The sequence below is a fragment of the Melitaea cinxia genome, chromosome 18, assembly GCF_905220565.1.
Source record: "Melitaea cinxia chromosome 18, ilMelCinx1.1, whole genome shotgun sequence".
Classification (NCBI taxonomy): domain Eukaryota; kingdom Metazoa; phylum Arthropoda; class Insecta; order Lepidoptera; family Nymphalidae; genus Melitaea; species Melitaea cinxia.
Genome location: NC_059411.1, coordinates 7163489 through 7235577, shown reverse-complemented (window position 1 = coordinate 7235577; position 72089 = coordinate 7163489). Strand labels below are relative to the sequence as shown.

Here is a 72089-nt window from a genome sequence, read left to right as displayed (position 1 = left end):
CAAAAGCTTACATACAGAAAGGTTTCGAGAAACCTTTATTGTATTTGAGATCAAATGAATCGAGACTGTTTAGATTTCTTTTATACATTTGAAAAGATTAGAGAAGAAATTCTGAAAATATGTACATATATAATTTGCAATATATTAAGAACGACGTTTTATATAAGATTATCGGTTTAGGCTAAATGAGGATTACTGAAAACCGGGATGTCTTGCATGAACTTGGGGAGGCCTATGTGGGCTGCAATAGGCTGAACTAACTGACTAATTAAGATATATACCTATTTAATTAAACTATGTAAATACGTGTACGTTTACATTCTCTTCAATATAAGTTACTTTTTAAAACATATTTAGGATTAAGACAGAGGTCAAAATAACGTTGGTAAGTTCTTAAAGAAAAACTTAATATTTAAACTAATTCTATTTGTTTGCAATTTCGAATATGAAAAAAAGTTTTGGCATTTTAATACCTAGGCTTTTATGAAGTCTGAATAAACTTTAAATATGTCTAGACGAATAAAACTCTCGTACCAGCTTTATCTACACGCTGCATATGGTTTGAAATAGTAAAAAAAAGAATAATAAAACTAATCCTCCAGTACTTTCATATTCGTTCATACGTGTCACGCGCCTCGCTAAGCCGATTTTTATTACGTTTCAGACCGTGTACTTAGCGGTGTTCAGATTAACTATAGGGTGACTATTGAATACAATATTTACAGTTCCTTTATTGAATACTAGATAACCGCAATACCGCGGTTTTTTCTGCGAATCCCTAAGTCGCTTATAATGATATTCTGAAGATCTTCGTCCTCATTTCATTCCATTCTAGCGTTCAAGTTTCAAGAAATCCTTACCTTATCTGAAACAAATCCTACTTACACTGGTTGAATCCTATATTACGCATTGATAAACCAGACGTTTTGTGGACATATTTCTTTTATCAAAGTTAAACGTTATCAGTTTCTAAAAAACTAGTATTTAGTAAAAACTAGAGATGCCACGAATATTCGGCAATTATTCGGTATTCGGCTATTCGGCCTCTTTTTTTCGCTATTCGGTATTCGGCCGAATATAGTTAACCATTTGGCCGAATACCGAATAGCAATTTTTTTAATTCCTACTAACTGTTTTTCCGCGACTTCGCGTAAATTATAGCCCATGTCCTTTCTAAGGCTCTAGAGTATCTGTGTACCAAATTTCATTTAAATCGGTTTAGCAGTTTGGGCGCGAAATCATGATAAACAGATTTACTTCCTCATTTATGATAAAATACAGGAACGATTACCAAATAAATTATGAAAAAACTCGAAATATTACTCACAAAGATATTTATTTAACCAAAAAAGAACTAACAAATTAATATTTAAAATCTACCAGTGGTAAGAAACAAACACAACAAACAAATTGCCAGTTTATTGTCATCACTATAAATTTTTATAATAGTTTCAAATGGGCGATTTCTTATTAAATTGATTCATTTTGCTTTTCTCGAACAAACGGTGATATTTCTTATGGTAATCAATCACATTAAATCTTATATTTTAGTATACAGTAAGTACGACGCATCAACAACCAACAAATAAAGCAGGTTGTAACACGACCGCGAAGTACGTATTACTTCAGCGATGCAAGTTTAAACTCGTACGGTGACGAGTTGTGTCTTGTCGCCCGCGAAAAGTACTAAGTGTGGCCGAATATTCGGCTGCCGAATGTTCGGCGCTTCGGCCAAGAGCCTCGCCGAACATTCGGTATTCGGTATCCGGCCAAATTACTATTCGTGGCATCTCTATTAAAAACATATGTGTTTTTTATTTTATTTTTCTTTAATGTACAACATCTACGCACCCGTAATTACAAAATAACTTAATGACAAAATAAATAAGTCATTTATTAGCTTAAACCAAAAAGTATAAAAACAATATTATGCGTTCTTACTTAATCGTTATTCGTTCATTTAATATTAGAGTCGTACAAACTCTCTTTGTAAGCTCCCCATAACGTTTCCCTCAGTATGTTTGTCAATATCATTGTCAAAGAGTGAGACGATGGCAACTTTTTATGACAAGTATCTACCAAATATATTGACTAAACTTGCTCAGAGCTGCTTTGGAAATAAATTTGTCAACAGTTTCATATTCTACTTGATTTGGTTCCTTCACCTCCAGATTGTATTCAAGTCATGGTTTTCCATAGATGACCGCAATGAATAAACAAGCGTCTTGAAGTGCTCGTTTATTTTTGATTCTTATTTTGAACAGATATTGCAATAAACACATTTTCAAAGAGTAAATAGCCAGGAGTTCTAATTTAAATATTTTGCTATTTATCTGTGTTTTAAGAGCGAATAAGAACCTATGCGTTAGATAATAAAACATTTAAAATATGGCCTAACACACAATACCCAAACACACACACACATTTATGTGATAAAACTAATAAATTAAATATTAGGCTATTATAATTTACCATTACAAAGAGAGGTACTCTTAGGGGAAATCTACAAGTCCTATGGGCTTTACGACTTCTGAACTGGACCAAATTTAATAGAACTTATCAAACTTCATCTATTAGAATTCAGAGAAATAGGTTGGGTACAGTCAAGACTAAAGGCGGAACGTTATGATTGAATTGATTTCAGGACAGAAATTACCTCAATTAAAGGTACTGTACTTGTACTATTTTATAACCACAGTGTTAAGGCAATGTTACTGATATTATTTTATTTATGTTACGGTATTAAAGAATATAGCCACCCCTCTCTTCCCGTGGGTGTCGTAAGAGGCGACTAAGGGATAACACAGTTCCACTACCACCTTGGACCTTATAAAGCCGACCGATGGCGGGATAACCATCCAACTGCTGGCTTTGAAATACACAGGCCGAAGACGGGCAAAGCCAATTCTGCGGTCACCAACCCGCCTGCCCAGCGTGGTGACTATGGGCAAAACATATGAGTTCACGCCATCTTTGGCGTGAACTTGTGGAGGCCTATGTCCAGCAGTGGACTGTGATAGGCTGAAATGATGATGATGATGAAGTGAACTAGTATGAATTGAATTTATTTGGGCTCTTAGTTTGTCCCCGCCTGCAATAATTTGAAGTATATTATTAGTACATTAAAATATTCGTAGTTTATAAAAGTATGGAATGGAATATAATACACGGTGCACAGAATACACTTCACACTAAATTGTAAAGCTTGCTTTTCCCTTTTTAGTGGTTATTTTTCGCGGCCAGGTTTTAGTTTTTATAATTATTAATTTTTATCAAAGACTTTTTAATTTATTATTAATAAATAAGCACCTTTCCGGAAGTTAAGTAAACTACTACTAAGTTTCTTTTCTTAGCAAAGCAATGCGGGGAGTTCAGATGTTGACTTAGTGAATTTTCCATAGACGTTGGAGCTCTTCACTCACACAAACACGTGTGACTCGGGTTCGAATCCTAATTTAGACAGTTTAATCATTTTATTTATTGTAATATTATTTTTTTTAATTATATTTTTTGTGATTTTTGCCATGGCTTTAAAGTACACAGTGGCAGCGTAGGACATAAGAAAATATCTAAGATGTTTTTTTTTAACTCAAAAGTATTTTTGATCTCTAGAGAGCGCCACGTTGTATTTAAGGGTAACAATATACGAGTAACTATATATTTCTGGAATCAACTAACCAAGTCCTTTAATTTGATACCCCACTCGATATGTATAGTTTTCGTTTTTTTATTATTATTATTATGACGTCCGAAATCCGCTATTTTGAGTATTATTTTATGTACCTAATCACTCGACATCACAGATGAATCTAACGACACCTCAAACGCTAAAATACTTCAAGCTGTTTAGGTTGCAGTGGAAAACATAGAAATATACATACATACATATATACATACAAACATACACACAAACATACATACACTCGAAAAACATTACCCTCCTTCTGCAGTCGGGTAATAAATGTTCCGACCACTTTAATAACACAAAGTTCCAAAACCACAGATGCATTACTGCCGGTCTGATATGCACTACACAATAATGTATTACCGACTCCAATGGGTCGACACAAACGTTTAAATCGGCGTACTATTACAGCTATTCTACAGATAATTACATACTCAATTACATTACACGCCCACTTGCGGTAATCTGACATCAATACTCGATTGTGGTTTCTAATGTTTAATTACCTTAATGTTATGTAAATGTGCAATGTATCGACTCAAAATGTTAGGTTTCGTTATTATTTTTGTTATCGAAATTCTGCACATGAATATTTGTACCATTAAAAAGGATTTATTTTGTAGTTATAAACTGAATTTGATTGTTTCGATAACTGGTGCAAAATTTTCAATTGTGTAGAGAGATAGTTTATATATCAAAAATAATAAAATGCGATTTTATACCGAACTTTACCAAAAATCTGACTTTTTAATATTTAACTGACGCTTCTATGTTCGTGAAAATATTTCGCTTTTGCATCTCATAGACAATGCTCTATTATTAGGTGACAATAATATTATATTGCCGTCCGTGTCGGCGGCGCAAAAATACCGGTGGACGAGATCGGTTCACGCTCGGAGGAGGTATTTGCGTTTATACAAATATTTATTTCCGCTCTGATTGTCTGTCTTTATGGATCTCCTCACCGCGCCTCGGAAAGCACGATAAGCTGTCGGTACCGGTTGTTACCATATACACCTGATAACGATCGTTACTTATAGTAAGGAATATATCCGCCACCCCGTAGTGGAGCAGCGTGGTGGATTAAGCTCCGATCCTTACTACATGGGGAAAGAAGCCTGTACCTAGCAGTGGGATATTACAGGCTGAATTATTATTATATTATATATGATATATTCTTAATTACTTACAAAACGAAATTATTGTACCATCAACCATTAGAAAAACTTTAGCTATTGCTATCTTGAACCTAATTTTGTGTTAAATCGATAATTATTTCCAATCTAACCACCAACCTGATTAGACTATTTGCAATTATAATATAATGTCAACAAATGTCAAAAAGCATCTAATATTCGTGTAAATTATTGAAACTTTTAGGTTTTTTAAAAATTACATTTATATTAATTACTTTATTGGCATAAAAGTGCATACATACTGTTTTTAAATGTGGCTTTATTTTATTTGTACAATATTCGAAGACAGCTTATAAAAACAACTGTCGTACTGAATCTGCTCCGCAATCTGCTCCGCAACAATTGGAGAGAGGGAAACGCAATCTATATGGTGATGAGTGCATCGTGCGCAAAGTTTTTATCTCGCGAATTGTTGGAAAGTAATTTTACTTCTTACAGAAATATGATCGTTTACGACTTTGTCCAATGGCTTTCTCGTTTAAAAACTATTCGGGCAATTTAAATTGAATATGACTTCCATTATTAACTTAAGTATATGAAAAATAATCCATGATTTTATGACAAATACAACGATTGGATAATTTCTTTTGGAATTTACTTAGCGTAAGTAAATAAATAAACATTTTACACTTAACAGTCCCCAGTAGGGCGGAGCCCTGTATCGGATGTCCGGATAAACAACTCGACTCTAACATAAGGACCACGACATATTGTATCCATATGATAACCAATATTTGCCATAAGCATGGATCGATATATCAGCCATTAGTTCAGTAGCTACTATAGATTAATCTAACCGCTCGTCAAAGCTAAGCGTAAGTTTTGATTAAACATTCCTGAGCACTAGAAAAATGATTTTAAAAATTTTGCGTTAATATCACCCTGTGACCAGCCGACATACAAAAATTTTAATATTGACACGTTATTCGACAAAAGCGCTACGCCTGCTATCTCATAACGGGTAAACCACAATATGGCAATACAACACGGGCGCAACTCATGGCATAGTGTTGCATTCTTATTCCTTTTCTATGACTTTTATTATACACGATAACCCCTATTTAGCAACAGAGCCGACAATTGTATTTGCTAAAGACTCATCTGTATATATCAATATATTCGATTTTTCATTTGTGTATAGTAAATCATTATATGAACTAAGGTTGGTTTAACATACGGAAAATCAAATCAAAATCAAATTAAAATTTATTTAAGTCAAGTGGCCTTTTAAAGTCACTTTGTATCTACTCGTAAATTACAATGAAATATTAAAATTAATGAGATGCTACCGCTGTTTCTGAATTTAGATTCTTCAAAGAGTAGACGAAAATAAACTTTGCTGTTACTCGAAATTTGACAAGTTACGAAATTTAGTATTCATTTAGTACGAGTATTTTAACATATTTTATGATTTATGCGTTACTTACTCGAATATTTAGAATATAAGATATCGAAGACTTTGTAATATTTGTAAAGTTTCAGTTTATTTATTTATTATTATTATTTTTTTTTATGTCACTAGATCGGCAAACAAGCGTACGGCTCACCTGATGGTAAGCGGTTACCGTAGCTTATAGACACCTGCAACACCAGAAGCATCGCAAGCGCGTTGCCAACCCAATCCCCAATCCCCCCAGGAGCTCTGGTCACCTTACTCACCAATAGGAACACAATACTGCTTGAAAACAGTATTGTTTTGCTGTGATCTTCTGTAAGGTCGAGGTACTACCCCAGTCGGGCTCCTCCATATTTTGAGCAGGAAATTCCTGCTGTGCCCTACCTCAGTTAAATTAGACTTACTTTTTAATTCAGGGTACAAATTTATTTATAAACTTATTTATAACCCGCGTTTCCGAATACTTTAAATGAACACCGAAGAGTTGTTAATCTTCAATTTGTATAAATATTCGTTAATCAGACCATAAAGCAATGGAAAGTCGTATTGATCGCAGAAAAAAAAAAACAAAATAACCTTCTCAAGGTTCTTCAAGGTTTAGATAGAAGTCAGTACATACACAAAATAATTGTGTTTGCTCGCAAACGAAAAAAAAAACCGACTTCAATTACATCGACAAGTAATACAACGCAGATCGACGAAAAAATAGTCAAGCAACTATGCGTTATCAAAGATTACTCAAAAAGTAGTTATCAGATCTCGATAAAATTTATATGTGACCACATGATAAACATCAGCTTTCAATTAAATTAAAAATTATCAAAATCGGTATACCCAGTAAAAAGTTATTGCGGATTTTCGAGAGTTTCCCTCGATTTCTCTGGGATCCCATCATCAGATCCTGGTTTCCTTATCACGGTACTAAACTAGGGATATCCCCTTTCCAACAAAAAAAGAATTATCAAAATCGGTACATCCAGTAGAAAGTTATGTGGTATAATACAACGTAGGTCGACGAAAAAAGCGTCAAGTAAAAACGCATTATTGGATATAACTCGAAAAGTAGTTGTTAGATCTCAAATAAATTTAAATGGGAACAATTGGCACACACCACCTTTCGATTAAAACAAAATTTGTCGAAATCGGTCTACCCGGTAAAAAGTTCTGATGTAACATACATAAAAAAAAAAAAAAAAAAAAAATACAGTCGAATTGAGAACCTCCTCCTTTTTTGGAAGTCGGTTAAAAAAGAGTTAGTATGTTGAAAAGATTATAGTATGAAGTCAAGATTATTCAAAAACATGATGGTTGAATATATATTTGGGGTAGTACCCATTATGAACTTAATTAATATTTTTTAATTTAATTTTTTTACATAATTCATCATCATTACAGCCTTTACAGTCCACTACTGGACATAGGCCTCCACAAGTTTACGCCAAAAATTGCGTGGACTCATGTGTTTTGCCCATAGTCACCACGCTTGGCAAGCGGGTTGGTGACCGCAGGGCTGGCTTTGTCGCACCGAAGACGCTGCTGCCCGTCTTCGGCCTGTGTATTTCAAAGCCAGCAGTTGGATGGTTATCCCGCCATCGGTCGGCTTTTTAAGTTCCAAGGTGGTAGCGGAACTGTGTTATCCCTTAATCGCCTCTTACGACACCCACAGGAAGAGAGGGGGTGGCTATATTCTTTAGTACCGTAGCCACACAGTTTTTACATAATTACTGAGTATATTATCAAATTGTATACATATAACTACTACCTAAGGACATATCCAAGCTACCAAATTATTAGTAACGGAATATTAAAAAAATAGAAAATAAAATGAACGGTTATTTGTGCGTATAATGTCTTTTTCAATATTCGATAATAAATTTATACATGGACTACAAACGAGTTCGTAACCATATATTTAGTACATTCCCTGAGGGACTAAAACATACATTTCAATAATCAGAAACAATTCTTTTTCTATTTCAGCAAAAACGTAACATATTACGTTACATTATTTAAACGAATATTTTATTGTTGTTGTATTATTTACACAAAGTTCGTGGCGTGTACAAATAAATTGTATTTCATTACAACTAAAAAACACGTGAGGCTCTCGGGTTGGCACGTATTTATGGAAGCCAATTATCACTTTGGCATCCATCCAATGCAATTTCGGAACTAAACACGACGTATTCTACTGAGACGACGCGGTTTTTTAAATAACTTCGAAACCAAACCAGTATTACATCGTAAAATACAAATCATTAATGTATATTTTTAGGTTTTAATATCACTATTACACTTATTTAAACGGGACCTAGAGCTATTATTTTGAAATTTTCGATATTGATGTGGGCACGTAACCATGGTATCTTCAAGCAAAATCAAAAATATCGGTAATCATCGGTATCAAAATAGAAATCGCGGTAAACCCGGTTAATACTAATATCCTACAATTAATATGTTTGCTACAAGCTGCTGTAACTAAGCCCGTGCTATTGGGTTCTAATCTATAACCTCAATATAACTTCAAAAGCCTTGAAAAAATTTAAACATGAAAATCAGAAGTTAATTTGATTGGTAATATAAATGAAAATAATTACCCTGTTATGTAGAATCCTGCCAAATTTACGATTCAAACATTATTATAATATTTGGATAAAGAATATACTTTATTGCAAACACTCAGAAACGACTTACATAAAACAGTTATTTACAAATAGATATAGTAACATACAAAAGTGGTCTTGTCGCTTATTACCGATCTCTTCTAGGCAAGTTTTAGAAAGAGGAAAATATGCATTCAATAAAGTTTACATGATAATTTTCGTGTATTTTTTTGCTAAAAATAAAGAATAATTTTCAGTAAATGAATAACATTTTTATAGATTCTAAAATGAAAGAGATAAAGCTATTATAATTATGATATTATCATTATGTAAAGTATGTCGCAATATTACTTTGATATACATAATGTAAAAAAAAGTAACGATTCGACAATTTAAAAACATTTTAGTCTTATATTTAATCTCTTATATAATATTAAATTTATATGACCTGCATTTAAAACCTCTTGAGTCACCTAATACAAATTATTATTAAATTCCTTAATTATGATATTTATATTTAAAATTACATTTATCATTTTCGAATATATCAAATACAGTATAAACAGAATCACGTTTTCATTCTAATGTGGTTAATTGGTTATTAGGCTATTACACTAATGAATTTAAAAATACCTTTTATCTTACTAACAACCTATGTAAATTATATGACTATGAAAGAAAATTATATAACAAAAGGAAAAATATGCCAATTTCGAATATACACTCAATCATAGTTTAAATCGTTTGATCGCCTGTAATTGTTAGGAGGTTTATAATCGGCTAATCCGCTCCCGTGGATTGGGTGCTTCGCTACAGCCGATCGATTAATGTATTAAATCCAATTTGACGTCTATTTGCCTAGTCTGCGCTTAGCGTCGATAATTTAAACATATGTGTTAGGTTATTTTGAAATCATCAGATTTAAAGATTTAAATCATAATACAACAGAAAACGACTTTTCAATGTATCATCATCATTAAATATCACATTTTTAGCATAACGGTAGTTTACGGGTTCAAGTCTATAATGTCGTATGAAAATAATTGATTTGAATTTTTTGAATTAATATAATTATACAAATAAAAAAAGTCTTGTTACAAGAAATACTACGAAGTACAAAGTGTGCAATTCACACACGACAGATGTGAAACTTATGAAAAGTCGTAGGAAGGTAGGCCGTTGCAATTTGTTCTATCGACGATTGTCACGGTTTTGTGAAAAAGGTCGTAAGCACCATATAAAACGCATAACTTACGCATTTTTAGCAGTAATACATCTCATTCTATCCTAAACATTTATATTTGCTTCCTTATCGTGGCGTATTTTCGCTTCATCGAGTTAAAAATCACAACGATTCTAAAGAAATTTCACTTTTTCACAAAGGCGGTATATAAAAAGTAATGAGTTATATTATTTATTTATCGTCAACAAAATGTATGATAAGCACAACACATTAATACTATACATAAAAAACAGAGGTATAAACATGTGTACGTACTAAGTTCGCTATCGTGAGTTTGGTACAAAATTAAGATACATATTTAACTTCTATCATATGATATTACTAGCGGACCCGGAAGACGTTGTCCTACCCAGAAAACAGCTACCAAATTTGATTGCTTACATACCGATAGCAACGCCACCTACCGGATTCAATTGAAATAAAAACTACCCTATCTCTCAAGTTTGACCAAATTACAGAAGCTTACAAAATTTGATAAAAATTGGTTTAGTACCTAGTTTCGGAGTTTATCTGGAACATACATCGTGACACGAAATTTTTATATATAGATATTAATTTATAATTAACAAGCCTAAATCATCACTGGTTGTGCCAATAAAAATAGGATAGTCATTAAAGTCTCGGTTTAAACTGTGTAAGCAGTTAAAACCTGAGCTATAAATTTCATATTCAATTTTAACAAGCTCCACTAAAACAACGTTTACCAAGAAAGATAATCGCTGACAAAATTCTAACTGAAACTTTAAAATTTTTCACCTGCAATTTTAGTCATAAATCGCGCGGACAACGTCTTTTTTCGTAACTATTTCATTCTTACAACCTTTCCAATCCCCAGTCCTTGCTAGCAAAATGGATATAGGTGACCGCAGCGGAAATCCGACCGAGTACGGGGTGTCAGGCCGGTTAACTAATTGGGTGTAGCGGGTCGGATGTGCGAACAAGGCAAATGAAGATTTATCATCTACCCCGGTCCTTCGGCGCTGGTCATTCGGCCCTTTTGCGTATATTTTTGATTTCACACTGTTTTGAATTTTGTTTGTAATATTTGTTTATGGTATTTGAATCTTTAGATACCAAACAATTACATGTTTAAATCCGGACTAGATCTTCTATCTATCGAAGTGTTAAATACATCTTCTAAATGAATTCCTTACTCGGTGGTAAAGGTGTAACTTTTTAAGAAATCTGCATGTTTGAGAAGAAATTCGGTGACTTGTAATATATATATATATATAATAGATTGATATACTAAATGGTGGAGTGCAATTTATTGAATATCTTCAACCTTATTAGAAGAAACGGTCTTAGCTCAGAAGTGCGATAATTGAGTCTATAATAGTTCACTAAAGTGTTATCCCTGAAAGAGTGTTTTTTTTAACATTTAATAAAGTGGCATTAATATCATTCATGTTATTTTTCATTTAATAACGTTACGTAACGATGAAACTAAAGAAAATCAAATATAAGTCAAGCATGAACCGTTTTCTCCATAAAGTTCCTCAAATACGGAGCAAAGAGTTTACAATCAGTTTTTATTTACGAGTTTTTTGTCTTTCGTATCATTCCGTGTTTAAGTCTTCTTTTTAAGACTTTGATTTATAGACTTTAATTTATTTAATAATTAGACCCAACAAGTAAATTATATACATTTTTAACTATAAAGTACTATTAAATAAATAAAAATGTCATTTCACTCAATTCTGTATTTTTTATTCACTTGTATAGGGAGGTAAATGATACTTCGTCACGAAAAAATAAAACACACGATTCTCACTGGATAGAATTTTAATAAAAAAATTAGAGACAAAAAATCACAAGCACTGGAAGCTTATTATTTGAACAATAATAATAATATTCTACCGTTATAACAAATGATAAATTTGATAGAAAATATCATCAACTGTATATTTTTTAAAATAAAAAAATAAATAATTATTACTCATGTGCAACTATTTCCAGTATCCTCGATAACAAACTCACTCAAATCACATAGAAACGTTCTGGGAACGAAAACATTTGTATGGCCTATAGAACTATTTGCCGTGTATGTAACTGGCTACGACGACCACGTGTACGACTGGTGGTAAAATATCTAACAGCTAATTGCAGAATATCAATAAAAAGATGTTTTTAACGAATAATAAGTAAATAAATGAACTCCTCACACTCAAAGGCCTATTAGGATTTACTGCTGTGTCGGGGGTCCGGAACACACACGATACACAAGTTCAAACGCCCAGACCACAAAAACCATCTGTGGCCATTACAAATATATGCCTGTGCAAAGTCGAAGCCGCAAAACGATTTAATTCCCCATATTTACATCGTTTTTTTAGGAGTATATTCCCAAACATAAACTTGACATTGTCATTTTCATATTGACTTATGTATCATCAAATCAATATATATAATCAACTAGCTGACCCGGCGAACTTCGTATCGCCTAACAGTGACTTTTAAGTATTATCACAAATCTTTTGTATGGGAGTATAGAAAAGTGTTGTTTTTAGACTTTTTCAGCAAATTTAATTTTTTTTTTAAATTTTTCTCTCCGTAAGAACCATCCTCGTACTTCAAGGAATATTTAAAAAAAAGAATTAGCGAAATCGGTCCAACCGTTCTCGAGTTTTGCGCTTAGCAACACATTCAGCGAATCATTTTTATATTATAGATATATATCAATATATAAACAATATAATTATATAAAATATCATCAAATAGCTAATTTCGCATCTAAAAAATATAATGTATACGAGGGCGGTCTGTTAAGTACTTAGCTTCACCACTCGATACCGCCACTGTTGCAAGAAATATATACTATCGTGTAGGCATATTCTTGTAAACGGCTACGGTATAAATTTTAGCCGGTTCGGACTTGTAGTTTTAACCGCTTGTGGAAGTAGGCATGTCCCTGGATTTTAGGAAAATGGTAAAAGAGCAATATCGTTTCCTTTACACGGTGAATTTTCCTTCGATGGCAATCGTCGAAAATTGGTTCAATGAGTTTCAACGTGGTCACTCTGAACACGGCTATCATGGAAAATAACACGACAAAAACCCACAACCTCATACTGGTAGACCGCCAATTGAAGATGCGCCAGATAGCTGAGAGAGTAGGCATCTCAAATAGTTGTGTGGGTCATATCCAGCATGAAACATTGGGCATGAGAAAGCTGTCAGTGCGATGCGTGCCGCGTATGCTCATTCCGGACAAGAAGTGCAACCGTGAGATCACTTGAGACCAGTGTTTGACACTGTTTAAAGGCAATCCGAAGGAGTTTTGCATCTTTTTGTGATGATTGGCGAAATATGGATCCACTGGTTCATACCAGAGGATAAAAAACAATCAAAATTATGGATGTCATCCGACGAATGAGCTCCGAACAGGCGAAGACTGTCCTATCAGCCGGAAAGGTGATAGAATTCACAAGGTGTGATCTACATTAACAACCTGGAGATAGCAGTCACGGGGCTCTCGTACCAAATTATCGAACAACGCACTGGCTCACACCTCCGCGTTGCAATGGCCATTAGTCGAATTGGGCTACAAAGTGCTGCCCCATACGCCGATTTCTCTAGATTTGAACCCGCCCGAGTTTTTTTTTGTTTCCAAACTTAAAAAGTCCCTCTCTGGTTAGAAAGTTTATTCGAATGAGGAGCTTAATGCCACTATGACGGTGTTCTTTGCAGACCTCTAGAAAATGTATTTTTTAAACGAGTTAAAGAAGAGGACCATTACTGGATCAGGTATATAAAACTAAAAGGAGACAATGTTTGAGATATAAATCATCAGTTTTCCAAAATTTTTATTTATCTTTGTACTTATCGGACTACCCTCGTACATAAACGAAGTAAGTAATCGATCTTAATAATACACAACCGTGATTTACTTACATAAGGTAATATTGTGCAATAATTAAGCAAACGCATTGGACCAAACAATACGGACAAATGGCAGCTGATTTTGTAGCAATTAAACTGTGAATGAGATTATTAGCAAGGGGAATGATCAACGAGCGGTCGGCTTGGAGTGAATTAATTTTGCACGTTTCGAAAATGTACGGGTGTTTGTGTATTTCGCTCGTGTGTAAGTAAATGCGCAAATTTGTGTGCGTGCGAACTCGAATTATATTAGTGTGTGAATGGGAAGATGCCATGTGTGTATTTGTTTGCGTCTATTATACATACCATAATTGTATGCCACTGTTAATTACGTAACGTAATAACAGTACAGTCAACATAATTTTGAAACAAAAATGTATTCAGTCGGACAATATTATTCCCATTTTATGTATAACAAAAAGTTGTGATTCATTTGTTTTTATTTTCTTGTCGTACACGAGCTTCAAACTTCAAGTTACAGCAGTCCCAACACAGTACGCCGGCAAGAAAGTGTAAGCCATTAAAATAATATCCCTCGAAGAATTTAAGTGTGTCTCCAGAACAGAGCGTTCAATAAGAAAATGACTGCGGAAGAGCATTTCACGGACCACAAATTTTCCCGTGAAAACAATCGTAAAACGCTTTTATTACTCAAACATTCGCCATTGATTCACGGCCCAAAACAATAAAAATACTGACTCAATCAACCCGACAAATTTTATAGGCTTTGTAGGTGAGTGAATTTATTGTAGAAGCACAAATAAAATAATGATTCATTTACACCTCCGTCAAATCTCACGGTAAATGCTTTACGACTACGGACATCATAATGTTTGCGTCATAATAGCAATTTATTTAACGCCACTGCTTCTCTATATATACGACCTCCATAATTTACTTACTGGCGTGAAAATAAACTTATTATGTTGACTATAAATCTCGTATCCATTAACGTGAAGCAGGCTAAGTAAGAAATTGTTTGTCATTTGTTCAAATTATACGAACAAATGTGTTTTATTAAAATTTCCAAATATATATATATGTTACTTAATCAAATTAAATGGTATTTTAGAAAGGCTTATTTATACGTTTGTAGGTATTTTGCGAAAGGTAATAAATCTTAATATGTGCGATGTTTAAATTTGATCAATATTTCGTGTAAGGTGATTATTACAAGAAATATTAAATATATACGAAAATAATTAATGAGTAATAAAACAGCAAATGTTCAAATGAAAAGGAAATGTTATCATATCAAAAACTTCGATCTAGCGGGTACATCATTCCATAGCTTAATTGGCTAGAGCACTGACACGGTCAGTCGGAGATGTAGGTTCGATCCCCGCTGAAACTGTCGATTTTTGATACGATATTAAAAAATGATTAGGAAACGTAAGTCTTAAATATAAAATTATAGTTTTAAAAAACCAGCTTTTATAGATAATTGAACTAATAAGTAGAAAATAATTTTTAATTACAAAGAGCTTACATTACAGTAGTAGAAGATCGAACAATCAATCATAATTAATTACTTCAAAATAAAATTATAATAAAATTTTAGTTATTAAAAAAATAATTCAATTCAGATTAAAAAACGTGGGGTGCATTTTACTATATTTTCATAATTTTTTAAAATGTTTCTATAACTCTCCGCACATAGATAGTTGCAAGTAGAGTAATTGTTACTGTAGCGACATCTATCTCGCGACATAAAAAACTAGAGAAAACTGACATATTCTACATCGCGATATCAAAGTTATCAGAGCGATTGAGCAATTGATACAAGAACCTGACAGCTCCCGTCTGGTGAGGATCCTCCCTTTGCGATGGCGGACGAGGAACTCAACACCCTGTTCTTTTCGTGTTTTTGTTTTTTGAGTGTTCATATCACGTCGGGGTCACCAGTTTGGGGGGTGATGATCTCCGTATGGTGGCACGGTCGGAGGTCCTACAAGGACTGACATCCAAACCGGAAACAAATATTTGTACAAATACAAATGTTCTTTCCTAACGAGAATCAAACCTGCAAACAGCCAGTGTTTAGGCGCCTACGCAAAACACGCACTGCCGCGCCAGACCGATTGTTTACTATGTAATAAGCATTAAAAAAAATTTAATATAAAAAATAAATAAAAATAATAATGCACGTTTTCCAAGAACTTACCTAAACAGCACGTTATACTTATGTCCGGGCTGTCCTTTCGTAGTGTTGTTCATTTTTCTTCTCTTTTCAAGGGGCAAACGGTAAAGAGAAACTTAATTGGAGGCTTTTCCGACTCTCGGGCTCAATGAAAAATTACGAGCTAAACGAGAACACGCGCGGGAATTCAGAGCTCATTCTCAGCTATGTCGGAGAAAGAATTCTCAGGCGTAAGTAACGCGTCTTCAAATATTAGACAAGTGTACATTAAGGAAGCTAATTGTAATGAAATACGTTCGTTAAATTATATAAAAATAGGAATAATGTTTAGACTTATAAACACCATGATTTTTTCTAAGAGTTAGGGTAATGTTACCTATGTCTTGTAACTGAAATGAGTAACTTTTAAAAATGTATGCGTGTGTATATAATATAACGATGAATTGGAGTAGTCTAAAGTTTTTGAAGATGTTTATCTATAATATAAAAATGAATCGCTGAATGTGTTGCTAAGCGCAAAACTCGAGAACGGTTGGACCGATTTCGCTAATTCTTTTTTTAAAATGTTCCTTGAAGTACGAGGATGGTTCTTACGGAGAGAAAAATTCTAAAAAAAAAAAAAATTTAAATTTCCTGAAAAAGTCTAAAAACAACACTTTTCTATACTCCCGTACAAAAGATTTGTGATAATACTTAAAAGTCAATTTGAACTTTAATACCATACGATAAAGTTTGTGTTAGGCGATACGAAGTTCGCCGGGTCAGCTAGTTTAATATATAACTTAAGGCGACAAAAATATTAAATAAAAAATAAAAACAGTCGTCATGTTCTGTTATTTAATAACTTAAAGCCTTACCCTACAAAGACACTTATCATAAAAAATTAAATAGTTTAGATCATAAAAACCCAACCAGTTTAGGTGGTTAATAGAAAATGAGCTGGGGATCGGTCTAATTGTTTAACTGGCCTCAGGATTAGGTTAGCTGTTCATTATTGCGCTTTCAGGCTTTCCCTTAAGGCTTCGTGCATAACTCACGGAGGCGATTAGCCTCGATGCATTAAACATACTTACTAGTAGCTAGTCAGCAAAATATTCAGGTTAAAAAACATGTGTATATTACCAGTATACAGTAAGTTATAAAACTGGAGTCCTTCTATTCAGCAACGATAGTAGACAGGATATTATTGCCTAAATAACTTACTTGCCTTATTGCTTTAATGAAAATAATAAAATTGTTTATTAAATAATTATTATTCATAAAATTACCGTCGCGTGTACATTAGAGTCGTATCAAGGACCGAGGCGCTTACCCATATCTACTCAACATTTTTTTTTTAAGTTTGTCGATTTTAAAGTTATGTAGTAATAAGCTGTACTTATTACTGCTTCATTTATTTCACGTAAAATCGGCTATTGTATGCCACCATGTGTGTATGTGTGTATGTTAAAGACAATTATTTTGTGTAACTTACGATTATATAACTAAATGTTATATGGCAAAATGTAACTTACGACTACAAATAAAAGCAGCGGCCACTCGGTGAATTGAGGCAGCGTTTACAAAAAGACCAAAGTTTATTTAAGTCAAGTTGATGGATACAAATTGGAAAACCCTCTCAGGCACGTAAAGGCGCAGTTTTAATACGAGGAAAGAATTTGCATCGTTTTTAAACTGCAAACTTTAACGTGAACGACGACATTCATCTGACATTTTAATTGAGAGTTAATCTTAATGTAATACAAGTTCGCATAATATTTTTCTTTATTTATAGTCTACAATTATTTTCAAAAAACAAACCCGGCAAATTTCGTAACGCTATACATATTTCTTGTGAATATATCGATTTTTTCAACACAAACTTTGTCCTGAGAATGAAGAGTAAGATAGGACACAGTAGGAAATATCCTGTTCAAAACTAAAGTGACCCGTCTGAGAAACTACCTGAACCTTATAAACGCCCGTTTTAGCCTATAATATCCCACTGCTGAGCATAGGTCTCTTTCCCCGTGTAAGAGAAGGATCAGAGCTTAATCCATCACGCTTACCCAATGTGGGTTAGCGGATATATTCCCTACTATGAGTAACGATCGCTATTAGGTACACATGGTAACTACCGGAATTGACTGCTTAACGTACTCTCCGAGGCACGGTGAGGCGACCCGCAAGGACTGCACAAACACCCAGATTATGAAAAACATCTGTATGGCCAATACAAATGTTTGTAATGTACGGGGAACGAACCCGCAACCGCCAGCGCAACACCCACAAATCAGTGCTGTGACCGTTGCGCAAACGCCTAAAGGTTTTATTGTCATCATTCTGTAATCGCTTACCATTAAGTGAAGCGTAAGTGTGTTGTTTAACACTAAGTCGGTATAAAAAATCTTTTTTCCAGTAAATTAAAGAAACACTCTTAATATGGGTACACTTGATTATTAACAAATGACGAAATGACATGTGGCAATATCGACAGGTTTATCTCGTGACAGCTTCAATCAATCAAATTGGTAGAGAACGCGCGGGATACAACGAGAAAAAGAAAAAGTATGGTTTTTTGATCGAAAAGAAAATTACTACATATACCTACACGATGTAGATTATAACAATGTTTTATTTAAAGTTCTATATAAAATGTCGTTTGCAAATATCATCATTACCGATTTTACCGTCATTATCAAAAATGAATGATTGTGATTAATCGAATCGTAATGACGTAACTGTTAACTGAATCAAGTACTGGCATTGTGTAGATTTTCATTAGTTTGAAAGGTTTTATTTTTCATTTAAGCAATTCTTGTATTATTTGAGAATAGTTTCAAAGAAATGAATGTTCTAAATTCGTTTTTATTGAGAGTATAAAATCGAAGTCATTTAGAAATGAAAGAGATTGAAGATTTTTTCACATCGTTTCAAGTTTTATTGTTATCCATCATTTACATTATTTACAACTCATTTATCACATTTTTCACAGTCAATACAAATAATTTATACTTAAATTATTTAATACAAATTTCACTAAGAGACCGTTTGTCTATACACAACTCTCTGGACCAGGAATTTCTTCTGCTAAGAGATGTCCCCTTCTACTTAACGTTGATGTACTTATTGTAATGGGCTTACTTGAAGCTGTATTTGTCGACGGTGTTAACTGTAACATAAAAACTGATTTTTAAAATCAAATATTAGATTGTTTTACAATTTAATATTGATTTTTAATAGTGTTTTTCAATTAACTGAAATAATCCAAAAGAAACTGAAGTACCGCTTCAATTTCAACTCTAATCATCGTCATCATCGTGAAAAAACTTACAAGTTTGAAAATAAAACCGAGCTATGCACATTGTCAACAATCACAGCAAATCAGTGAGGCGGATTGAAGTTTAAATAATTTTTTGAGTTTTAAATACAAAAATGAACAAAATAAAATCGAAACAGAATAAAACGGAGTACATACAAATACCTTCATATATATTTTTTAAATAAGCAATATAATACTACGACATTGATTATATTGAGTTGTCATGCCTAATATTAAATAAAAAAAATAATACCAGCATTTTAAATAGGTAAAAAAATTAGATACTCTTCTTATTAATGTCTATAGTAAAGATAGCATTAAAACATTGCTTTCGATTTTCCTTAAAAAATTACGTTATACTCGTATGTCTCTAATGTTTGAATTTCTTACTTTAAAAAAAAACATGTTTTATAAGTAGTAAAAAAAAAAAAAAAATTACTTTAGTACAAAATTAAAAATATGTCGAAATCTCTGTAAAAAAGGTAGTATTTTAAAATTGAAGTCCTTGATTTTTTCGAATACACAAGAATGACCAAATGTACTGCATGTACAAAAATATATTTTATAGTGTAAAACATACGGTTTTTTCCGATGCGCTAACGCGGCGCTCGGGCGCGCGCGCTACTCGCTCGCTCCACTCGTCACTCGTGTGAAGAGTCCCATTTTTGACAGCCTCCACCCCACACTTCAAGTTTGGAGGGCTCCCGTCTAAAATCGTATTGATATTTTTATATTTTTTTACCTTTACATCGGCAAATGCAGTTTCAGTTAACGAACTTCACGTACGAAGCTTTTTTTATTTATTTTGTGCATGAGTAGCACCTATTTTCTATTTTACATGAAGGATGTTCTCTGACCGAAAAGTGATATTTTGACAACTTTTTATCTTTTTATAACGCTCATTGACAAGAGCATTTATGTTTATTTTCGTAACGTAAAAAATTGCTTGCATTTGGTAACGATAGTTGAAAACATTTAAATTGAACGGACCATTACTTTTAAAAATGCAAAAATATACGCAACAAATTGAGGTTTTATGCATGATATCCTTTTGCGCAGTTAATTGATTTGAAAGACTGACGATAGATTTCAACAAGCAACTATATATACAATTATACACGCAAGTGTAGTAAAACATTTAATAACTTACATTTAAACCAATAGAAATATTTATATTCGATAATATTGTTTAAAATATATTAAAGAAAGAATAAAACCGAATAATCGAAATAAAATTGTGAATTCAATTTGTTTATTTAAACACCAGGGAAATGGTATTTTACGTTATATTTTGTTGTCACTCGATATTCTCATATTCTAAATCTGACTACCTTTTTGACTTTTAAAATTTACTTTAATGATTTCATACATAAAATAGTCATTGTTTTTACTTTTACACTAAAATATTGTTTATTTACGTTTACTGCCATGATTTACATAACAGAATAAAGATGTTTTACCCATCCTTACAAACCAACATACATTACATTCGTTACTATATATTTTACTTTGTATGTATAGTTTTATGTATCCAAACCTTTGTTTAATTTGTTAAATCTTCCCTTTGAAAACATGAATGAATAAGCAATAAAATTTAAATCATTAAGTATGTTTTCTATAATAGAAGGTTACAAAGGAGAAAAAAAAGCATAGAGCTTACCGGGTGGCGGATTTAAAATGTCTGGCTGCGATTGTTTAGGCGGCTTCAGTGTGTAAGCGACAACATATTGTCCATCGCCGGAATTTAATTGAAGTCCAGGCGAATGTTGTTTACTAGACGAACGGGCTCTATAAACAAAAATTCAATATGTACATGTTTTAAATACGCGTTCGACGTTAAGTAAATAAGCATTTGAGTGTTTTTTAAATAATTACAAAGTAACGTTGTTTTTTTTTCCAAGTCTACCAAATATATCTTAAATATATTACTACTATACAACAACAGTTATGTACTATTACAACGTAATTTTAAACAAAAGGCCCTTAAAACTTCATAAATAATTCAATTATATAACAAGGACAATGCTAAATTAAAAATACCGACTAATATCCTGATATTTTACACCATCATTATATTACAAAGAGTATTAGATTATTAGAACTTGACAAATACTTTAAGAATTTCTTAATAAACTCAACTCACTGTCTCCTCCTTAGAAACAGCCCAGCTAAAAGCGCGACGCTGGTACAAAGAGTGATAGTAAGGACGATAGACCAAAATGCTCCACTTGACATTCCCGCCACAAGATTTTGACTTCCATCTGTAACAATATTACTAAATTATAAAAATTATTCCGATCAAGACAATGGTGCTGCCCTAAGGAGTCGATTTTGAAGTGAAACTTTTTAGGCGCATGAGGGTAAATTTTTGACGGATGAAACGGCAACGTTTTAATGAAACGGTAACGTTTTTGTCAGATTTAAATATTAGTTTGCCAAAGAAGTTTTGTACTTTGTATGTACGCACTTTTTTTTTACATTTAACGAGTCCAACTTGGACCCAAAAGCTTTTTACCATCGCTCAATATTGTCAAATTAACAAAAGTTAACAGATAAAAATAATATCAATACGAAATTAAGTCTATTTCTTAATCTGTTCTATTTATAAAAATATTTTTTAGACGTCTAGGTTACCAAACAAGCTTACGGCCCACGTGATGTTAAGCTAACTGCCGTAGCCTATAGACGTTTGAAACACCAGAAGCTCACCCCAAGAGCTCTGGCCACCTTATCCACTCAGCACAGAAACACTTCACAATTTGAGCGCATTATTATTTCGCTGTGCTCTTTTATGTAAAGGTTTGGTTTAGGTTGAGATACTTCCCTAGAGGGAAAATATTATCCTAAAAGTATAAAGAGGTAAGTATTTTAAGGGAGCAATAAAAATACTTATATTTGTAATCTTTTCAAGATTGTGTAAGTATGTAATGTAAGTATAAGTGTGAGCATCTATGAGTGTGAGTGTATGAATACCTACATAAAGAAAGTCAGCGTTGGACCACGTCTTAGCTTTATTATGCAGTCACAGACAGGACTGTCGAATAAATCGTCTATGGTATTATAATGCACAGTTCAACAAAAGGCATTAGCGTTTTAAGGCCCGTGGCTGTTAATTTTAAATAATAAAAAAAAACCTTTTTAAGAAATAATATTCTTTCTACCCTTGAAATAAATCATCGCTTATGGCGTTACAAAGACACATGTTATCAAAAATCCCACGCAACTAAAATTTCTTGTACCAGCAATCTGTTATACGAAAATAATTAATTTACAATAAATTATTATTATAGATTTACGTTAGCGCAACAGGATGCTAGGGAGGATTTCTCTTAGCTCACTTAACGGCACTTCGTAGTCATAAGCTATTCATAATAGCTGTGAGCGTTTTCCTTATTGCGTAGATTATGGGACTGTTACCGGGATTATCTAAAAAAGATTCACCATAATAACTTCCGGGAAGAAAATAATTTTTCGACTCTATTTAATTATGTTATAGGCAATGTGGTTTATATCAAAATAAGTTAATATTTAATTAATTATTAAATCTGCGCTTTACCGATAACTTATTTATTATTTGAGTTGTAATAGCCTAGCAAAAGCAACCATTGTGAAATTACAGTTGTCAAATATCCATAAAACTGCAGCTGGTAAGCAATCGGTAATATTAGAACTTATAAGAGCATTTTTTTTCGTGTATAGGTTACTTACTATAAAGGTGGAAAACAAGCTTATGGTCACTTGTAACATCCAATAACAACATTGCAAGCGCATTGTCAAAACTAACCCTTTACCAACCCCAGGGCTCTGACGACCTTTCTCGCCACAGGAACATAACACTACTCGAAAACATTATCCCACTGTGATCTTCTGTAAAGTTGAGGTCTCTCTCAGACGGGCTGCTCTAATTTTTAAGGAAGATAGATTCCACTGTGCTCTACCTTAATAAAAAATGATTTTTGTACTGGCGTCCAAAACTAGCGAAAATTTTGAGAACATTATTGATATATTACGTAATACCGTTAAAAGATAGAAAAGTATACGATGAAAATTCGTTCATAGAAACCTGCTTAATTTTAGCAAATACTTTATGTATATCTAAAAATACTTCTATTGTTATATTTCAAAGACCTTCTCACCTAACCGCTAATAATACCGTCTGTTCATTTTGCCTACCCACTGATATAACGACCTACCCACTTGTCCTAACTAACAATAATAAAAAAACATTTTGGTTATTTGAGGTTATCTGTTTTAAGCATTTCCAATGATTTTAGTTAATTATTTTTTGGCTCGAACTTGTAGAGGCCTATGTTCAACAGTGGACTGCGATAGGCCAAAGTGATGACGATGATGTGATTATGATGAATAGTTTTAAGTTGAAGATAGAAATATATGTTTAATATTATTTAAAAAAAAGTGTTTAATAATAATGAATTGCTTGACTTGAAACTTGAGTATATCAACTAACATTATAATAGGACCTCTAATGATAATAATCTATGGTCTAGAGAGACCATGAAGTTCACAGGAGACTTTCTTTCTCAAAAACTGTTAATTTGTTGTTGGAACTCAGCCCCGACAATATTTTCTACAGTTAGATTTAATTTTCATATTATATTTTTGAGACATTCTATATTTATTCTTTACTTTGAGTAACAATTGCTAACCGAATAGATACTTATAATAACAACCGGGACCAACTGCTTTACATTCTTCCGAGGCACGGCAAAGAGACCTACAAGGACCCAGACCGGAAATAAATATTTGCACAAATATAAATATTCACTCCGAGCGAGAATTAAACCCGCGACCGTCGGAGTGTAAGCGCCACACGGTACGCGCAAAACTACACCAGAGTGATCGTCGATATACCACAATGTACACATGGCAAAATAAATGTTTGATTCGAAAATAAAATTATATCAAAGTAATGGGATATCATTTGACGATATTAATCAGATATAAAAAAATCTTGATTAAGATAAAAAATAAGTGAATATCTTTACTACGAACGTGCGTGTAATTGTACTTGTTATTAAGAATGTACCGCAATTACCTAAATAAAACCACATTGATTACTCTGTTAACTGGTTTGACAACAGTAAATTACCTATTTACAAAACCAATAGTGTTCAATTTCGACATACTGCAATTACATACAGTTTAAACTAAACAAAAAATATGCTACACGATGTCGACGGCAGCTATTAATTTGTCATTACTATACTACGACAAATATCAAATATTTTTATTTGGAAAGGCCACGAAGTTATTGCAACAACATATACCTATCTATACATATAATAAAAAGGTAGGAAAGTCAAAACTGTACATTGAATATATTTTTAAAAGAATACTTGGGGTGTAATCTACGATCGATACCGAAGCCAAAAATATAGTTTTTAGAATTTTTGTATGTTTGTCTGTATGTATGTCCGGGATGAACTCAAAAAGTACTGCATGGATTTACTTCAAATTTGGCACGAATATTATTAACAAGTCGGATCAACATATAGGCTACATATTATCACCCTATCACCTACGGGGAACGAGCAGTGAACCTTTATTTTTTCAACGCATTCTGTAACAACGTGTAATCTAACGAAGCATATTTAATTGTTGTTGTTATTATCTTAATAACCATGCTATAAGCCAGCTGAACACTATAAATAAAGACATTCTGTAGTATATTTAGTATCAGCATTGCAACCGTGCGAAGCCGGGGCGGGCCGCTAGTAATTATTAAATTTATATGATCTATTATCATTTGACACTAAATTAGGATGAAGTCACTGTATTTAACATCCTATTTGGTAATTGCGCCTCGCTTGTTGAAGCATTGTCTTACCGCAGTTGTTATTTAGCTTATTTAGTAATTTTGCTCTTACCATAAAAAAAAAACCGGTCAAGTGCGAGTCGGACTCGCGCACCGAGGGTTCCGTACAAACAAAGTCATTCAAAATATTTTTCCTTTATCTGTGCTATAAGACATTGCTTCGTACCAAATTTCAAGATTCTGGGTTTACGGAAAGTAACCCTGTAGGTTTTCATTCCCTTGCGAGTGTCGAAAATTTGCAACATAAACAGCAACTGCGTTGGCTTAGAAGGTTGAATTTTTTACAGCTCCAAGGGACAGTAGACTTTGTATAAGTAGTATATGTTATAAATTTCAGCTCGATACCTCAACGCGTTCCTGAGAAAACGTGTTTTGACAGACAGCTGGACAACAAAGTGATCCTACAAGGGTTCAGTTTTTTCCTTTTGAGGCACGGAACCTTAAAAAGGCTTGTGGGATAAAGCGTTTGAAAACTCTGCGGCGTCAGCAAGGATAGACTCAATTATTTCGAGCTCTACTCTCTCTTGTTTTCAACAACCCAGGAATCAGTGAGTTTTCTTTTCTTTGATATGCATCTTGGGCTCGTCTATTGAGGGAAAAAATATTAGATAAGTAGGTAACTAGTACGTGGCGAAAAATCTGTATGAATTTAGACGAATCTTCTCTACAATCTTCCTCTTCTCCTTCATGCAACAAATCTACAGTCTGCAGTAGGCAGTCTATTGTAACAGTACAGAACAACATAAAAGGTTGAGAGAGATTTTAAAGTGTGCACAAATACATGTACGCTAAAATTTACGTATTTATTTTTACTTCAATTAATGAAACACGGTTTAATATTACTATTAAGTAATTCACAGCGATGTTGTTTGTATAATTTCGATCGCGCGGTAGTCAACGACACGTCAGGAAACAATAATAAATCTTCATTAAATAAATAAATTACGTTACGTCACGTGATATTTCGTTTTATTTCTCTCGATTTATTTTCTTGTATCTATTTTAAAATAAATTAAATTTGCCAATAAATAAAATAAACACTGTGCATCACACTCAACGGCCCCCACTTTGATTTGCTCTATTTCGGGAGTCTGCAAACACACACAATACACAAGCACAAACACTCTAAGCGTTTTGTTGTTTTCTTAGTGACATGACGATTGATATTTCTTTTCAATTTTCTTCACGAGTAGGGATCAAACTGTGATTTGCATAGCACTATATAATTATGATTCATAATTATAATGCCGTTCCTCTATGATCTCGTAATTGTACAAAGTTTACAATTTACTACTGGTCCACTAAAACATCCCATTTGTATTATTGTAAATTGCATATTTTCTAAATGATTTTTTTAATATATTTTTTTTTGTTTTTTTTTAGGACTTGTATTTGAAGCACGGCTCTGTAAGCTTGAATCCATCGATAAAAAAATATAAGTAGCTAATTATCTTTACATTAGATATTGTAAAACAATTTGTTGACACATTGACACTGTTTATTTTAAAATATAAAAATCATATCTGCATTCTTTAAAATATATAAAAAACTGCCTTTATTGCATTTATATATTTTACTTATTAGAATAGAAATAATCAATTTTGACTAATACTAATAATCTCAATTAACATGAAACAATAACACATTATCAAACTGAATATAAAATCATATAATATTTAGCACATCGTTACATTTTCAATTATTAATTTAAAACGAACATATATTAATATGAAATCAACATGGATAGAGGTAATGGTGTGAATACAGGTATGAATCAATATGAAATGTATTTTAATTGAACCAAATCCCTAATAATTATAATTATATGATTGGAATAAATATAGAGATTATCGTACATTGAAAACTGAACCTCGCTTTTATTTTAATAAAATTTTCATGAAATCTCGTAAATTGAAATCGCTCTACACAACGAAGTAATGTAAATCTATTTAATTAATTTTATTTATTTAATATTTTGTATGAAAGATATATACGTAATCATTTATGATTTTTTTTATCCAGAAAAAATAGAAACGAAAGTTCTGTTGTAATTGCTTATTTATTTTAAGGTACTGCTTTAGATATATGAGCTGTTTACTGCGTAGAGCTTTTAACGACACCTCTCGTCCCTACAAAAATATTAAATTCGACTAATGAAACAATAAGTATCACGAGACATACGTACTATTATTATTTTTTTACGTCGGCTAAGAATAAACAAATCTAAATAATATACCTGTCCTCCTTTCGGGGTCCTGATAAGAGAGTGCTTGTATGACAATTCTTTCGGAGACGCCTTTGTCGTTCTTCGAGTGCACGGTGAGACGCAAAGCGCTGCCGCTCGCCCAGAGCACTTCCACAGGTACCAGGAACACAGCAACACCGTCTGTATCAAATTATTCGCCTTATTAAACCTACTCACAAGTACCATTAACTGTGACCTATTGTTAGTTAGATCGAAGTATTTCGTACAATGATAACAAAGCATTGTATTGCCGGTTATATAGACATACTAGCTGACTCGGCAAACGTTTTCTTGCCGCTAAACGCTATTTAAGAATTAGGGGTTGACTACCTACCCTTAACATTTAGGGGGATGAAAAATAGATGTTGTTCGATTCTCAGACCTACCTAATATGCACATAAAATGAGAATCGGTCAAGCCGTTTCGGAGGAGTTTAACTACAAACACCGCGACACGAGAATTTTATATATTAGATCTACCTTTGTAAATACTAATGTACAAACAAGCACTACTAAGTAGAAAATAATGACAGAATATTTAGGAAATATTGTGATTAATAAATAACAGCTATGTAATTTGTGATATAAGCAATGACTAGTACACAAAGTTTGTTAAATATAATAATGAGGTAGACTTTATAATGTTTTTATTATTGACGTTGTTATAAACATGTCAAATCTGACTGTAAATAAATTGAAAACAGCTTTTAAATTACCCATTTATAAGTTGAAAATTAAGGCAGACATAATTTAACACGAAACATATATCTATACAAATAAATACAATTGGAGTGTCTGTTTGTAATATTAAAATAACCACTTTTTTTATTAAATGCATATGGATGTTTACACGGTACATATACCGAAATAACATTTTTACAATTTTTCTTTGCCTGTCTGTTTGTTCCGGCTAATCTCTGAAACAGCTCGACCGATTTTGACGGAACTTTCACTGGCAGATAGCTGATGTAATAAAGAGTAACTGGGGCTTAGTTTATTTTAGAAATCAATTTATTTTTTAACCGACTTCACAACACTACATCACACAAACACTAATCATCAGTCTTCTTTTTCTTTGGCTTTAGCTTAATCATCAGTCAATCAATCAGTTGAGCCGTACGCTTGTTTGCCGACTAAGTTATATAAAAAAGCCATATAAAAAAGTATTGTTAAATCAAGTTCGATTATCATATTGTCTCATACGTAATTTCTGTAGCACTATCTCTAAAGAGGCAAAATCTAATGTCCTTGATAAAAAGAACGTATTTAGCACGTGCTTACAAGCAATAACCAAGTCAATTATCATAAAGGGTCAAGACCAATCGAAGCAACACGGTTCATTTCCGGCTAAAGCCATTGGTGTAATTACTACCGGCGACATATAATTAATGTTATTCGAGTTCGGACTGAACATTTTAGAATTCAATTTAGACCACGATCAATTACAAACTTAAGTTAATTATAAATAATTTGTGCTATGAATAGACTGGTATAAATAACAAAAATACAGTGAGTGTGTGTGATAAATTTATTAGAAAAGAATAAAGGTATATTGGTTGTAGCATACACAACCATATACCATGATAATATAAATTATATTATTTTATCGATACCATATTTAATTAGCAATTTATTTAAATCATTCAAAAATCATATTTTAAAAAACCTTTCACATATTATCTTTGAACTAGCCTTTTCAGTATATTTTAAGTTTATTTTCTTTTTGTAAAATTATATTAAATCATTACGCTTCAGCCTGTAATATCCCACTACTGAGCATAGGCCTCTTCCCCCATATAGGAGAAGGATCAGAGCTTAATCCACCACGCTGCTCCAATGCAGGTTGGTGGATATATTCCCTTCTATGAGTAACGATCGCTATCAGGTGTACATGATGAAAAATTAAAAAAAAAAAATTTAAGAGACAACTAAGTTCAATTTTTCTTCTAAAAAACCAAATAATTATAATTAGCTTTAATTGAAAATAATAATATATAAAGGCATAAATTTATTTGATGGAAAAGAAATTACTTAAAATAGTAACAAGTAATATAATAAAATAAATACCCTCACTTGAAATCTGTTGTGTGTTAACATGTTTGAAATTGGGGATTCAATTTGGCTTTCCAGCAAATATTTGATTGCATAAGTAACATGTTTGTGAAGGTACGTTTTGTGTTATTCTTGACAAAATAAGGAATCGTGTATTGTTTGTTTAGATTTTCGAATGTCAAAAATCAATGGATATTTTTATCAGTGATAATTTTAATTTTACCATTATCTTTCAAATATTCAACATAAATAGTTTTTGACAATACTTTTTTAAATATTTTTAGTTTTTACGATGTACATTTTTAACTTGTAACATTGTTTAAAATATACATAAGTGGGTTTATTTTTGTATTTTTTTTGAATGCTTTAAACTCTGTTAAATATACTCAATTTATCCTGAAATCACTAATGTCAAGATAACAATATTACATTAATCGATAGCTAAGTCACGCCGATTTTTTTTAAGAATATGGTGTAGCATAGCTAGTCATTTACGAACTATTTATTAATATCTGTTGGTCAAAACTCTAAGATTCTTACAATAAACAATAATAAGATAACAACAAGCTTACGTGTTTCGTTTGCAGTAACGTTGAATCTGACGATCCCAGTCTTAAAATCTAAGGCCTCCAAAACAACCAGTTGAGGCAGCCCTCCATCATAGCCAGCGACGCATCTCACAACAAAATAATCGTTTGCTTCATTTTTGATTGACTCTTCGACCCAATTGGAGTCATTGGCTGTTGATACAGTGCAATTTCTTGGCGGTGACGGCCGAGCTGTTTTAAATAAAAATATCCAATGGTACAAATAGTAATTGTACATAAACATATTAGAAGCAATCATAATTTAAGATTTATAAGCTTGTATATTATTTATTTTATTTTATTTACCTACATAGAATAAATAATATATTAATTATGATTAATATATTCCTATATATATACTACAAAATTTACCTAATACGTTAAATTGGATATAAAATATTTTTTCAATCCTATAAATATTAAGTTCCAATAAAAAATAATAAAGCTAAAAACACTTAATACTTTATACTAAGCAATACGATAAAAATGTCGTGCACTTATAAATGTTGTAATAATCCTTATTAATATTTTAAATTCATTCAAACAGTGCACTACATTTTCTAATGAAGCTTCTCTCAGTTAAAACGGCTAATATGGACCGTAAAAGAGCTACTATTTACCCGCCGGTACAATTTGAAAGACACAAGGCTGTGCTTGTTGACCAACTGTGTTTGTTCCTCGGCAAGTCAGCGCGCCGTAGTCTCTATCACTGGCGGGCGTATAACGAAGCTCGCTCGTACTGCCATTTAATGTACCTTTTGTGTAAAAGATTTAAAGATTTTAATACAATTCTAACATGTATGATAGAAGAGAAAATTTTATAAAATATTTTATATAATAGTAACATTTTCCTTTCCACGAGTACTTATGTTATGTTAACGTATGTGATGGTAAAAAAATGTGTTTATGTAATATTATCGGAACGATTTTATAAATTATTTCTATAGAGTACTGTTAACAAAGAAAGCATTACGTTTAAATCCTCACACTATAATTAATGAAAGCGGATTAAATGCTTTACGAAAATCTTACAAGTGTGGAAAAAAATATACAAAATTGTTCGTCTATTTTATTTATATTACAATTTCAGCAAAAATCAACATTACATTCATAGTGTTTTAAAAAAAATCGTGAAATTACGTATTTTTATATAATGGAAAAAATAAAAAGCAACCTAATGTATAAATGTCAATAAATATGTCGTGACTATTTTTTATTTAAAAAAAAATGTAGCTACATCAGCTCGCTGTTACCTATAACACGAGTATAAGTTGCTTATCGTAGCAACAGACGACTTTATGAGAATATCACAGACATTTATTGAACTTGAATAATGATGAAGAATTTTTGATATGTAAAAAATTTACCTTAAATATCAAATATGCAGTTTCAGTGTTTTAAAATCTAAAGAACTTAGTACACGGGATCCAATTGAACATTTTACGTACAATATATGAAATACAGTCAAGTGTGTATTGTAATACGTAGATCGTTTGAGATTATTCTCAAAGCCTTGTAGAAACTTGTTATGTTCTAAATAATAGGTCTCAACCCTAATGATTTCAATTATTATGTAACGACAAACATATATACGACAAAGGCTTACATTCCACAGAACACATATATGAAGCTACCTAAACTACGTGACAAATTATAACGTAAACTTAGAAAAAAACCCTATACACTAACATAATTATTTACTTTCCATATGAGGAAAATGAGTCCTGAACAATAATTAAAAAAAAAACATTTTACCGGCTTACATATATGTGGGACAGTCAGAATACAGAAAACTATATTTTTAGCCTTATTTAATATCCCTAAAATTATTTTTAATTTAATATCCGGCATAAAGTAGTTATTAATATAAAATAATATAAATATTTACTTTAGTATCCGGCTAAAATGTAAAAATTATGTTAACTGTATCACTTTACGCCAGTTTTCTGTAGAACACTAACCTAAGCCATTCATGCTGAACTCTGTAATTATAATGAAACAACTTTTTCAGATTTTAACGCGGTTTAAGATTTTTTACATGCCCGACGTTTCGGATACTTTACAGCAACCATGTACCCTGTAAGTTAAAAACTAAATTTTGAATAAAGTATAATAATCTACCAACCTAAATTTTCTTTACACGATCTCAAGCATTTTTTATACGAACTATCATAAAAAAACCTACAAATGGGCCCGAAAATATCAAGACTAATTCCAAAATACTGTTTTCCATACAGTATAATTACTAGTTAGAATTTAACCTCAATACTTTATAACTTCTAAGTACTACTTACCATACCTGGCCGGTGAGACATTAAAACTCTCTCCACTATTATTAAACTGCCACAGGAATGTGACGTCAGCGGGATCCGCCTGTACTGAGCAACGGACATGAAGTGATTCATCTAACGCTGCTCCCACTACCTGAGGCGATACCATGCCACATACTGGGGCGTCTACAACAAAAATAATAATATAATTTATGTATCGAAGAATGATTACAGATCAGTATGGCACATGCAACAACATTTAATTCTGCTAGCAGTAGCCTGTACAAACTCGTGATTCAGCCATCTGCCCTACTCGTGATGAATATAAATAACTTATCGTTAATTTTCATGAAAACTTTTTTCCACAAAAACGCCTACAACGAAATAAAAAAAAATTACAAAAAAAGTGAGTGAAATCAGTAAAATCGTTCTCAAGTTGGCGTAAGGAAAATAGAAATTAAATTTTGTGTTTTATATACACATTTATAGAGTGGCAAAACATGAAAACATGATTATATATAAAAAATATAACATCAGATGTAAGTGTATATGTAATGTAATTATAGGTTACCATATAACATTTTTTTTTTGTATACAAATAAACCCATACCTCACGCCAAAGAAAATTTCATTAATTACTACGTACGGTTATTTATGTTTGCTACTCGTATATCTGATGTTAACTACGCTAAAACACACAATAGAACGTTGACTGTCTAACAAATGTATACCTATTTTATAACTAAACCCAACGTTTATATTTCAACAATAAAATCAGTTCAGTTCAGCAATTCCAATACGGAAGTGTACATTTACCTCAGTAAGATATAACATGCACTTACAAAGCTATACGGAACGTATCCGTGGGATTCGAAAGGAAATTTATTCCGGGTTTTCGAATTTAAACAAAGCTATATGAATTAAATTGGTACCGCATAACAACAGATTGCGAAGGTTTCCGCAGAATCGTAGTAATATTAGGCAATAATTTCGATGATTTAGTACTGGCACCGCCTTCCTCAGAGGCAATTACTATGCGGCCGGTCCGCAACGGAAGGAAGCGGGTACGTCGATCCCGACCGCAATAATTTGAATACCTACTCGTAGACACATCGGTATTTATAACCCTGTTATTCATACAATACAGTGACATTTTATTGTTACATGACGCATCCGTTTTGTTAGGGTATGTAAATTACGCGTGGCGATTATAAGGGATACGTTAGGAGATAACGATTAACGAGTAAAATGTAAATCAAGTGGAACGTGACGATGGCTTTATTTCCATACATAAACGCCTTTGGTGAAAAAAAAAATACATATATAAATTTGCATTAGATCGGATAGGAGTTAACCCGAGTCGTAGGTTGATATTAAACCCATAAATACAAATACGACGCCCATTCTACAATTTCAGTATTACGTAGATTGAAATAAATGTTACAAGTTTATTATTCTGTTACACTAGAGCGTGGAATATTTTTGAATGTATGGCGCTATTTTATATTCAAACTATGTGATACATAAAACAATAAAGTATATAAGTATGTGAGGATAGATGAATAAATATTTCCTACTTTTTCACCCCTAATTATACAACCACTTGTGATAAACTTAATTATATATATATATATATATTTTTAATTCGAATTAATTAATGGCACTGGAATTTTAGCGAGTAAAATCTTGGGCCACAACAACTAGAAAAAACAAACTATGTAGACTGCATTATATGTTTATAAAGTAACACAATATTCAACCTTTCGAAACTGTTGTATGGTTTTGTTGTAGGTTCAAAGAGCAATGATACCTTCGGGATTTGATTAAAATAGTTCAGTCAAAACTTGCCTCATTGTTGCAAATTCCCTCTTCACATCAAATAAACCATTCGAATCCATTCATTAAACAGTAAACAAGGTGGATTTAAATGTTATTAGATACAAATTCAATATCTACTATTGTTTCTAAAAGTACCTACTGCAATAGATAATAATTGATTCTGCTGTACGGTTGACTCGAGATAACTACGCTGTAGTTCACAAAGTTATATAAACAACGATTACAATTAATATATATACTATATAATTATAAATACTGATATTATATATAAAAGTTAAATAAAATGAATACAATTATTTTTTGTTAATATGTGGAAAATAGTTCATAATAAAATAATAAGTATGTCCCACGCTTTAATATTTTTCTTCGTGGTCTCAATTGAATTTGGGGATAAAAAAAAATCAAACGTAATTCGCTCTAAAAATGTTAACTATGTAGCTATCGCTTTAAAAGAAACAATTAAAAAGTAGTACATATATTCAAAAACGATCAGTTTTGGACATATCGTGAAAACGAATGGTTGAAGTTAGGCGTCTGGTTTTAAAATTTTGCGTGAAAAAGTTACATATAGGTATCCAACAACGTTTTATAATATCATAATTTAGTAGGTTAAATTAAATATTCTTACACTGTACTCGAAGTCTAACGCTCTCACTGGAAGTTTCCCCTCTGGCATTAGCGGCTCTGCACGAATAATGTCCCGCCTCTTGCCTCGTCACTTTCTGCAGTACTAGCGATCTTGTACTAAGAATGATACCAGACGTCATATTCTGTGTCACCTGTCTTTCCTACAAGAATTTCTTTTAATTTATAGCTAAGTTTAAATTTGAAATCTATATATCGTTGAGTATGAGGCAGTTTTTTTTAAAGAAAATTAACAGTAAAATCTAGGGGAACATATGTTAATCAAATTTATAAACAGCTGATAATAATTTATAAACATTGTAACATTACACTTACATTGAAGAAAATTTAGCAAGATCTATCTTCAGATATTAACATCTTTTTTTAAACCAAGAATACTTTAAAAGTATCACCACGATAAAAAATTAATTTTCAAATTTTTTAAGTGATACGTCCTTAGAATTGTTGTAATTTAAAACTAGATGAAACAAAAATACGTCATAATAAAGAAACAAACTATTAATTTATAGAATTAACTCAGCGCGAGAAGGGTATTAAATACATTATACAGTATTTTGTAATCTCGGCCTCCTCTTTGTGCGATGCTTCGTACCGTTCCCACTCTCGTCTACTAAGCATTTTTTTATACCTATAACCTATAAGCCACTAGGTTTATTAATAAATCATTATCAAAAACATAATTAATTCATAAAACTAATAACACAAATTTGGTTGTGAAAACACACGGTGATGTTACATTTAAGTATAACAATAAAATCATTTTATACTCGTATAGCTTTATGGTTTTGTGGTCACTATTAACACTTTCATTTCATCGTGAATTATCATCATCATTATTTTTTGTTTTCCGATATTTTGGCGACGCTGTAGACACCGTGATCACGAAACTATCATGTCATCAATAACCACGACAAATTCTATTTTAATGAAAGTATTAATAGTATAATAAAGTCATTAAGAGAATATTCTCCGAATAACTTCATTTAATGATATGGCTATGTGGTTAATTAACACTTACGTTGTGGTACCATGATATTCTGTGTTCCCTAGGGTTGGCACGCACATTACACTCGAAATAAACATCGTCTCCTTCTTTGATGTCGTGAGGGTTGAGAGTGCTTCCAAGCGTCAGTGTTACTAACGGACTGTCTGGAGAACAATTTATTCATTTATTTAAATTTTAATTCAATATCAAAGATCTTGAAAATTTAATCTTATTTTTTTATTCAAACAACTCGGCTTAATATTTAAAGTGAATTATTTTGATAAACGATATTATAATAATAGGAATAAAATTAAATATAATTGAATAACATTAGTGAAATTTAAGAGCGGTATTATTAATAAATATTATTTATCCAAAGCAATAGAAAATTTAATTTAAAATCGCATTGCATTAATAGTTCTATAACTTTTAGTTTCGAGTACATTCCTCTGTTTTTATGAATTGTATAATTATATTTTACAACCTAATAACTTTACCTTACAGTTTTACCTGACTACATTTAGCTATTAATATATGAATGTTAATGTCAATCGATTCAATACTTTTTGTGAGAATAAAAATATCTACCCCTTCATTTATCATCACAGACTCTATTCTACTTCGAAAATAATAGAAGCAATAAACCAAAATTGCTAAAGAAACTACTATTCAAACAAACAAAGAAATTAGAAAAATTAACCCTTATCTATACTAATATTATAAAGCTGAAGAGTTTGTTTTTTTGTTTGTTTGTTCGTTTGAACGCGCTAATCTCAGAAACTACTGGTCCGATTTGAAACATTCTTTCAGGGTTAGATAGCTCATTTATCGAGGAAGATTATAGGCTATATATCATCACACTTAGCCCAATAGGATCGGAGCACCAGTGAAGAATGTTTCAAAATCGGGGCTTCTTTTTTTTTGAAACAGTTAAAGTTTCGCAAAAATCATGTATGACAGAACTGTCCCCTTTAAAAGTTCTAAAAAAAGTCCGCGACAGCATATGTCTATCTTTAAAGGTTGGTTCACTATAACCTTTTTTATACTAACCAAATTAGCGAAGGTGTTTTTATAAACATGATATTAATCCTTATGTAAATCTAAATATGCCGTGGTTAATGATGGCAATATAGACGCTTCTAATTTTTGCCAGCACGTTATATCGCCGTCGTCATTTACAGGATCCCCCAGATACATTAATGAAAAAAGTCAAGATGCTATGATACATATGACAGGAAGTTTGGAAGACCAGATCTATTTATTACATTCACATGTAACTCCGAATGGCCAAAAATAAAAATTGTGTTATTACCCGATCAAAATTTTTACGTCAGACATGATAGACCTATTAACGAAGAAAATATCTTTGGACCATCAAAAGCCTTCGTTTACAGCGTAGAATGAAATACCCTGATATCGTCGAAATAATAAAGATTATCAATGTATGCGTCAAAGGGCAGTATTGGCGGCGAGAAACAGTAGCGACGACGAAATTAACGACCTAATTTTAACTAAACTTCCAGGAGATATAGTTACCTACATATCTATTGATAATATAATGGATCAAGAAGATGCGGTCCATTACAAGTGGCCTTCCCCCACATTCCCTGAAGTTAAAAATAGATGCCCCAATAATTTTACTTAGAAATCTTAAACCACCAAATTTATGTAACGGAACTCGACTTCAAGTCAAATTTCTGCGCAACAACGTGATCGTAGCAATAGTTTTGACTGGTCCAGCAGTTGGTCAAACAGTGCTTATACCTCGCATCCCAATGATTCCAAATTATTTACCTTTAGATTTTAAAAGAATCCAATTCCCCGAATCCAATTCCCCGTTAGGTTATCTTTTGCCATAACAATTAATAGATCACAGGGGCAAACATTTAAATATGTAGGAATAGATTTGAGTCAAGACTCCTTTTCACACGGCCAACTATATGTCGCGTTGTCAAGATCGGGTTGCGAAGAAAATCAATATGTTGTTCTGCCACAAGAAAACAAAACTAAAAATATCATTTACGCAGAAGTACTTTAAAGTATATTATTTTAAAAACTTCTTAATTACGATCATAATAACAGAAAGTGACGCGTCGAAACTGTCATCTACTTTATTCAATTACTACTAGTCATCATAAATTGCTTTACAAGTACAAACAAATTTCCAGACCATAATTATCGACATTATTAAGTTAGCTACAAGGATCAATTGCGTCACGTTTCGGAGCGTTAAATGTTCTCCGCTTCGACTATGACAATTACCATACAAACCACGTTTGACGTCCCTCTCTTTGATCAAACCGATTGCAACTCATGATCCGTGTAAATTGAATCTTATATCGCATACTATACTATACTACAATTTTATAGTTGACGAACATCAAATATTCTGAGTAAAAATATAAATTGAGTAAAAGTTTCATTTTCGCTGTTTTTGAAGTTGAAAAATTTCAATAAAATTCAATGAAATCTCGCTCGTAAAAAGTGATCACTTCATAACAGAGAGTCGCTTCTAAAAATATCTTAGAAAAAATTTTTTTTTAAAATAAAACCATACTAACAGCTTTTAAAGGACTATGGGCGGTCTTTAATCACTATATTACGCTTCAGCCTGTAATATCCCACTACATAGGCCTCTTTCCCCATGTAGGAGAAGGATCAGAGCTTAATCCACCACAAAATATAAACAAAATAAACTAATTATGTACAAAAAAAAAACAAGCAACTTGAAATTAATCAGAAAATGTTTGCTTAAATTTTAATCATAAAAGATTGATATTTTTGATATTTTATTGGAACGAAGTTCCTTATGGAGCGTTGCGGAGGTGTGCCCAAGCCAGCAAAAAACGTCTGTAACGTTAAAAAAAGCGTAATATTTTTATTTATAGTCTATGTATGATGGCTATATAGTGTCTAATGTATTGTCTACGTGATGATATTCGAACACAATACTAACATACGACATTAAGTTTCACTTGATCGTCTATTGTTTTTTCAGGTAGAGCAGAATTCACAGCCACGCACTTTATCGTCGTCCCGTGGTCTTCTGGAACTGGATTAAAAATCAGCGTGGATACCGTCCATGTTTCATTCGAGTGACTACTTATCTGCAAATTATAATAAATTATAAAATTCTTATTAAAGCCTAGACGATAGTAGAACGATTCCTGAAGGTATGTGAATTTGTTAATACCAATATTTTCGTAGCTTCGTTTAAAAATAAATAGACAATCAGAAAATAGCCTGAAATTATAAAATTAGAAAAATGTATACCTAGCTATAATATTGACTATGGCATTAGGCTTAGTTTCCCTGTGAAATTAAATGACTGCTTCGGATAAGCAATTTCTTAATATGAAAAGGTATTTTACCTTTTTTATTAACATATTTACCATATTTTTATATGTTTATTAACATATCATATATTACCCAACAACAGTTTGAATCATATTTAAAATAGTGTTTAAGTACGGATTAAATTGTAAAGGACTATTAATTATAGTATTATTATTTATTTACTAATTTCAAAGAAAACATTTTATACGTCTTACTTTTCCCTTTTGAAATCTCCTATTATCTCTGTACCAAGATATTTGAGCAGGAGGTCGGCTGCCTTCAGCGATGCATCGCAATGTTGCAGCAGCACCAGCGACTAGCTGCTGAGGTCGACTCGCCATTGATACTGACAATGGAGCCACTAAATAGACACAAGTACAAAAAAAGTCAAGTATAACATAGACTTTAAATTGAATTCACGATAAGATTTAAATATAAGATTAAAATATTATTTGTACTGAAGGTGAGTTTTTATTACTGCAAACGAAAATTTGCACTTCATCGCTTAGAATGTAGTCGAATTCCCGACAGTTTCTCATTAATGTCACGATGTTCGGAACTCAAATATGATGTCTAAGTTACTTAGCTTGATATTTAAGTCACTAGAAAATGTTATGAATTTAACGAAGTCACTTCCGTATAATATATGTCAGAAAAGTGTAATAAAAATACTGTATTTATGAATTTAAGAATCTCAGTCGAAAAAGTGGCTTAAATATATTTATCGCGATAATTTAGTTTAAATATCCTTAACATATTCATTGTATACGGGACGATTATTTTATTGATTTCGCAATTTTCAAGTCCCTTAATGTTACTGAACTAGCCTAATTATAATATAGCATACAATATAAAATATTATGTTTAAAAAATATGATCTATTAATATGTGGCAGTATCCAATAAATTACAATTTCAAACGGAATATGAATTATTGTATTTATAAACGAATTTTGTTACAGTTTTAAAACACACCTAAAAAACCATTTTCCTGAACAAAATAAACGCCGAGCTCTATTTCTAACTTTATTGAACTAAATGCTATTGTTATGTACGTTTTATTTGAAACAATTTTTAATTACTCTCGTTTGAATCAGTCGACACAATAAACAAAATCCGCTTAGTGGCTATCTAAAATTTTTATTTTTTATTTTTTATACAGCTAAGTTGGCAAACAGGCGTACCTGATGGTAAGCGATTACCGTAGCTAACTGGTTCTTAATCTTTTAGCGATGAAGGATCATTTGTCGAAACGTGTTTTGGCAGAGACCACCATTTTGGGGGAAAATATGGAGTACTTAGTAATTCATAATTAGTTGTAGTAGTAGGACTAAGTTAAATCCTAGTGAGACTCTCTCACTCTAGTTCCGCGAAAGAGGACTCTAGAGTGAGTGAGTGTACTCGGGTGCTTCTAGGGATCACTATAGTCCGCGGACCACCCGTTAAAAACCACTGCTGTAACTTATAGACGCCTGCAAATTCATATGTCCCTTTACTCACCACGGAAACACAACACTGCTTTAAAGCGATATATTTAACTGTGATATTCTTTAAGGTCGAGATCATCCTAAGGTAGTGGGGCTGCTCCGGACTTAGAGCAGGATATTCCCCGCTATGCTATACCTCAGTAAAACAAAAAAAAATTAAAACTAAAATTTTCTGGTTATTCCGTTAATTGTTTGTAATATAAAAGCTTAACTGCTGCAATTCTGAGAAATTGCTGGTAAGAGATTATTCGTAAAAAACGTAACAATAATAAGGAAAACATTTTCTCGAAAAAGGTTTACATCATTTTTTCACATGTTATTTTTCTCATTTTCCTACAATTGTGTTGTTTTGACCTCTGCTCTTCGAAAAGATTATGGATTTTGCTCTTAAATATAATACGAACAGCAACAAAATAATACAAGTACAATATAATTTAAAAGTACTATGTTTCTTATACAGGATTACACGTCTTAACAAAGTACAAATTAAATTAAATATTAGAATATTTATAGGTTCAAAATTACAAATGTTTTGTTTCGTAGATCAAGACTAAATTCATAAATATACATCAATTGCTATTTTAAAAACAAAAGTAATAGAAGGAAAAATACTTACAATTCATTTCAAGTCTAACAATTTTCTCCTGCGCCGGTACAAGTAACGTACTAGATGCTCGACATTTAAACGTCTTATTGAGATCTTCTCTCCTCACATGTTGTAGCTCTAGCCTGTTGACTACAACGTGATTGTCCGTCTTTTCACCGATGTATTGTGGAGCTGGTGTTCCATCTATTACCCACGTTACTATAGGTTCTGGACGACCTAAAATGATATATTACTTGTAACAATTCACAAACTTTGACTTAATTAGTGCAAGACAACACAACCGACAGCTTAACGTGCTCTCCGAGGTACGGTGGGTATCCTGTTCAAAATAATATTTAAAACCACCCACAAAACTTTTCAACTTCAATAGTCGCTAGAATTACTTTATTAAAAATTATATGCATATTTTTTTTGGTAGGTACCTAATATTAAGTTTTTAACAAATAAAAAACAGAAAACGTAAAAAATCGTTTGTAGTATAGTAGTAGCGTTTGAATTTAATCAAACATCTTGGACTTTAAAAAGCGATATTCGTTCGTATCGTTATCGTAGTTCATTCGTATTATTATGATTGATGTTGATCGTTTTGAGTTTCCGAGATTTCGGCACTATTGCAAACACCAAATTAACGGATGCACTGTCAACTATTACTGAAAAAGCTATAAAAGTTTTAAAACTTATATATGAATAACACAACTACAGCAACTGCACTACAAACGAAAACATGAAAAAGAGTAGTCAACTCACTAATAAATTGTTTTACGTTGTTGCGTTTTTTTTACGTAACTTCGTAATAGTGGATTTATGTCGCGATCAAGCCACGTACTTTGCATAACTAACAGTGCCTTTACTAAATTTTCATTCGATAGTTACTTTTTTGCACAATGCTATAAAAAACAGTGAGGTCAATAAACCAATAACAATTTGTTGCTGTCATAAAGTTTTACATACTTTCTAAATATATAGCCACTGTAATTAGTGTAGAATTGGAGTCAATTGTTTTGACGTATTATTAACCCAGTAGAATCTCATTAACTGAATTCTTTTGCTTTATAAGTTTTACTAATACGATATATTTTTGTTAAATTATAGTCTATAACATTACGAGTATATCTTACTGTTCATCTAGTTGGAAAAATATCTCTGTCCCCATCTAATATTAAGACAAGTGATAAAGTTTTATTCTTATCGTGGAGAAGTTTGCAGTTAAAGTACATATTATGAGGAGAAGGCTCTGGCAGGAGGCCAGGTAAGCGAATGCTTTACTTATAACACAAGCTATTTAATGAAAACGTTAAGAAATTTGTAGAAAGAATTCAAAGAGTGTGAAAGTATTAAACGTATCCGTATTCTATAATGTTTTATTTTACAATAATGGATACACCGTACGTTAAATTCAAAAGACATTCTACTTCTTATTATTTTTTTAATCTGTTTCAAGATCACTTCAGCCTATCGCAGTCCACTGCTGGACATAGGCCTCCACAAGTTCGCGCCAACAATGGCGTGTTGGCTCATGTGTGTTCACGATTTTTTCAGAAAAATAAATCTGTTTCAAGCAAAAAAAAAGAACTCCTTCCTCCTTATGTGTGAAGTTATCGTCTAACTTCGCAAACGGTCGTGCACTGATTGAAACAATGGTTACTATTGTAGCAAATAGCAAAAATAAACTAATATTCAGGCTGTGTTTTTGCTTTTTTACTTCTGTATGTCCTTCGAATTGAGTATCGCCAAATAATTCCCAGATAAATATACACAATTGCTTTCATATTGACCCGGAGTAGGTCCGCTGCATCATCATTGCACACAGGCATGCACACAGGCAAAGATAATCCGTGAAGGTACAATGAACCTTAATAAAATTTTAACACCAATGATTCTTATTTTATTAATCATAAAGACTAAAATACAACAAAATTGTATTCTTTCGCGAGTCGCCCACCTTACTGGCGCACCGCCAGCCGTCCATACTGCGGACTTTTCAATGAAGCCATCGGAATGGAATATCTCTTCCAATGTTTCCATAAAAGAGTCAAGCAATAGAAAAATCGAAGAGTGGTAATTTCAGTTAACTCGCCGAGACGTGCCAAATGCATTATCGAAGTTTAAATTATAATTTGTTCGGTAGGTTAAAAATTTTAAAATTGTAAATTATTTCATGAAGAAAACTTTGCATTAAAGTAGAGGTGTATGTATTCAAAATTTTTGCACTACATACATCTTTACCTGGCGCATTTATTTTAAAGCCATAAACAAAAATCAAATAAGTTGCTATAGTAAAGTATTTGAATTAACTAAATTATTAGTTAAAAACAATATATAAATCGCAAAGCAATATTTTCATTTTAAAGCCAAAGCGTTAGACAATTTAAATTATGCGTTGTAATAAACTATGCCAAAATGTCAATCGTCAGTTTCGAATATCAAAGCAGCTATAGAAAGTTTGACAAATAATGAGCACATGTACATTGATTACAAAACAATGATATATGATACGTGGAGACGCGTTATACAATCTAATATTTCATAGAACCGAAAACTGTGTATCATGATTACGTTTGACAAATGTACATTTGTTAATTGAAAAACGAGAATACTAGAATTATCGATTTTCTATGTTATGGATTTTAATGAAAAAAAATGTATTAGATTAATCAAATAGATAAAAATATTATTGAATATTAAAGAATTGACTTGTATTGTTAGTGTAATGTTCGGTGGTCAGGAGGGGTCTTGTGGTACAAACAGCGGCGTGACGTTGGTAGATGTTTATTTATGATATACAATAGTTATAAATTATAAACTTCTACTTGCTTATTGTAGCTGACTCGGAGGTCCGAAGGGACTGAAGGATCTCAAGGAACTGACTAACATTATGGGTGGAGGACCTTATAAACCAATACAATTGTAAACATATTTGAGAAAGTAACAAACAGTCTCACGGACTCTGCACTCATTAGTAATTACTGAGAAATTTTAAATGTTCTCTAAATGTTTGTCATCTATTTAATGTTTACACGGATACAACATTATCTTATTATTTAAAATATACATTTAGCTATAAAATATCAAAATATTACAATCCTCCCCCTTTAAGAAAATAAACACAGTTTATTTTAAAACAATATAAAACTTAACTTAGCTATTCCAAACATTTTGATAAAACCCAATACATATTATTACAATCATAAAATAACATCTTCTTAACTTATTAATAATAATCATTTTCTTATACAATATAAAATCAATAAAATATCAAGTAAAACAAAATCTTAACAATAGATTATTAATTCAAATTTCTTATTACTTATTAATTAATTCAATTTACTTTCAATTGAGCAATTCTTGCACTACGCCTTAAAGGTATATCTGAATTCTCTGACGTTGAGGGCATTTCCTCTAATTCAATATCTCTTTCTCTATTATCATTGTTTACCTTTAAAGTTATACAATTTGTAATTCTTGCACAACAAGATCTAGTGTCTTCTAATGCTAATAGTCTATTGTTTCTATTACAAAAGAAATTTCTTCTCCATAAATATCTAGCTATACGATATAGAACATAAATTGCAATCATTTTCAAAATAGAAAATAATATATATGCGAAATAAACATTATTAACAACCTTATCAAAAACTGTTTCATTTTCCATTTGGTCAATAATATCATTTATATCATCTATTTTGTGACTTGCTAAATTCAAGCTTTCTAAATCTAATTTTTCATGTATTTTCAATGGTACAAAATTAATTTTAGTTACATTCTTATTTTTCATCTTTTTACAACATTCATCGGATATAATATCTATTTGTGGTAAAACTGAAAAATACTTACTTTCTAAACCTAATGATTGAGTTTGTAACATGATATTAGTAGTGTATAACTTACAGCTATCTGAAATTTTAATTATTCCAGTATTTATGAATTCAATATCAACAGGTTCTTTATTTTTACAGTTCAATGTACCTATAGTTTTTCTAGGCATTACAAATAACCAATTATTATTATGGTGTAATTTATACCACTGCTCTGTTTGTATATATCCTACTCTTGTATCACATTCAGCGGGCAATTTCGTATTGCTATACATTAATTCAGTTTCGCATGTCTTGCTTGTATGTACAGAATACAAGGCGGTTTCTAATTTACATATGTATCTATTATCATTTTCAAGATTTTTACATTGATCTAAATTTTCTATACTAGTATAATGAATTTTATTATTTGATATTAAAAAATATTTAAAATTAGGTAAAATGAATATAAATGTGTTATCACTACTTTTTATCGGTACTGGAAGAACATGATATAAATCGTAACTTATTTGAGTGATTAGCGGTGTCTTAATTACAAACACAAGTTTTTCATTCATTACATATGACACTAAATTAGTCAATAATAGTAATTCTGGAATATTTTTCTCATTTAGCTCTAGAGGATATTTCGTTTGTGATGGCAAATATGATAAAGTCTTTCTTAACTCTGCTCCGTATTGTTCTGGAGTAATGATTACTGGATGGATAACATTATTTTTCGCGAATAAAATAGCATTAATAATTGTCGAAATTTCATTGTTTACTTCGGTAGTAATTAAAGTTAATAAGGACATATGCTCATCGATGTCTTGTTTCATTTTGATACTAAATATTTTATCTCCTATATCTTTGGTGTAATTCGACAGTAAATTTAAATTTTCATTGAATATTTTTTCATTATTATTTAAATCTGTAATGGTTGTATTAAAATTAGAAATCGTTGATTTAATAATGTTAGATTGAGATTTTAATAAATTTAAAACTTCGTGTTCATTTTTATCTAGGTGTTCCATTGCATCATTATATCTTTTCGCGTCATCGGCATCTAAAGTACCGAAAAGAACTTTAAAAATACTTCCAACTCCATCTATATACGATCGTTTAGCTCTATGGCTATTATGAAACCCTGTTAATTCTCTAAGGATATTTTCTTGAGTATTTAATTGAGGAACTATTTGTTCTAAAATGACAAGTGATGTTTGGCAAAGGGAAAACTTTGTGAAAGTTTCATGATTACACAAATCTTTGGTTCTAATGTAGGTATCATGAATTAAATTTATTTTTCTATGTATATCAGCTATATCTAAAAACGTTACTAAATTCCATTCACTATCGAAATGATTAACCTTTCCTAAATGTTCAAAGTAAATACCTCCTTTATCTATCATGCTAATATTATATGACTTATCGATACTTATTACGTACGGTATCCATGTCAGGAATATTATAACCCGAATCAGGTTCATCCTGAAACAAACGCATGTTTCAGCCTATTAGTATGTACTTTTAATTTCCTATTTTTAATCTTAATTGTAACATTAGTTGAAGAATTCACTTTAACTATTTTATAGGGTCCTAACCAATAGGGTGATAATTTTCGAGACTTTCCCGGTTTAATTGCCTCGTTGCTTAAGTAAACTGAATCTCCTACTTTAAATTCTATGTCTTTACATTTCCTATCGTAGATCTGTTTATTATACTCCTTTGAACTTATCAATTTATTTCTAGCTATTTCTCTTGATTTCTGTAACCTTAAAATAAGTTCGTCTAAATAGTTATCGTAGAAATATTTAAACTCAGGTTCTTTAACTATAGAACTCGGTAAATTTGCCTTAAATCCAAATATTAGTTCAAACGGTGTAAACTGAGTTGAACTGTGAACACTAGTATTATAAGAGAACATAGCAAAATCAATCCACCTGTCCCAATTAGTTTGGTCTTCATTAACGTAATGTTTCAGGTAATCTGCTAACGTCGAGTGACTACGTTCTAATGCTCCATTAGATTGTGGATGATACGCACTAGTATTTATCTTTTTTATTTTAAATAATTTCGCAATTTCTTTTATTAAATTAGAAGTAAAATCTGCTCCTTGATCAGTTAATAATATCTCTGGTATTCCAAATCTACATATAAAATTACGAACAAAACAATCTGCAATCGTTTCAGAATCATGTTTAGGTAATGGATATGCCTGAGAGTATTTTGTTAAGTCATCTTGCAATGTTAAAATATATTTATTTCCATTCTCTGATAAGGGTAATGGACCTACTATATCAAGAGCTATTTTTTGAAAAGCGCTTGTAGAGGTTGAAGTAATTTCCATAGGCTTTATATTCTTCTTTCTATTTATTTTATTCTTTTGACAAGATTCACATTTCTTAATAAAATCTTTAATATCTTTTTTCATAGTGTCCCATTGATAGTTAGCTCTAATTTTCTTATAAGTTTTATGAAACCCTGTATGACCTGACATAACATTTGAATGATTTTCTTCTAAAATAGACGGTATATCCTCCCTTTTTGGCGTTTGAACTCTTTCATGAAATATGTTTATTGATATTTCCGTATCTTTGAATATATACCTAATTATGGTTCTGACTTTATGCCATTTAAGATGAAAATTACAAAAACTAGTTAAATTAATTTCTTTAATTTTTTTCTTGCACTAATGCGTGTTTTAAATTCTTAAAGCACTCAAATATGTCTTCATACGTTACGCTATCCCAATAGTTCAGTTTTGGGAAGGTAAAATATACTTTACTTCCATTATTTTGTATACTTAAAACTTCATATTGAACTGGTTTATTTGATTTTAATTTATTTATATAAGTTTCGTATTCTAACAACTTCTTATCATTCTCAATATCTAAATCAGTTGACGTAAATACAATACTATTTCCGTTATTTGGAAGCTTCTCGCTATGTTCATTAAGTTTATTATATAGAATAGGTTTTCTTCCCATTTCTTCTAAAAATGATGAATAATTTTCTCTATTTTTTGTAACACTGTGAATTTTAATAACTTCTTCTGATTCTGTCTTTTCTGGTTTTATTCTACTTAGAGCATCGGCATTTTGATTCAATTTTCCTTGTTTATAAACTATTTCATAATCATATTCCTCTAATAGAAGTCTCCATCTAACTAATCTAGATCCAGGATCTTTGACATTCATCAGCCAAGTTAAAGGTTTGTGGTCTGTTATTATTCTAAATTTTCTTCCATACAGGTACGGTCTAAAATGTTTTACTGACCATACGATTGCCAACAATTCCTTTTCAGTAGTCGAATAATTTATTTCGCTTTTATTCAAGATTCTACTAGCATAAGCTATAGGCAAATCTTCCGATCCTAAGCCTTGAGATAAAACGCTTCCTATTGCGTAATTACTAGCGTCTGTAGTTAAATTAAAAACTTCAGAGAAATTCGGATATTGTAGAATAGGTTCTTCGCATAATTTTATTTTTAATGTCTCAAATGAATCTTGTTGTAAGCTTGTCCAAATAAAAGGTTCGTCCTTCTTTAAAAGTTTAGTTAATGGTTGACTGAGTTTACTAAAATTTTCAATGAATCTTCGATAATAACCGGCTAGTCCTAAGAAAGCTTTAATGTCCTTTGGATTTCTCGGTACTGGATAACTTTTTACAGCCTCTATCTTCTTTGGATCAGGTTTAACACCGTCTTGAGTAATTAAATGACCTAAATACATAACTTCGGTTTTCAAAAACTCACATTTATCCGGTTGGAGTTTTAAACTATGTTGTGATAATCTATCAAAAACCTCTTTTAACTTCATATTGTGGTCTTGTAAAGAACTACCGTAAATTACAATATCGTCAAGATATACAAAACATTTAATCCCTTGTAAACCTACTAAAACATTATTCATTAACCTTTGGAATGTTGCTGGTGCATTTTTTAAACCAAAAGGCATTCTGGTATATTCGTAATGTCCTAATGGTACGCTAAAAGCTGTTTTCGCTTGATCTTTTGGACTCATTTTTATTTGATGAAAGCCTGACGCTAAATCTAATGTTGTAAAATATTTACTATGACCTAACTGATCGAGTATGTCATTTATTTGAGGTAGTGGATACATATCTCCGATACTTATTTCGTTTAACTTTCTAAAATCTATGACAAGTCGCCACTTCTTTTTTCCGGATGCGTCCATTTTCTTAGGGACCACCCATACTGGTGAATTCCAAGGACTGTTCGATGGTTGAATAATTCCATCTTTTAACAGTTTACTTATTTGTTCATTAACTTCTTCTTTAAGTGCCTCTGGATACCTATATGACTTTGTATTGACAGGAATGTTACTATTAGTAGGTATTTCATGCATCACTGTATTTGTTGATGTCAATTTGTCACCATCTAAATGAAATATATGATTATATTGTTTACACAAATCTACTAATGATTCCTTTTCTTCTTTGTTTAAATGATTAGTTCTTAATGATTGTATTAATTTATTTAAACGACTTCCTTGATAGACCGTATCATTATTTATTTTGTTGACGCTAATTATCTCATTTATTTCCCGTAGCTCGTTAGCTATCGGCTCTAAGTTTACTAACAACTTATTTATTTGAACTTCTTTATCTGTTGTGTTCAAACATACCGTTAATGCTTTGTTATTCTTAACTTTTACAACGCTCGGACATAAATACACACCATCTGATATCTTAATTTTTTGTAATATTAGTCCCTCTTTCAAATTAGGGTTCTCTATTGAAATAGAGATCACCTTTTCACATCTTGGTTCTAGAACAAAAACTTCCCTCTCATTATTTATACTTTCACTCGATTTTTGTCGATTAACTTTACAACTACTTTGAATATTATCATTTTCACAACTTTTCCTAGTTTTCAATTTCTGTGGATAGACTTCACAGCTTCTTTTATACATATTCATCTTATTATTCGTATATTTTTTCACCATATTTTGTGGATAAACCTCACAATTACTTTTAAACATATTATCTTTCAAATTATCATAACACATATTATTTCTTTTATTCTCTTTATCGCATATATTATTTATATTCTCTCTTAAATTTTCACTTGTAACCTTTATTTCATCATGCTCGATCTTAAACTCTGTACCACATATTTTTATTTTATTTTCCTTATAATTTATTATTGAGTCTGTTTTAGACAAGAAATCGCTACCTATCACACCATTACATTTAATAGGAAAGCTATCAGGTACCACGTGAAGTGTCTGATAAACTCTTTTACCTCCTATATTGAATGTTAAATAGGTACAACCGATTGTTTCGGTTGGGCTAGCTCCCTTATCTATTCCTTTTAGTTTGATTTTCTTATCTTCATATATTAATGTTTCTCCTTCTAACGACGTTATTTTTATTAATGTTACTTCTGCCCCTGTATCGATTAAAAACCTATTTCTATCCTCTAATATACTATCCGACTCTAAATATACGTATGACGAAATGCGCGTATCTATAAATCTTATTCGGCCTGGATTAAATTTGTGGTCCTCGGGTTGGCCGCGGGCCTCGGACCGTTTGAGTTTAAATGCTTATTTCTGTTGCTCCCATTATCATTTGTTTGCCTATCATTACGATTACTCCAACTATTGCTCGGACGATTAAAATGATTATACTGAGTTGGTTGGTAGTTATTACGATTACTATTACGATTATTCGCGTTCGGATTATTCCAGCATTCTTTAGCTACGTGACCTTTTTTATGACAATAAAAACAAGTAGGTATATTGCTATTTTGATTTGGTTGTATATGCCTGATCATTGGTGGAAGTCTACACTGATGTGCTAAATGATTTAATTTATTACAATTTGTACATCTTTTGATCCCTGAATTATTATAATATTGTTTAGTGCTCATTTCCTGTCTAGATTTGATTTCTTGTTCTTCTGAAATTGCTATCGAGACCGCATCTTCAAAAGTTGAAGGTTTTTGAGATTTTAATAAAATATGAAGTTGTGGTAGAAGACCACTGATAAAAATGTTTAGGGCTTGTCTTTTTAATAATTCTATATTTGCTTCGCGAGCTTCCTTTGTTAATTTTGCGTCTAAAGATTTAATTAGCTTTATATAACAATTCTCGACTCTACTGGAATATTTAGAAATTGATTCATTTTGACCCTGTCTACATGAATTTAATTCGAGTTGCCATTGTGCAAAGGTTCTTTTTTCCGAATAGTTTTCTAGTAAATGTTCTTTTAAACTTTCCCACGATGTAAAAGACCTATTTAATAGTGTCGACCTAATATTTCCTTCTATTTTAGATAAAACTACTGACACGAATGCTATTTTATAAATCGGATTTAATAGAACGAATGCATTATTACAATTGTCTATGAATACATGTAAATTTGCTTTGTCGCCATCATATTTATTTATCATTCTTTCCGCTAGGCTTATATCTATAAAGCCATTAGAAACTTTATTCTCTGAACTATACATTTTAAATAATTATTCACTCGAGTTTACAAAGACAAATTAATAATCGTATAAAATTCTGTAACCTTACAATTTTCTTTAAAATTCTTAAATATTTACTATAAAAATGTCGTGAACTCTATATAAAAATTAACTATTCCCTATAATATACAAAAATACACAATATATCAACAATTATACTACTCACTTGAGTTCGTAGTTGGTATACTGCGGAATTCCTTGTCCGGTCTGCTATTTCGGGTCGTCTTGAAGAGTAGCGTCGCACGTGGTAGCGTGAATGCTGCCGAAGATCAACTGGCTCGTTGCAGAGGTTGCGGTACTGGCTGGACCAGTGAAGAACCACACACCACGCGATGCTCAGCTGATGTGCTCGCCGATGAACGTCTTCAATTTCGTTGCTGCCCAGGGTTGCCCACTGGTTGTCGATCGCCTCGCTTTGTCTTTTGACTCCTCGTACTCCAGTACGTTATGAAAACGTCTAGAAACTGGATATCCACCGTCCAAGTATTGTTCAGGAACAAAGGGACTCTAATATTTCAAAAGCCCTTTGATATGATCATCATCCCACTTCTGACACCAAGAATGTAATGTTCGGTGGTCAGGAGGGGTCTTGTGGTACAAACAGCGGCGTGACGTTGGTAGATGTTTATTTATGATATACAATAGTTATAAATTATAAACTTCTACTTGCTTATTGTAGCTGACTCGGAGGTCCGAAGGGACTGAAGGATCTCAAGGAACTGACTAACATTATGGGTGGAGGACCTTATAAACCAATACAATTGTAAACATATTTGAGAAAGTAACAAACAGTCTCACGGACTCTGCACTCATTAGTAATTACTGAGAAATTTTAAATGTTCTCTAAATGTTTGTCATCTATTTAATGTTTACACGGATACAACATTATCTTATTATTTAAAATATACATTTAGCTATAAAATATCAAAATATTACATTAGTATGCTTTTTTTTTGTAATAATAATACAATAAGTATTGATTTAATATTATGGAAAATATTATAATACTCATTAAGACAATAATAAACCGCACAATGTATTTAATTTTTAACCGACTTCGAAAAAAGAAGGAGGTTTGAATTCGACTGTATTTTTTTTTTATGTATGTTACATCAGAACTTTTGACTGGGTAGAGCGATTTCGACAAATTTTCTTTTAATTGAAAGGTGGTGTGTGCCAATTGGTCCCATTTAAATTTATTTGAGATCTAACAACTACTTTTCGAGCTATATCTAATAATGCGTTTTTACTTGACGCTTTTTTCGTCGACCTACGTTGTATTATACCGCATAACTTTCTACTGGATGAATCGATTTTGATAATTCTTTTTTCGTTGGAAAGGAGATATCCCAAGTTTAGTACCATGAGAAGGAAACCAGGATCTGATGATGGGATCCCAGAGAAATCGAGGGAACTTCTTGAAAATCCGCAATAACTTTTTACTGGGTATACCGATTATAATAATTTTTAATTTAATCGAAAGCTGATGTTTGTCATGTGGTCACATATAAATTTCATTGAGATCTGATAACTACTTTTTGAGTAATCTTTGATAACGCGCAGTTACTTGAGTATTTTTTCGTCGATCTACGTTGTATTACTCTTCGATGTAATTGAAGTCGGTTTTTTTTCGTTTGCGAGCAAACACAATTATGATTTGTATAATTAAAAAAGTTGCAAATTCTTAAAGCCAATAAAAATACACTAGACGACATAATCTTCGCTTAAAGAATAAAAATATTGGACTACTTAATATGATATTGTGACTAAGTAAAAACTTCAAATATTTTGTTATAAATTCCATTTAATTAAATAACTTAATTAATGTATATTAATGTACAAACTGCTTCGATAGGAAGACATTACATAACTCTACAAACGTATTTCTTTAAATATTCTTAGGTAGGTTCACACGGGTGAGACAAAAATGCAATGGACGGGTTGTCATCATCAAAAAATTTGTATTAAAGTGAGAAATACTCTTTTCATACAGCATAGTTCAAAGTTGTACAAAAAGTGTTTTAATTACCGCGTCGCACATCCTCGCGCATCCAGGCTTTTTACACAAACGTTGAGTAGGACTAGAATCAAGTTTTTGCCATGCTTGATGCTACTGAATCTTGTACTAGTCACAATAATGTGTGTAAGTGAAAGAGCCTTACTTTGTATGCATTTTAAAACTTACCTCCACGCACTTCACAAATGAGAACTAAAGCCGAGCCCTCCTCTAAAGGACCAACAACGCCAGACACGTCTGCTCCTGATTTGTCGTACAACAACATCTGATGAGGCGGTACTAAAACAAAATCAAATATTATTAAAAGTTGTTGGCACATATTTGAACTAAAACTATGTTCCGAGTGTCTTATCTATATAATTTAAAATTTGTTGGTAACCCTTGTCCTAGGTGAGCGGTGATAAATGATACAGAAAAATGAAATAGGTATGGTACTACTTCGCACTATGTAACTTAAAATTACAGCCCATAATTATTATAGCTACAATGTATACTTGATATCTTCCTGTCGTGTGTTAATTTGTCTTACTGAGGGCTGTCTTACTGTGTAAAGCATTTATTTATTTACTGTAACTGTACAGAAGAGTTATTAGGACAGCTGTACAATATTTATACGTTTAAGAAACATCTCTTTAATTTCAACTTCTTTAGCGACGTGTTAAGATGTATAATTGAAAGGTGATATATGAGAGAGAATCCCTAGTGTCCAATTCGCCTCATAGATTGTTGCCTACTATAAATATGCAGGTGCATACAATACATTGACGCCGCGTTGGCGCAACGGTCACAGCTATGGATTGTGCCTGTTGCGTTGGCAGTTGCGGGTTCGATCCCGGCGCATAACAAACATTTGTATTGGCCATACAGGTGCTTGCCGTGGTCTGGGTGTTTGTGCAGTCCTTGTGGGTCTCCCCACCGTGCCTCGGAGAGCACGTTAAGCCATCGGCCCCAGTTGTTATCACGTACACCTGATAGCGATCGTTACTCATAGTAGGAAATATATCTGCCAACCCGCATTCAGCAGTGTGGTGGATTAAGCTCTGATTCATCTAACTGGGGTGTAGGGTGCCTGAGCCTTGGCGAAATGTTTTATGTTTAAATGTTAAAATTAGAAAGAACTATAGGTTCAAAATGTTTATTAAATTTAAATGTTATTAATGTTAGTGAGCGCATTCGATTATAGACACGGTGAAATATGCACTGAAGCAACATGCATGTCGTTGCCCTAATTTATTTAATGCGGCGTTATGCATGTGCGATGTTGTTTTGCTGAGCAACACCTATATGCTCGGTAATTGACCGAACATGGTGAAAGAAGCCTTTGCCCAGTAGTGAGATTTTACAGGCTGGAGCGTATACAATACATAATAGATAGTAACAGATCTCCAAAGAAAGACAACATTATTGGAACCTAAGAAATAAGAGATGGGGTGATTTTATTGTTCCGTACCTCAAAGGAAAAAACGGAACTCTTATGAGATCACTTTGTTGTCCGTCTGTCTGTCAAGACCCTTTTTCTCAGGAATGCGTGGAGGTGTCAAACTGAATATTCATATCAAATACTCAAATCTACTGTCCCTTGGAGATGTGAAAAAACTTATATTTTATGATACTCGCAAAGGAACACAGGTACCTACAGGGTACTTCCCGTGAAATCAGAATCTTGAAAATTGGTACGAAACAACGTTTTTATAGCACAGATAAAGGAAAAATTACAAAAAGCATAAATTAATTAAATCATATAATAAAAATATTTTTATTAACTTTTGTACGGAACCTTCGATACGCGAGTCCGACTCGCCTTTCGCCGGCCGTTTTTTTAAATCTACTCTGCCATCTCTTACTTCTTAATAAATGGGGATAGGGTGTAAAAAAATATGATAAACTCAAAAAATCTTGTAACATATTTTAGACCTATAGCAAAAAATTGCCCTTAAACCCTAAATAAATAAACTAGATAAATAAGACATTATGTTCAGAGATACGTTGTTACTAAACATTCGACGAAATGACCCTAAATCACTATTGAGTTTATGATCATGAGTGCTTCAAGTGTTGCACTGTTTAGAGCATATTAAGAAGGTAAAAAAAACTGTAAGGTCGCAGGGTACGCGGTACTACTTGAACTCAACTTTCGTGGGCATGTGCGCAGTCCGCTTGACGATGTTTGGTTCTCGTGGGTAACAAAAAAAGTTAATTTTTGTTGTCATTATTTATATTCGCATATTGTAACCAAGGTCAGAGAAAGGCATATCACGAAATGTAAAATGAATTATCTCGAAATATGCTTTTTTTTAAACCACGTGTTAATAAAATAAATAAAAAAGCACTCCGTCTAACGGAAAAATGAGCTCAGAAAATAAACAGACTTAACCCCAATGAAAACAAGAGGGGGAAACGTAGCTTCGAGGGAGATAACAAAGAATTTTCTTATTATTTTACCGCGTACTTAATATCGCTGATCGGCTTATGGGATTATAAGATATTATGATGTCTTCTACATTATTATTTCGAATTATATTATTTTACGCCCAAGTAATTGATATTGACCGTATGGATCTCATTTTGTAGGTGAGATATAGTTAATATTATTGTAATTTAGCGATAAATGTATCTTAATAATCCATATCTAATGTATTTATGTTTAGCTAGTTATATTACTGATTTTAATATACTGCTAGTTAGTTATAGTGCAATAATAAGTTATTAGATACGGTAGCACAAAATTTAAACCTTAGCGTCTAATCATTCATACAAAATTTTAATACCAATAAATAATAATAAAAAATGTGTTATGTATTTTAATTTTATTTGATCTATTCTGAATAAAAATAAAGCAAAAAAAACGCTTTATACACTATATTCGGTTTGCATGTTAATCTGTTTGTCAGAATTTATTAATTAAAATTATCCGAGAAAAGTCGTGCAAATCGCCTATCATGTTAAAAAGAAAGATAATACATAAGAGTATAAAATTTTCGAACGAAATTTAACGATATACCTACAATATATTTCGTTTCATTGTCTATTGAACAAACACGTTGCGTTATAAGAAATAATTTGATTTATAACGATGTGAGCGCACCTGATTACAGAACACTTCTTTGTGGGAGCGGGTCCTTTGCTAACAAAAGATATAAAGTAAATTGCCTCTTGGCACGAGTTGTCTAATGGATTTGAACGGAGTACATATGGTATGTAGGCTTACTTTAAATGCTTTATTCCGTCTGAAGGAATTTTTTCCATCTCTTTTGCCTGCCTCTGTCGTCGCTTTGAATGGGGTAATTTCTTTGAGCGAATGTAGTTTACTATGCATTTAAAGCTTATATGTGATTATCGTGTCGTATGAGCGAGGCATATTGATACTCGAACGTTCTTTGAACGTTTGTCCTACAAAACCGTTTTCATGCGTTTGATGTTTAAGAAAGATTAATGTTATATAAATGATATCAAAATGCTAGGTTAACTAACATGAAACAAAATTTAAATAAGCATTCTAGAAATGGCTTTTTTATATTTTTGTTGTAACCAATTATTAGATGACTGCTGTTACAAAGAGTATTTTAATATTTAATCATTAAAATAGCACTATTAACTGAATTCGGGTTATATACTGTTTTATGTGACTATTTATTTAAAGCAATTTATTTCTCTATTGTTATTAAATTAGCTTATTCGAGTTTAATTATGGATTGTCAACAAACAATTTACACATTGAATCAAGACTAACTTTTCAACTTATTTTAAAAATTGTTGTTCTGTATTTCCGTATTTCGTAATTCAAGAAAAGAAGTCCGAACTCTAAAGTATGATGCTAATAATCAGGTACAATAATTTAATGTAAAAAAATTATATATTTTTGTAAAGATTTCCTTGATTTATTTATGACATATCTTATAAATATATCTTTATCAATGAAGTTCGAATAAAATTTTATTTTTAATCTCTTTTTTTTAACAATCCGTCGTATCCGTGATTATTATTTTTGCTGTATTTTTATTCTACGTTTTATGACTTGTTTTTTTTTTCCTTTTTTGGTTCATCATCAAAAACCTTCATAATATATAATAGTAGACAGCTCATAAGGTACGGACAGGTACGAAAAATAGGGGATGAAACTTTGTTTAAAAGGCCTTTGTTTTTGCTTGTACATTTTATAATGAGGATCTAGGCTTTTCACACATATTTAAATAGGTAAAAAACGTTAAGTAGTTGTTTACATATTGCATATAGTCAAATCATACATTGTATTTATTTATCTTTTCTTCTAAAACATACCAATTGTAAAATTAAAAAGAAAACCTTTTACTTAACTAAGATAATCCATTTCGAAACTTTTTTTACACATTCAAATCTAATTTCCTGTTAAATCCTCCCTGTCTCGGCCAGATTTTATCCACGTCATCGTTGGCATTTTTATCAACGTGCTCTGAGCATCGCCGACAGTTCATAATTAAAATGTCCACGGGACGTCATTACTCGGCCGCGATGCTCGCGCGATTCATCCATAATGACTAAATTGATTCCCCGTCGCCGCCTTATGGAATTTTCATTCGAGATGAAAAAGTTTCAAAGGTTTTATTTTTTTTCCCTCGTTAAATTATAAGTTTTGTTGGAACCTCAGATTAAATTTTAGATCGCTTGATGTCGATCATATATTTACGATTTTCTTACGAGCAAAACGTAATGATTTTATGAAAATAACGATTCCGAACGTTAACGTGTTTGGTAACGTGTTTAAGTATATATGTTGTTTTTGACTTTTCTATGTTTACGAAATGTGAAATACTATATTTCTAATTTTTTTATTCTTTTTCTGTGACTGATTTGTAAAATTAATAATATAAATGTCTTACCTATGACAATAAGTCGTATCTGGAAATTTCTTGTCGGTGAATTTTTGAAATCTACCCGACATCTATATACTCCTTCATCGTCAAGTTGAACCGAATTCAAAGTAAGAGCTGCTGGTCGGGCGACAGTTGCGAAGTACGCCCGAGGACCGAAGGCGCCAGGGTCAGACCACTGCAACGCCTTGTTGAACGACCGCCCACGCACATCGAAACTGCAAAAATAAAACCATTAATAATCCTAACGGTGATTCATTTTTAATTTTCTAGGAAACCGTGTTACCATTTCCGCAGCATAATTATAACAAAAAATATATTGCTCTTTTGGGACTAAATAACACTCGCGCACTTAATATAAAAATACTGCTATTATTTCGCACGGTACGTGGTGCGATAGTTTGCGCTGGAAATTTAATTGTTTCTACGTTAATGGCGTTAATAAATCAATTTGTACTCAATACACTCGTGTTTGCGAATACGTTTTAGAATTTTATTAAAATTACGCGCTTAGAAAAGAATTTAATCGAAAACTTCCGTAACAAAATTTACTAGCAAAACAATCACGATGGCCATTTCAGTTTAATAAAAGTGAATAAATTGCCACGTGGTCCGTTCCTAAATTTATTTTTCTCGACGGAGATTCTGTCAAATTCTAGAACGAAAATAGGGACGCTACGGTGAAGTTTTTCAATTTCCGGACGAAGGGTACGTTTCTCAATTTACCGACCTTCATCCTAATTTATACAGCAAGAAGCTTTGAAAGAGATTATTTGATTGTACACCCTGCTGTTCGCGGGTAAATTTAACAATTTAAGTAGACTTTTTATGGAGATATTACGTCCGCAGAACGTTCCTTTCGTTCTTGTTTGTTGTTGTGAATACTTATAATTGCGATTTCGCGTAATTCCCTCCGTAAACAGGAGCAGCGGTTATCTCAATATTGTTCTCTCCCGATAAATTAATCGTTACGCTTTTTATTTTCTTTTTATTTTATGGTACTACTGCAGGCAGCATTAAAAAGTTGATTGAAAAATAATAATGTACGTTTATTCGACCTTTTAATTTCTTTACAATAAATAAAAAAATATATATTTAACTATTGACAGGTGAAAATCTTATCAAATAATATTAACTGAACTAAGTATAACATTAACGTCGGTATTATGTGGAGTCAATACAAGTAGCTCGTCTATTTAAGCAAAGTCAAATTTAAAAAAGATTTAGGATTTTTTTTCACTCGCAACATGATATACGCCAAAATCCCCCATTTGAACCCCACTGATTCGAACACCTGTATATAAAAATTAACAATATTATCCTGAAGAAATTTCTAGAATGCTAATTATAACATTATAGATATTGGCACCGATTCAATATTCAGCAGAAAATTACTCGTCTCGTATATTAATTATTGTTTGTTTTAATTCATAAGCTTATTGAATAATAAGTCCTCTTTGCCTGCTTTTATTAATTAATACTTCTTTTATTATATATAATTTTAAATAAAAATTATTTCGTACCAATACCCTAATTATATATACTGTAAAAAACTATACATATAATTTATCAAAACAAAAACAAAATTAATATAAATTATATAAACTATATTTATTTAAGATTACTTCAAAAGTTGTAATAAGATCTCGATGAAATTTAAAGGTGACCACACGATAAACACCGGCTTTCGATTAAATTAAAAATCATTAAAATCGGTACACCCAGTAAAAAGCTATGTGGATTTTTGAGGGTTTCCCTCGATTTCTCTGGGATCCCATCATCAGATTCTGGTTTCCTTACTATGGTAAGGTATGGTTATCAAAATCAGTTCATAAATGACGAAGTTATCCATGAACATACATGATATATATATATATATATATATATATATACGTACGGTTGAATTGCGTAACCTCCTCCTTTTTTGAAGTCGGTTAAAAAATATATTTTAAGATAATTTAACATTTCTTATTCAAGCTTTGATTAATTAATATCAAAAGAGACTTCGTTTAAAAAACATTAGAAGCTATTAGCTTGTTTCAATAGAAATCTGGGAGGTCTTTCCTGGATCGTAAACATTTTCAGGATCTAACAAAAGATAAAGATTTTTTTTACAACAGAGGCTAATGGAACTCGTAAGTGCTTTCAAGGGCTAATTTGATGTTTACGATTGAATAGGGCTGCCCTCTTGGAGCTTGAGGACAATAATAGGTTGTGAACCCCCGCAAATCAAGTGTGATCGTTAACGAGCTCGCGTGAAACGTCTTAAGTGCGTTTCGTTGTAAGTGTATTTTCTTTACGTTAATTGGATTGACAGTACTGGGCTTCTGGTTATCCGCTTAAGGTGACGCGAACGGTTCATTAGCACCGCCTTAACAGGCTTTATTATAAACCGTGAAAATTTTATTGTTCAAAACAAAAGACGTTTGCTAACTTTATCCACTCGCAACGGAAAAAAAACGCACTGCTCAAATTACTGCTGGAAATTGTTCATAGCAAGCAGTTAAAACAATTTTATTTTACTTATGAAATCATCTGTACAAAGAACTAAAATTAAATCTGATATAAAAAATTATGTGTGTCAGCTCTTACGTGTGCGACTGGAGTTTACTCCATAAAAACGATTACTGTGTTATTTATACGTTAAAATGTTCCATTAAAAAAATTATATAAAATGATTTTTAATTTTTGAGTTATAATCAATTAAAACATTATAACTCTAACTGAGGTAAGGGCACAGCAGGAATTTCCTGCTCAAAATATGGAGCAGCCCGACTGGGGTAGTACCTCGACCTTACAGAAGACCACAGCTAAATAATACTGTTTTCAAGCAGTATTGTGTTCCTGTTGGTGAGTAAGGTGACCAGAGCTCCTGGGGGGATTGGGGATTGAGTCGGCAACGCGCTTTCGATGCTTCTAGTACTGTAGGCGTCTACAAGCTACAGTAATCTCTTACCATCAGGTGAGCCGTACGCTTGTTTGCTAACCTAGTGATATAAAAAAAAACTCTAAAATCAAAACATAAATTCATTATATGTATGGAGTTAGATGGTATCGTGGTAGTGGTTGTTATGATGAGATTACTCACTACACTATATCTTATGGTTATAATTCAGAAGGGGTGTGTAGTAATTTTCGGTGTAGGTACCTTTATGCAAGCCGGGTCGTCGTACACAAAAAAGAAAGTCCAATTACAGCACTAAGAGACAGTTTAATACACAACACAATAGATTAAAGTACATTGAACGACACACTAACAATTCACACTTATTACACTTAGATATTAAATAAAAAGCAAGCGAAGACATAGATCGTGAGCGAAACGTAAGCAAGTAAGAAACACAATTTTTATGTCGGTAGATTCGAAAAACAATTGATCGGTAATGAAGTTAATAATAGGCAGAGTCCATTTACATTGTACGATATTTAAATTTATCAATATTATAATTTATATTTCTATTTTCTACTTTAATGGAATAAATAATTTTTATATATACATTTATATATACAGGTATGTGTGTGTGCGTGTTTGTGTGTGTGTGTGTGTGAGTGTGTGTGACATATATATTATTTATGTAAATGATGAATGGTTCTCCACATCACTCCCCTCCGGAGACCGTTATTACGGGCGAAAATAGTCCGGGAAAGTTACTTTGCGCCCAGAGCGCGTTGTCTTTTTACTTTCCTGTGGGATGCTGGTTGCCTCTGGTGGCTCAGGACGAGTCGAATGATGGTACGCAGGGTTGGAATTAGGCATAGGGTAGGCGTTTGGGGTAGGAGATGGGTCAACCATTGTATAAGCCGGCTTAAGGCGGTCTATGGAAACGGTGACTATCTTGCCGTTCATTAATATCTTAAAGGTCTTATCACCTCTTTCCACAACCGTGTAAGGACCTGAGTAAGGGGGTTGTAAGGATGTTCGTACCGAGTCATCCCTTAAAAATATTTGTTCTGAGGATTGTAGGCCTTTGTGAACAAATATTTTACCACTCGTGTGACGAGCGGCTGGAGAAGGTTTCAGCTTAGCTGTGATGTTATGGAGGCGGGTTGCGAAATCCGAAATATCGGTGGAGTCTGGAGGGGTTGTCTGAAAAAACTCTCCTGGTAAACGCAACGGCTCACCATATACTAACTCAGCCGATGAGGATTGTAAATCTTCTTTGTACGAGCTTCTAATACCAAGAAGTATCAAAGGCAATGAGTCAACCCAATTAGGGTCAGCATGACACATAATTGCTGCCTTAAGCTGGCGGTGAAAACGCTCCACCATACCATTACACGCTGGATGATAAGCGGTAGTGCGACGATGTTTAAATCCTATCACTTTTCCCAGGTATTGGAAAAGTGTGGATTCAAATTGACGCCCGCGGTCGGTGACAACATCGGTTGGACATCCAAATCTGGACATCCACGATATTAGCGCCTTTCCAACAGTTTCAGCGGTCATGTCCGCCATTGGTGTTACTTCTGGCCAGCGTGTGAAGCGGTCTACCACTGTCAAGCAGTATCGTTTGCCTTGTGATATTGGAAGAGGGCCAATAATATCAACGTGAATGAAGGCAAATCTGGCTCGAGGTAGACTGAACGTACCAGTGGGCGAAGATATATGGCGACTTACCTTACAGCGCTGACAGGCTAAGCATTGTCGTGCCCATAGTCGACAATTCTTACGTACTCCAGGCCATACAAAGCGCTCAGCGACCAATTTAGCCGTGGCATTGGCACCCGGGTGGCTGAGATTGTGAAGTCTGTCGAAGAGCGGTTTTCGTAAGGCCTTAGTAATAAAAGGTCTGGGTGATGAGGTACTGACATCACAGTACACTTCCAATTCGCTGTTGGGAAGTTTTACTTTAGCCAAGCGAAGTGAAGATTCACCGTTTAATAGGTGTGACAGCTCTTTATCGGAAGCCTGAAACTTAACCAGTGTCTCCATATCGATTGGTATATGCAATTCGTCAACACGAGACAATGTATCAGCGACAATGTTGTCTTTGCCCGATATGTGTCGAATGTCGGTCGTGAATTGCGATATATAATCTAAATGGCGATATTGACGAGGCGAACAGTTATCTTTTCGATCGCGAAAAGCGTGAATAAGTGGTCTGTGGTCTGTAAAAACCACGAAATGTCTTGCTTCTAACATGTACCTAAAGTATCTAATGCTCTCGTATATGGCCAGTAGCTCGCGGTCATATGGCGAATACTTTTGTTGAGAAGGGCTTAAGTTTTTCGAAAAGAACGCAAGGGGTTGCCAGGAGCCGTCTTTAAATTGCTGTAAAACTGCGCCCAGAGCTGAAGAAGATGCATCTGTTACCAGAGCAAGCTGAGCATTGCAATCAGGATGAGCAAGTAGCGCGGCGTTTGACAAGCTTTCCTTGCATCGCTCGAAAGCCAGTAGTGTTTCGCCAGAAAGATTGATTGGATGAGACGATTTCACAGAACCACTTAGCAGAGCGTTCAGAGGTGCCTGAATTTGAGCGGCGTGAGGTAAAAATCGCCGATAAAAATTGACCATTCCTAGGAATCTACGAAGTTGACGCACTGTTGTAGGTATAGGAAACTCTTTAATTGCCTGAACTTTAGTATTTAAAGGTTTAGTACCTGCGGCAGAAATGTTGTATCCGAGAAATGTAACCTCGTTGGCTCCGAAAATACACTTCGAAGTGTTAACGAGGATACCATATTCCTTCATCCTGGTAAAAAGTTGATGAAGGTGAGTCTCGTGTTCTGCCTCGTTTCTACTAAATACTAAAAAGTCATCTACGTAGCAATAACAAAAGTCTAAACCTCTCGTCATCTCATCCACGAATCTTTGAAATGTCTGACCGGCATTTCTCAGACCAAAAGTCATAAATGGAAACTCGTAAAGTCCGAACGGTGTTGTGATGGCAGTCTTAGGAATGTCCTCCTTACAAACAGGTATTTGATTATAAGCACGTTCTAGATCAATGGTCGAGAATATTTTACACCCAGAAATAGCGTGAGCGAAATCGTGAATATGCTTAATGGGATACCGGTCGGGTATCGTCCGTGCATTGAGCATTCTGTAGTCGCCACAAGGTCGCCAATCGCTATCCTTCTTGGGAGCGAGGTGTAAAGGCGAGGCCCAAGGGCTTTTAGATGGGCGTGCGGTTCCATTATTCAACATGAGCTCGAATTTTTCTTTGGCTATCTTTAATTTGTCGGGAGCTAATCTGCGTGGAGTACAAAAAATAGGTGGACCAGGTGTAGTTTTGATAAAGTGTACGGTGTTATGCTTTATTTCAATGGGTACACCTGAAGGGCGTGTAATTTCTGGAAACTTGTTTAAAATACTGTGGTACCTGCTGTCACCTGATTTTACTTTAACAGAACATAAATTAAGAGTATAAGCGTGAGCAGCAGGAATAGATAAAGAAGTTACATTGTCAATTAAGCGTTGATTACGACAGTCCACAATTAAATTAAAATGTTTTAAAAAATCTACACCTATGATGGCTTTACACACATCGGCAACAATAAACCGCCATTGAAAATTTCTCCGTAAACCTAGGTTTAAAACTAATTCACAATAACCATAAGTGTCTATTAAAGATCCATTAGCAGCACTCAGCTGTAGGTCGGTCCTCTTGCGCCTTTCACGCAGTGCAGATCGTGGGTAAACACAAAGGTCACTTCCTGTGTCCACGAGGAAGCGGGTTCTTGTGTTACGATCGGTGACAAATAGACGACCAGTAGAAGAAGGGCAGCCGTTTGTCGTCATTAGCGACCGCCTTTGGAGTTTTCCGGCTTATTAAAATCGCATGGCTGTATGCATCGATGCGCTTTTGAGCCGTACTTCGAATGGTACCAGCATATAGGGTACCGCCGGTAGCTGGAGTTCGACCGTGATCTATGTCGCGAAGATGATCGGTTTCGCTGCTGTGGTCTGGAACGGTAGTTATCGGCTTTCCTGTTATGATTAGGTCTGCCTTGAGTATGCTTCTCCAATCTCAAGGCTAAGCGTTCCACCATCTGCTTTAGTTCTGCGATCTCGTTATGCTGGCAAGGCTGCGCAGAACTTGATGACGTAGATGCGACATTAAATGGTGTAGTAAGCTCGTGAATACGATCCGCTAAGTCCGCGAGTTGTTCCAGAGAGTGACTTGGCTGGGATACTAGCACAGTTTGGAGGTTGATGGGCAACTGGTTAGTCCAGATCTGCTTAATAAGGTCGTCAGTGGCAGAGGTACCAGCCAAATCTTGAAGATGGCGGAGAAACTGCGACGGTTTCCTGTCGCCTAGCTTCTCTTGGTTTAACAATTGTTTGACCTTGAGTTCGCGGGAGGCCGAAAGACGTCGAAGAATTTCATTCTTGATATTGTCGTAACGATTTGTGACTGGCGGATTCATTATGATATCTTTTACTGACTTCGCATGTGCAATATCTAAGTTGTTGATTACAGTGGCAAATTTAATTAAATCATCAGTGACATTGTAGCTTTCAAATTGGTTTTCTAGAAGTGCAAACCAAAGTTCAGGATCCTCAGATGCAAATTGAGGAACTTTAAAATTAATTTTATTCGTGTCATACGATATGTCGTGTCGGCCGCTCTTAAGATGACTCTTTTTTGTTCGACGCATAGTGACATGTTCACTTTTTCTAGATGTGACGGTACCTGCAGAATCGCTATCACTACTCATCTTTGTGTTCTACGGGGTCACCAGTTATGGAAGTTAGATGGTATCGTGGTAGTGGTTGTTATGATGAGATTACTCACTACACTATATCTTATGGTTATAATTCAGAAGGGGTGTGTAGTAATTTTCGGTGTAGGTACCTTTATGCAAGCCGGGTCGTCGTACACAAAAAAGAAAGTCCAATTACAGCACTAAGAGACAGTTTAATACACAACACAATAGATTAAAGTACATTGAACGACACACTAACAATTCACACTTATTACACTTAGATATTAAATAAAAAGTAAGCGAAGACATAGATCGTGAGCGAAACGTAAGCAAGTAAGAAACACAATTAATTTATGTCGGTAGATTCGAAAAACAATTGATCGGTAATGAAGTTAATAATAGGCAGAGTCCATTTACATTGTACGATATTTAAATTTATCAATATTATAATTTATATTTCTATTTTCTACTTTAATGGAATAAATAATTTTTATATATACATTTATATATACAGGTATGTGTGTGTGCGTGTTTGTGTGTGTGTGTGTGAGTGTGTGTGACATATATATTATTTATGTAAATGATGAATGGTTCTCCACATCCCTTTGCGATGGCGGACGAGGAACTCAACACCTTGTTCCTCCGCACTTGCCAAACTGGTGACCCCGAGCATGAACATCAAGCACAGCCTTCGCAAGCTACGTCATCATGACGTCATCGTCACTTGACCCCGAGCATGAACATCAGCGCAGCCTTCGCAAGCTACGTCATCATGACGTCATCATCACTTGACCCCGAGCATGAACATTCAGCGCAACCTTCATCGTCATCATCACTTCCTCAAGCTTTCGAGCAGCGAGAAGCATCCAGCATCTACGGCTTCAGCCAGCCAGCATCTAAGGCTACTACGGGTATCCTGACCACCAGCATGCAGCGGACGCGCATTCCTGGTCATCACCCACAGCCTTCTCAGCGACTTTGGCACAGCACACTGCACTTCGGCCGGTCAGCAAGCAGAGACGCACTTCTCTCCTGGTCGACGCAGCAGCAGCCACTACGCAGCACTGCACCACTCCGACTCACTGGAGCATATGCAGCATCACCGCAGACAGTTCCGACTCACCGTGAACTATGCGGCATCTGGTTCCGACTCACTGGAACATTCCACTGGCCCGGCAAGCATCACAAGATGAATGGACGACTTAACCTGCTATCGACCTCCGGTCTCGGAGGGGAGTGATGTGGCGACATCCATCGCGCGAAATAGGAACGACTACAAACTACGTAATGAGAGAAAACTGACGTATGCTACATCGCGCTATCAGAGTTTTCAAAGTGATTAAGTATATATACAAGATCCCGACAACAAGCGTCGGGGCGTTAGCCCGCCAGACACAACACCCGTCTGGCCGGAGGATCCTCCCTTTTCCTCACGCTCCCAAATATGTGTATAATAATTGCTGTTATACTATTATACTACTTTATAGAAGTATAATATCGTAAAAAGTTACATATTATCAATCACCTGTATATCGGTTTGCCGCCGCTCTTTCGGAACCAGAGCACCATGTATACTCTGTCTTCATTCGTATCTGGTGTGACGTCACACGGCAGTGAGGCCGTCTTTCCTAGAACGGCGTCCACATCCACCGTTGAAACTGTAAGAGAAAAAAATAGTGAAATAAATTTATATGTGAAATTAGGCATCTAAGTGTCTATATTTTAGGTAACACATAACTATTATATTACATATTTTTAGTAAAACAAAATTGTTATTTATGAACAACTAAGGAAATCTGGCACAATATTGCTTTAAAAACATTATAACTCTTTTTTATAATAGCTTATAGTTAAGAAAAATTTGCGCAAAATAGTCGTAAAAAGTTACAGTGCATTGGTACATTTTGAATAATTTTAACGTTCCTTGCAAATTTCAATAGCTTTTTTATATTTTAGCACTTAAAAATGAAATGTAGTCGGAATTCCTGCCGTATTTGTTTTTTTTTTAGTCTTTTTAAAAAGAGTACAGAGGTAATAAACAAGTGAATATATATACAATATATGTTTTTTTCGTACATGTCTGATGTACGATGGTCTGTTTCTAAGATAGGCAACTTAATGCCTGAGTATTAAACAAAAGCTACCAGCTGACTGGTATTGAAACATATTTCTTATTTGTTTTGGTAATAAACGTAGATATAAATAATGCATATGTACTGTGTGTACTGTGTGGCTACGGTACTAAAGAATATAGCCACCCCCTCTCTTCCCGTGGGTGACGTAAGAGGCCACTAAGGGATAACACAATTCCACTACCACCTTGGAACTTAAAAAGCCGACCGGTGGCGGGATAACCATCCAACTGCTGGCTTTGAAATACACAGGCCGAAGACGGGCAGCAGCGTCTTCGGTGCGACAAAGCCAGCCCTGCGGTCACCAACCCACCTGCCCAGCGTGGTGACTATGGGCAAAACACATGAGTTCACGTTATTTTTGGCGTGTAACTTGTGGAGCCCTATGTCCAGCAGTGGACTGTATAGGTTGTAATGATGATAAATAATGCATATATAAATATAAAGGACACCCATACTCAGAAGTAGAAAGCAGGGTCGCTGACTGCACCAACGGGCTAGTCAAATGTTATATATAAAATTCTCTTGTCACAATGTTAGTTACCATACTCTTTCGAAACGTCTGGTCCGATTTTTATGAAATTTTGTGAGCATATCGGGTAGGTCTGAGAATCGGTCCACATCTATTTTTCATACCCCTTAGCTTTTAGATTAAAGGGGTTAATAACATATATGGCAAAACAACGTTTGCGGGATCAACTAATTATTTTTATAAATTCAATAATAACGATAGTTTAATGCAGGATAAGACGCTATCCGCTATCACGCTAGGTTATTTATGGTCCACGAAATACTAAGATACTCGTCAAAGTGACAATTTTTTTAAGATTCTTACAATCAGTCTTATTTTTTTAATAAACAACCTACCAAACGTTAGCCAAAAGTGATCTATTGTTATCGATAATCGTTCACTCATCGAGCGATCGATGGCTCTGTGAATTTTAACTGTATTACGAATCAATCGCTCAGTTATTGTCAGAACACTCTTTGCATTCATCGATTACGTAACAGCAGGATTATTGCCTATGTAGTTATTGTTTTTGTATTGTGATTTAAATTCTATAATAGTCTTGATATCGTAATATGTATGTATGTCCACACACTACCGAATGGCTTCATCTTATGGGATGTATTTTTTTGTATTCGTTATTACTATGACAATGTTGTATAAAAGAGGTAAACTATATAGGAACTGAAGAAAAAATATGGTGGTACGGAGTTGGCTGAATCAACTAGTATGTAATACAAGCTAGACCCTTATGTATTATAGAATTGATAAATATTATAAATCTGCGTAGTACACGAATGACAGGTTCATAAAAAATCAGTTAAAATTCTTCTTCATTACAAAGATTTGAAAGTGAAGGAAAATTTCAGGATCAAATCATTTACATTTAAAATAAATCGAGTAAGGGGCGCTGAAACGAAATTTATTATATAACAGATAAAAAATAAAGTAGGCACTTCTCCAGCTTATAACTAAATAAAAAAGTTGAAAGAAGCATCCCCCGTGTAATACATTTATTCATTACGAAAGTAATTTAATTTAAAAAATGGTGGGCGCTAGAGTTGAATTGTGAATGGGGTTCCATGACTGGCGTTATTTTTCGTGCTTAATAAAACAAAGATAAAAATATCCATTGATTTATGCTTTTGTATAATTATGTGCAAATCTTGTACGAAAAAGCAGTCGCAGTAATAAAGTCAGTTCTTTTTTTGTTTTAAATTTACGAGAAACTATAGTAAACCCAATAAATTGTTCATTGTTCACACACGATGTAACTGAATTGACAATATTCTACGAGTATTATATAATAATGCCCCTTGTGTGGCTACGGTAGTAAAGAATATAGCCACCCCCTCTCTTCGTGGGTCCGTGGGTGTCGTATGAGGCGACTAAGGGATAACTCAGTTCCACTACCACCTTGGACCTTATAAAGCCGACCGAAGGCGGGATAACCATCCAACTGCTGGCTTTAAAATGCACAGGCCGAGGACGGGCAGCAGCGTTTTCGGTGCGACAAAGACAGCCCTGCGGTCACCAATCCCCTGCCTAGCGTGGTGACTATGAGCAATACACATGAGTTCACGTTGTTTTTGGCGTAAACTTGTGGAGGCCTGTGTCCAGCAGTGGACTGTGATAGGCTGAAATGATGATGATGATGATGATGATTATATAATATAAAAAATTATATGACTAGCCCGTTGACTCAGTTTGTTTTCTGTTCTTGCTTTCTGTTCTGTTGTTTCTGTTAATAGTCGGCTGTTACCTTTAACACAAGCATTAAGTTTTATAAAATATTTATAGATATTAATAATTAAAAAAAAATTATACTATAGTTACATTATTTCCAAGTGTCAAACTGATTTATTTACGTTTATCAGCGTATGCGGATGTAAACGTCTGTGTTGATGTACAACAGTGACAAAATGCTACTGTGACCAGTATATTTACATAAAGCGAGCGAACAAAGTATTCCTTAAGAAGAGAAGTAATATTGAACCTAAGTCGATCATTCTGCCTCACTGCTTATTGGTACTTGCAGGATCTAGTATAGTTTGAATCTTCTTTGAAGAATGCATACTTATTATGTCTCCCATACAAGTTAATATTTTATATTTTTATCATAAAATACACTTTACTATACATTGTAATCATTACTAAAATTAATCAATCAAAAGGACACAAATTATATTAACACTAATTATTTATTAGCCTAAGGCGTTATCGAATTAATCATATTATTATAATTAGTTAAATATTTATAACAATACATATATTAGGTTAAGCTAATTGAATTACTAGCGTTTGTAAATACTTGATACGGTCCGGCCGATAATGTAAGTGATTAATTCATAATTTATCAAGACGATAACACAAAGATCTTAGGAGATAACAATGTGTTTGATAAATGAGCACTAATTTGTTAATTTTTATTAAGTAACAAAATAAGATAACGATAAAATAATAATAAGTACATACAAAAATTACTTTTAAATTATAATTCACAGTTATAAGGAAAAACTATTGCAAGGCCTCAAAATTAATTTATTCCATATGTTCCAAAAAGCAAAAAAAAAAAACATAAGTTGGACAGGTAGAATTTTTAAATTATTACTTGTGTACAAAGTTATAAAGTCTTATTTATAAGAACTAAAGGTCTTCCAGTGGTCGAAATTTGATTGATTAATTTAAATTATTTGCGTGTGTGTGTCAAATACACGGTAGTGTGTAATGTTTGTTTTTTAAATTAATTTAATGTATATTTTATGTAATTTTTTTAAAAAATATTAGCATTCTGCACTCCTACTCTATGTAAACTACATGTGTGCGAAATTTCATACTCCGTCCGCGCAATTTCCGCAAAAAGGGCTACAGCGTTTATACTAATATAATAATAATTTAACAAAAAAGTTATTGTTTAGTTTGCAGAGTTATAAAATAAAAAAAAAATCTAAAATAAAAATAGCCTAAGTAACTCCTTATTACATCGGCTATCTGACAGTTAGAGTCCCGTCAAAAACGGCCCAGCCGTTTCAGAGATTAGCGGGAACAAACAGACAGATAGACAAACATTGTAAAAAATGTTGTTTTGGTATATGTACCATGTGTATAGGTTATACATCACACACTCCAATTTTATTAATTTGTATAGATATATATAAAGAATTTTAAAGTATAATTATGCCATTTGTAATAAAAAACTGGAACATGTTCATAAAAAAAATACGCAAATTCTAAAGAGAAATGAACAAACATAGCCAATATACATTTTTGATACATCAAACACGACCTCATCATAACGAACGATCATTAATC

At 33.0% G+C, this 72089-nt stretch overlaps 1 protein-coding gene across 1 annotated transcript; it reads right to left on the bottom strand.

Annotated features, from left to right (window-relative positions):
* Positions 1 to 19040: 19040 nt before the first annotated feature.
* On the bottom strand, positions 19041 to 69266 carry LOC123662494 (neural cell adhesion molecule 1-like). Its single transcript, XM_045597337.1, has 17 exons — positions 69137 to 69266; positions 67663 to 67795; positions 58497 to 58705; positions 53809 to 53919; positions 41343 to 41549; positions 39456 to 39601; positions 38861 to 39011; positions 35938 to 36068; positions 34903 to 35062; positions 32460 to 32621; positions 30786 to 30920; positions 30151 to 30357; positions 27519 to 27668; positions 21590 to 21707; positions 21107 to 21234; positions 20027 to 20154; positions 19041 to 19296 (listed from the first exon to the last, which is right to left on the bottom strand). Exons 1-17 carry the CDS (start codon positions 69264 to 69266, stop codon positions 19180 to 19182), a joined length of 2523 nt encoding a protein of 840 aa, XP_045453293.1. The 3' UTR covers positions 19041 to 19179.
* Between the last annotated feature and the right edge of the window lie 2823 nt (positions 69267 to 72089).

Bases quoted from the DNA above. Each gene is read 5' to 3' on its own strand.
- LOC123662494 (XM_045597337.1), bottom strand. From the start codon at position 69,266: ATGAATGCAAAGAGTGTTCTGACAATAACTGAGCGATTGATTCGTAAT. The intron at 39,012-39,455 runs GTAAGACGTATA...TATAATTTGCAG, and splicing joins GGAGATTTCAAAAGGGAAAA to ATAAGTAGTCACTCGAATGA. The intron at 20,155-21,106 runs GTAAGCTCTATG...ATACGATTTTAG, and splicing joins CATTTTAAATCCGCCACCCG to ACGGGAGCCCTCCAAACTTG.